This window comes from Pipra filicauda, unplaced genomic scaffold (genome assembly GCF_003945595.2).
Source record: "Pipra filicauda isolate LSUMZ 115617 unplaced genomic scaffold, ASM394559v2 scaffold326_size819446_pilon, whole genome shotgun sequence".
Lineage (NCBI taxonomy): Eukaryota > Metazoa > Chordata > Aves > Passeriformes > Pipridae > Pipra > Pipra filicauda.
In genome coordinates, this window is record NW_024104450.1 from 291,006 (window position 1) to 363,094 (window position 72,089).

A 72,089-nucleotide genomic window follows, 5' to 3' on the forward strand; every position below is an offset into this window, starting at 1 on the left:
AGGAAGTCTTGAACGCACAGGAGCAGGCTGTCCCAGTGTGCTGAAATGTGAGCCAGTGGGGAAGATGACCGGTCTGCCTGAACAGGGAGATTTTGAAGGAAATTAGGGTAAAAAAGAGCCTACCGATTATGGAAAAAAGGTCTGGCTACTCAGGAAGAGTTTAGGAATATAGTTAGGTCATGTAGAAAGAAAATTAGAGAGACGAAGGCACAATTTGAACTCAATCTTACCACTTCTGTTAAGGATAATGAAAAGTCTTTCTACAGATACATCAATAGCAAAAGGAGGTCCTCCATTCTTTATTGGACATGGGTGGGAATATAGTTATCAAAGATGAGGAAAAGACTGAGGTATTTAACACCTTCTTTACCTCAGTTTTCAACAGCAAGACAGGTTGTCCTGAGGACAGCTGGCTTCTGGAGCTTGTAGAAAGAGATAAGAAGCTGAATAGACCCCCTGTAATCCAGGAGGAAACCTGCTGAACCACTTGGATCCTCACAAGTCTATGGGATCAGATGGGATCCATCCTAGGGCGATGAGGGAGCTGGAGGAAGAACTCACCAAGCTGCTCTCCATCATTTACCAACAGTCCTGGTTCACTGGGGAGGTCCCAGAGGATTGGAAGTTGACGAATGTCACACCCATCCACAAAAAGGGCTGCAAGGAGGACCTGGGCAACTACAGGCCCGTCAGCCTGACCTCAGTGCCTGGCGAGGTTATGGAGCAGACCATCCTAAGTGCAATCACACAGCACCTACAGGATGGACAAGGGATCAGATCCAGCCAGCACGGCTTTAGGAAGGGCAGGTCCTCTCTGACCAACCCGACCTCCTTCTATGATCAGGTGACCTGCCTGCTGGATGAGGGGAAGGCTGTGGATGTGTCTACCTGGACTTCAGCAAAGCCTTTGACACCATGTCCCACAGCATCCTCCTGGAAAAGCTGCAGCCCATGGCTTGGACAGGGGCACTCTCTGCTGGGTTAAGAACTGGCTGGAGGGCTGAGCCCAGAGAGTGCTGGTGAACGGTGCTGCATCCACTTGGCGGCCGGTCACTAATGGTGTCCCCCAGGGATCAGTGTTGGCCCCAGTTCTGTTCAATATCTTTATCGATGATCTGGATGAGGGGATTGAGCGTACCATTAGTAAATTTGCAGATGACACCAAGTTGGGGGGGAGTGTTGATCAGCTGGAAGGCAGGAGGGCTCTGCGGAGGGACCTAGACAAGCTGGAGAGTTGGGCTGATTCCAGTGGGATGAGGTTCAACAAGGCCAAGTGCTGGGTCCTGCACTTTGGCCACAACAACCCCATGCAGCGCTACAGGCTGGGCACAGAGTAGCTGGAGAGCAGTCAGGCAGAAATGGAGTTGGGAGTTTGGATTGACAGGAAGCTGAACATGAGCCAGCAGTGTGCCCAGGTGGCCAAGAAGGCCAAGGGCATCCTGGCCTACATCAGGAACAGTGTGGCCAGCAGGACCAGGGAAGTGATTCTTCTCCTGTACTCAGTGCTGGTGAGGCCACACCTGGAGTGCTGTGTCCAGCTCTGGGCCCCTCAGTTCAGGAAGGATGTTGAGGTGCTGGAGCAGGTGCAGAGAAGAGGAAAGACTGGTGCAGGGACTGGAGCACAAGTCCTGTGAGGGAGCTGGGGTTGTTTAACCTTGAGAAGAGGAGGTTCAGGGGAGACCTCATCAATCTCTACAACTCCCTGAAAGGAGGTTGTAGCCCGGTGGGGGTTGGTCTCTTCTCCCAGGCAGCTATCAGGGAGACAAGAGGGCATGGTCTTAAGCTGTGCCAGGGGAGGTTTAGGTTAGATATTAGAAAGAAATTCTTTACAGAGAGGGTAATCAGACATTGGAATGGACTGCCCAAGGAAGTAGTGGATTCTCCGTCCCTGGAGATTTTTAAGATGAGACTGAATGTGGCACTTAGTGCCATGGTCTAGTAACCGCAGAGGTAGTGGATCAAGGGTTGGACTTCGTGATCTCAGAGGTCCTTTCCAACCCATCTGATTCTGTGATTCTATGATTCTATTATGCCCATCTCTGTCTTCCCTGCCTGTCCTAAAGAGCCTGTGTCCTTCCTTGCTGCATTAAATTGTCTTCTTTTGATTATTTTTTTCTCTTTGTTCACTCTGCTATGAAGGCATTCTTGGGTTGTGCAGATAATTATTTTTCAGCAGAAGAAAGAATTATTTGAGGACAAAACTGGAATAATTTATACTGTAGTCTCTTCCTTTTTGAGTTCTGAAGAAAATGAGAGGAAATTTGAAAGGAGTCAGATAACAATCCTGAAGAAATGAGTCAGAAAGAAAAAAGAGGGAAATGCTACTTCAGAGTGTGGGTGATGTGCAATCATCCCAACATGTTTCTTTCAACATGGAATGGCTCAGAGTTGCCCGATTTTGCCCTTTACAGCAAAATAGTCACACTGATAATGTAATATTCCTCATTGTGTTCATCCTATAGCTATATTCAAACACAATCAGCTATTCAAAGATATAATTGTGCAATTTTGTTGTGAATGGTGTATGATTTCAGAACCTTTGTGGTGCTCACTGGATGTACTCTATCCACAATTTGGTAAATGAAGTTGTACCCTAGCAACTGCTAACAATACAAAGATGTGCGAAGACCTGAGCAAATAAGTACCTCTGTAAATCAATGTTTTTGAGGTCCCTGATAGTACTGTGATTTTAAACTGTATTTCTAGTGGTGGCAAGATATGGTGAAGTAATTGTGAAGGTCTGTGTCACAAAGAAGATGCTTCTATTTTCTCTCATTTTACTTCATATATATCCCCTTCAATATCCTTCGATTATGGGATGACTGTTTCGGAAGATCAGCCTTGCAAAAAGGTACCCTTCAGTCACATCAATAGAGGCACAGCTGGCTGAATAGTTTTCAAATTACTTTTTCAGAGGAAAATACTTGAGTCATTAAAACACAAACTGGTTGAGCATAAAGGTCCCTTTCAATGAGATTACTATTACCAGAAAAAAAAGTGTAAAAGCAATTATGTCAGTTGAAAGAACAGATTTGAGAATTCGCTTATTCGGACATTAAACATATCTATAGCAAATAATATAGATTAAATATAACAAGCCTTCAGAATTATTGAAACAAAGTATTTGATTTACTCCCTTTTATTTGATTTGAATGAGATGTTTGTTTTTCAAGCTTTTTTTGAGGTTTGAAATTTAGACTTGATCCAAGCCAGTGAAAATGTCAAGAATTCTTGCAGAATGGTGAAAGTGTTTTCATTCCCTTTTTTTAACAGTCTGCTCTGAATACAAAGGAGAAACACCTCTCTATTCTTACTTTGAAATCTTCTGCTTTTTTGTACAACAGACACTATGCTCATCCTCTAACCTTGATGCACAGGGTGCTAAGGGAACTTATTGCAAGTTTTGCTTCTGATAAAACAGTGCTTGACTGCCTGAGCTGATGAAGAGCCCCTATGAGCTATTACTAATGATACAGCCAATTTAATCAGATAGATACAAATAATGAAGTTGGTCTAATTGCCTCTGGCAAGATGCAGTGGTGCATATACTCACTATCCTATTTACCGTGAGTTATGTCAACATATCACAAGTTGGAACCTTTGAGAATAACCTTCTTATAGAATAACAATGAGGCTTATACTTCATTCTCTTCTGTTCCCTGTTATACCTGATGGTTTTTTATCACATGGGGTCTTGATATCTGTAGGAACAAGGTACTCCTTCTAGTGATGCTGATGGGGTTTTTTGGCAGATCTTGAATCATAAAATCATAGGACGGTTTGCGTTGGAAGGGATCTTAAAGACCACCTAGTTACAAACCTCTGCCAAGGGCAGGAACACCTTTGACTAGACCAGGTTTCTCCAAGTCCTGTCCAACCTGTCGTTGAAGACTTCCAGGGATGGGGCAGCCACATCTTCTCTGGGCAACGTCTGCCAGTGCCTCACCGTGCTCACTGTGGAGAATTTCTTCCCCAGGGTTTTCTCTTCTCCAGGCTGAAAAGCCCCAACTTTATAATTTGTCTTCATAGGAGAGGTGTTCCAGCCCTCTAACCTTCTTTGTGGCAGTTCCTTGAAAGAGGATTCTCTTTCTCTCCCTGAAATAGTTAGAACTAAGCCCAAGAGTCTAGATTTTCCCTTAGCACTGAAATAATCTTAATATCAATAAAATATCCTTTTACAAGTGAAGATATGAGATGCTTACATGCTTGTTTCCAGTGGTGTTTTTAGCAAATTGTGTTTTCCTAGTCTAGCTTCTCGCTGTGGATACTTTAAATGTTTGCAGCGAAGCAACTGGATAATCAGGCTAAGTCTCCAATGATGGAATAAAGCCAATGGAATAAAGATGGTCCTCAATGAATGCTCAGGATGTTCAAAGTATATGCCTGCTGCATACTGTTACTGATTGCAAGGGTGACAGGAATGAGAAAATTTCCAGCTGATATGTTAATAAACACAATCACATGTTATTGGATCAAAAAAATTCTAGGCCACATCTAGCAATAATATATCTGAAGCAACCTCATTTCCATCACCAAAGGGAAAGAATGACCAATGTTTTGTACCTTGGTAGTTAGAAGGGGAAGCTGGCTGCCTTATTGGATGACCATATTTTACAGCTTCAGATTCCCTTTTAACTGAAAAAAAGACATAAATAGTGTATGAAGATACAGGGAGAGATTCAAGACAAAATGTCCTTGTGTAATTCTCTTCACCTTCCTTGGTCATGACGTAATTGGTTGCAAGGACAGTTTTGAACTGCCACTTAGGGGAAATCCAAAGAATTAAAAAAGAAAAAATGGCTTCTAACCCACTAAATCTATAAGCTGTGCTCCTTAGGATATATGACATGTACTGTTGCTGGTTTGGGCATAAAAAATGCAATGCTCTCACACTAATGAATGCCTAAGTACCTTTATTTTTGCATGTACTGTGTAATGCATTCTGTGAAAAACAATCTTTTGGAAATCGAAGGGACCACCCTGTGAGAACAGATGCAGTTTTCAGTCCCATTTACGATTCTCTTGCATTGAATTCCACAGTGACATTGCCAGACAAGAAATCTTGTCCCGGAATTGGATTCTCATTATGTTTTAATTCATAGAGCATGTTATATCATACATGTTTCATGTATGATATATAGCAAAAACTCTACAAAGGTAACTTATAAAATGTAGGCATTGTTGAAGAAGCAGGATGTGAAGTTGCTTTGCCTCGAAGCCACTATGTTCTGTTTTCTTTCCTGCCTTTGGTTTCTCAGCTGCATCATGATAATGCAAAGAGGAAGAATATTCAACAGAGGTATTGGTTTGGAAAGTTGAGGGGAAGAAGAAAGTAGACCAGCAAAGAGGAGTACCCTCTTCTGTACTCAGGACAGGTTAAAAAACTTCAATACATTTCTCAAACTAATAGCACATCTCTTTTGAAATGTTCCCACCAGAGGCAGAAACAAAACTCCTATCACCTTTAAGGGTCAGTTTTGGCTTCACAGAGAAAGTCAGCATCTGATGATGCCTAACAGTTCAGCTGGTATGTGCAGAGAGGGAAGATTAAAGGAAAGGGGATTGAGGGGAAGGGCAAGAAGTAAATGAAAGAGAGAAAGTATGTTAATGAATTGTTATTTTGAGCAGCATGATTTTGTGAGTCCAACACACAGGTGTCTGCCTTTATGGATACTTAGGAAAACATTTTAAAAGTCTTGTCCATGCTATTTACAATGACTGTGGAAAACATATACCTAAATAAAACAGGTTTGAGATTATGACCTGAGACGTTATGAACAGGAGGAGAAGTTTCTTTCAGAATACCTCTGAGAACATTTCACAAAGTATTTTGAGTGTGGTCGCAAATACAAACTTTCCTGCACTTCTGATGCAAAACACTAATATAATTGACTTTGTATTTAAATCACTATTGTTAATCAGGAGTGTTTGAGAACATGTGAAGAAGAATTCATGAGAGATTGGAAGTCTAAACTTAACAACCCCTCCTTATTTCTTTGATTCCTCTTCTGCCTATTTGCACTTCAAAATATTATTGTGTTCCCATCACAGCCATCATGGTCCCACATAGGGTTTATTAAAACTGCTGTGTACGTGTGATTCCTATAGATATATGAAAATTGCTATATAAACCAGCCAAAGCTTTGAAAGTATTTTGAAAATTTGAAGTCTTGCAAACATCAAGGTATTCAACTATGAAATATGATGCATCTTTTAACACTTCTCAGTTATTAGATGAATTTGCAAAATTCAAGTAATACTTATTCAAAACAAGTCTCTTCAAATTAATTTTCATTTATGAATTGCAAGGTCCTACAAAGTTGAAATACTTTTGAGGAACTGTAAAAAAAGCTTTGACTTTGAACTTAAACCTAATTTGTATGCAACACTCTAAAAGTCAGATCCGTGTGTTTAGGCTAACTAAAGGCACCAAATCCAATTAAAATATTTTGTGTGACAGGAGCAGGCATAGTAATTTTTGAAACGAGATTGTGGGGATTTTGTTGTAAAGTTCCACTGGAGCTATAGTGTATTTTATGGAATAAAATGAAAAAAGCACCAATATCACAGAAGATGTGTTTTTAAATGAATGTAACAGGTTCCGAGGTGGTGCATTATGACCAGGACAATTCAGAGAATGCCTGATCCTGACTATGGTCTTCCAGCTTGCTCTGTTGGCAGCATTGTATTGTTCAAGCTGATACATGTTTTCATCAGTACCAGATATCTTCATGCCATTCCAATAGAGTAATTAGCAGAAAGAAATCCTGAGTAATTCTGAAGTTACGTACTACCGCTATTATTACTGTATATATTACTAAATGATACTACTGTTCAGGTCTGCTTTTTCCCTTGTACAGTTCAAATCACTTACAAAATAAGCCCTGACCCCTTAGGAAAGCATAAAATGTTTCAGGATGGGCTTCACACTAGACTACAATTTCCAGTTTCTCCAGGTCTTGCCTGCACTGAAAGAACTAGCAGGAAAAAATAAATTCACTTTTCAATTACCTGTCATGGTTTCAGCAAAATAGTCTATTCAATTTCATAAGAATTGTAAAATTTTCAATTCATTGTAGAGTTATTTTAATGAAAAAAATGTAAAAAATTACAGACTGGCATATGAAAATTTAAAATATTTTTCTTAAAATAGAAATTTACTGAGATTTCATTTGAAAAAGAATGTCATTTGTAATTCAGTGTCATCTATATTGCCTCAATGACTGTTTTGGTGTACATGCATTCCATCAATGAAGTGGAATTTTCCTCCAAAATGTTCCAACTTATCCCAGAACCCAAACTTTTCTTTATTTGTGATGCATTTTGCATTTACTTGAAGTTATTCTTATTAATTTTGCAAATAATTGCATGGCCATTTTTCAGAGATTCATTCCTTTTTCAATGGACTTCAGCTGTGTGTTTGCTTGATCAGCTCATCAGAATTGACCCTCTCTTCTAGGAGATAGGAAATAGGTGTAAATATTTGCAGTTACCCTTATTCTTAACAGATATATCCAGAACAAATAAAATATGAGAAAAATGAACATTCATATGCTTAGGTTTGTTTTGGCACTGCCAGTTATGTTTGTTCTCACGTATCCTTTGCAGTTCCCTCGTATATATGGGAAAGAGTATTTCGTCTTAGTATCACAGGCATAATTAAGGCTGGAAGGGATCTCAGGTGGTCTCAAGTACAAGGCCTGACACATGATAAGTAGATGACTCTTCTCCAGTCCCCAGCAGGATTGTTGTCAACAGTCTCCATCCCCAGATCAAGGCTGCCCATTGCTCGTCCCTGAATTTTATGGAGACCCTTGTCATGGGGTATCTATCGTATTGGTTAGGTTTGGTCGATAGAAAAAGCACACACACACACAGAGTTGAGACAAGAGTTGTCTGTCGCGTTAGCGCAGCAGCCTCCTTTATTGAGGCAGCTAACCCACATTTTCCCACACACTTTCTGTAAACATAATTTTTACAAAACACCAGAATACTAACACATGCAATTGTGAACACAGCCAACATCCCTGTCCTTGCACATTCCATCCTGCTTGTCATCTTTCCAGTCAACTCCCAGCTTCTCAAGGCTGCTCTGTTTATGGGGACAGTTAATTAGCTTCTGCTCTCATGGGAACAGCCTTATATCATCCAATATATTATGTTCATCAAGCTCTAGGGGCTCAGCGGGCCCACTGCCTCTCCCCACAGACCCTGTTGGCCTTTTTTCCCCTGCCGTGTCCTGCCCATCTGGATGACAGTCATGTCCTCATGTGTGTTGACTAGTCCTTGAAACTTGCTGTCAGCTTCGAAGTTGATGAATGTGCCCTCTGGCATGTCCTGCAGGTCACTGAGGGATGTTAAATGACATGTCCAACAACACATCCAACAGTCCACTTCTTACCAGGCTGTACTGTTCAAACGTGGATACAGGCAGGCTGTGGCAGAAAATGTTGACCAGCCTTGACCAAATCCAGTCAAGTTTACACTGCTCCCCTGCCATCCACAAGTTCAGTTGTTTCATCACAGAAGGTAATCAGCTGGGTCAGGCGTGATCTACCTTTGATGAAGCCATGATGACTGCATCCATTCCCCTTCTACTCTTTCATATGCCCAGAAATGTGTTCCAAGAGGACTCTGATTTTACCAAGAGTCAGCGTAATGCTGACTGATCTATAGATCATCCCTTTGTCCTTTTTTGAAGGTGTATGTGATTAACTGCCCTTCTCCTGTCTGTGAGCTGAGCTCTGGCTTGAATGACACCATCCCTACATGCCCAGGCAACTTTAATAAATTCCGCCTTTGCACCCTGTTCTTGATCCCACTCTTGTACGCTGCATTTTTGTACGCTGCACTCTTGTACGCTGCTGGAGCTCTATCACGATGTTCTTTTTAGCCAAGTCCTGACAAACTGATGGTTCCTATGCCTGCAGAATGCTCTTAAAGGTCTGCCAGCTTTCCTTACCTTCTTTGCTTTTCAGAGTGGCCTGCCATGGATCCCACCTACCTGGTTACCATTCCCTAGGCCCAACCTGGCTATTTAAGTGTGCTTGCTTTGGCTGGGGTAGAGTTAACTTTTTTCACAATGGTTGGTATGGGGCTGTGTTTTGGATTTGTGCTGATGCTGAACATAGGGTTGATAATATAGAGATGTTTTTGTTATTGCTGAGCAGGGCTTGTGCAGACACAAGACCTTTTTTTGTTTTCCACAATAGGGAGGAGGCTGAGGGTTCATGGGAAGCTAGGAGGTGACACAGACAGGACGAGTGACCCAAATGGCCAAAGGGATATTCCAGACCATATGACATCATGCTCAGTGTATAAAGTGGGGGGAAAGAAGGAGGAAGGGGGGCACATTTGGAGTGATGGTGTTTGTTTTCCCAAGGAACCACTACATATGATGGGGCCCTGCTCTCCTGGAGATGGCTGAGCACCTGCCTGCCCCATGGAAAGCAGTTAATTAACTTCTTGTTCTGCTTTGCCTCTGTGTGTGGCTTTTTTTTTTCCCATTAAAGTGTCCTTATCTCAACCCATGAGTTTTCCAGCTTTTACTCTTCCAGTTGTCTCCTTGATCCTGCTGATGGGATAGTGAGTGAGGGTCTGTGTGGTGTTGGGCTGGCTGGGGTTAAACGCCAAGAATGTGTATGATATCTGGTAAATGTTTGAAATCAATTAATACATACTGTAAAACAGTATGTCTAAACATCACGACAAAACGTACTTATTTCCAGCTTTGGAGAATCACATATTTGAAAAAAAACCAAACACCTGAATTTTGAAGATGTACTATATGAAATAACAGACTTTATTACACGCGTAATGCAACAACCATCACGTGAATTCCTAAAATCCTTCCTGATTCCTTTAGAAAGCACAAGATGGGTGTTTCCCCAGCATTCTAAATAATGCTTTTATTTTCCCTGTTTTACAGGATGGAGAAATGATGCTGCTGCAATCCAAGCACCCAGCAAGGAGAAACTTGAAAAATGACCTGACTATACATATGTTCCTTGCGTGGTTGTAGATGAGGACATATTGCTGTGGTCTCTGCAGACGAAAGCTTAAAGGATCTTTGTGATTCCATTTGATAGTTCAGAGGGAAAGAATACTTTCCTTTTTCTTTTTTTCTTCATCTGGAACTATCAAGAACATTCAAACAGAATTTGGGAGATCTTCATGACTGGTTGAAGCTGAAACTTTTCTCTGAATTTGCTGACTCCTCATTTCATTCAAAATCTGTCATTTTACCCACATGGACTTGTGTGTTCTTCAGCAGGAATTCCTTTTTAATTCATTACTGCGATCAGAACAATGATGGGGAGAAGGTAAGCAAGCTGGAGCATTTATTTGCTGTTTCCAAAGCTCCAGTCAGAGCCTGCCACAAAAGGCTGTTTAACAAGACATATATATAGATGAGATGTAAAGTGCTTTTATAGATTCAAAACTAAGATACACAAAAGAAAACAAGAAGATGGTTGTTTTTAGCTTGACTAAAGCTGAGCAGCAGCTACTGCTGAAGCCTGTGTTGGAACTGGCTTTTCATCCTAAATTCATTAACACTTCTCCCACCCTAAAAACCCCAGCAATCAATAAGATAGGAACTTCTCTACATTCTTTATTTTGTCCAAGATGAGACAAAGCCAAGACAGAGTTCATAGTATGGTCACAGGAAAATTTCATTGCCAGAGTAATCCAGCACTGGTAATCCAGTGCAACACAATATGAACTGAAATGAGACATTCAGCGATGAATAGTAGAATGAAATATAAGAAATCTGTGTGTAGCACTTAAGGCCAGGTGGTCTCTGCTGAGAATAAATACTAAGACTTCTGTCAGTGCTAATGACAAGCTTCCCTGTTCCCCATCTGTGTTTCTCCTCCGTAGAAGTGCTTTCCCTGTGTGGTGTCTTTGCTGGGTTAATGTGTAGTTCACAGTACTTGAGTTCTGCATGCGCAGTTCCTAGAGAAAACAAGCTGGTAATTGCATTCTGGCAAAAGGAGAGAATCAAATGTTCCCTTCACATCATCTCCTACCCAGCTTTACCAGGCTCAGCAGTTTTTTCTACTTGAGAAGCCACTCAAGGATACAGCAGTTAGATTTCAAATGGCTTGGAACTGACTGCATATCATAAAAACAAACCCTTTAAATGTTTCACCAATGGCATTTTTTTTATCTGTTTTTATAGAGGTCTATTTCAATCTCTATGGATTGAATACTCTGCTCCATTTGGATGCAACACAGTGGATGTACATCTGTCTAGGAGAACCACTCTCACACTCAGTATCAAACTGGGAACATAAACTGGACACCAAAGTTGTACAAAACTTTGTACGAAGTTGTACTGAAGTACATCAGAAGTTACTCAAGAAATTTTGTTATTGTTACTTATTAAATGTTTTCTTTGGTTATTATGTGCAGACATGTGCTCTACAGATAGATATATTTGTAAGTAAAAATAATAAATAATCATGTATAGATGTCCAAACTGTCTAAGTGTATAAAAATCTAGATATAATAATATATAATATAGATATTTTATCTATTATATATAATAGATAATATATATGGTATGTATTATATAATATATAGATAATATGAATGTGCATTTTTGTGTCTAAATGTGTCTAAATGCAGAAATGTATGTGCGTGACTACATATGGTTACATGCATATATAAATATATGTATTTATATCATCATGGCTGGGCTTCGTGAACGAAGATTTGGGAAGGTTCTATCCACATTTGCTAGAGGCACACTGGTGGCTTATGAGGCCAATACGAGATAGACATATCCGATTGCAAAAGGCACAGCAGAAAGACTCCTTAGATGGTGTATTCTGTTATACACGGTTCTTTCTGCGTTGCCTTTTCTCCTCAAGAGTGATCCTGCGTGTGTTCTCAAAGGAGACAGCTGCGTTATAGATGGTGTGTCTCCAGGCCTCCCAATTGGAGGCCAGAGTAGACCAGTTATGGTGATCAATATGGCCAAGGCTGAGATGTTGTTTCAGGGAGTCCTTGTATCTCCTCTTCGGGGCTCCTCTCATGTGGCAGCCAGTGGCAAGTTCACCATAGAACAAGATCTTAGGGAGGTGGTGGTCCTTCATCCTTGAGACGTGCCCTGCCCAACGCAGCTGTGTTCTCAGTAACATGGCCTCAGTACTTGTGACAGCTGCTTGCTCTAGAACAGATGTGTTGATCACATAATCTGACCAGTGGATGTTTAGGATTGTACGGAGGCAGCGTTGATGGAAGTGTTCTAGGAGCCGCAGGTGGTGGCGGTAGATGACCCATGATTCGGAACCGTATAAGAGAGTCGACAACACTATGGCTTTGTAAACACTGATCTTTGTACTTTTCTTCAAGTGTTTATTATGCCATACTCTTTTGTGGAGTTTTGCAAAAGCACTATATGCCTTTGCTAACATGTTGTCTATCTCTCTGTTGATCTTACCATCTGAGGAGATGAGACTACCTAGGTAATTAAACTGTTGGACTGATTTGAGCTCTGATTGGCCAATGGTGATGTGGGGATGATGGGGGACTTCCTGAGGTGCAGGTTGATGGACGACCTCTGTCTTCTTTAAGCTGACTTCCAGCCCAAAGAGCTCAGCAGCATCTGCAAAGCAGGATGTTAAACGCTGCAGAGCTGCTTCTGTGTGAGCAACAAGGGCGGCGTCATCAGCATAAAGCAGCTCCTGGACAAGGTGGTTTAAGGTCTTGGTGTGGGCCTTCAGACGCCTTAAATTGAATAGACTTCCATCAGTACAGTATCGAATGTAAATACCGTCCTGATCATCGAGGTCTGCTGTGGCCCTTTGGAGCATCATGCTGAAAAAGACTGTGAATAGGGTTGGTGAGAGAACGCAGCCTTGTTTCACACCATTCTTAATTAAAAAGGGCTCAGAAAGTGTGTTGCTATATCTGACTTGGCCGTGTTGATCCTCATGAAGTGAGATGATCATTTTAAGGAACTTGGGGGGGCAACCTAAACGTTCCAAAATCTGCCACAGACCTTTTCTGCTCACAGTGTCAAAAGCCTTGGTGAGGTCGACGAAGGTGACATAGAGACCTTTGTTCTGTTCCCTACACTTCTCTTGCAGTTGTCTGAGGACAAATATCATGTCTGTGGTGCTCCTGTTGGCCCTGAAACCACACTGACTTTCAGGTAGGATTCCTTCTGCAATGGAGGGTATTAGTCTGTTCAAGAGTATTCTTGCCAGGATTTTGCCAGCAATGGAGAGCAGAGTAAGACCACGATAGGTTGAGCAATCTGATTTAGTACCTTTCTTCTTATACAAAGTGATGATGACTGCATCTTGAAGGTCTGATGGTAGTTCACCGAGCTCCCAACAGCGCACCACGAACTCGTGAAATTTGGTGTGGAGTGCAAGGCCCCCATGTTTCCAGACTTCAGGTGGAATTCCATCAACTCCAGCTGCCTTGCTGATTTTCACCTGCTGTATGGCCTTGAGGGTTTCTCCTAAAGTTTGCCGGTCCAGATTTGGTGGGGGAGGGCTTGGTTGGGTGGAGGGGGTGGGTGGGGGGGAGGATTAGTGTAATGTGTCAAGCGGGCCGTGGGGGTCCACCAACCAGCAGGAGGGAGAGCGACACAATCCCGTTTGAAATGTCGCATGAATTTATATACACATGCAAATCAAATACCTAGATATCCATCTGTTTGATGTATATGTCATTATATAGCATGTATACAAGTAATTTCTGTTAGGGATATATTATATTATTCAGTAATATCTCTACTCAGTCAGGTTGATAATCTACTTGAAACTGTGCATTAGTTCAGAAATGTTACTTTCTTGAGCAGGACTACAACAGCAAAAACATCTACAGCTGCGCAGACACTGTGCCACACCTTTACCTGTGCCACCAGAACCTGAACAACTGTTACAGGACTTCTTTTTCAGCATAGGTTTAAATTCTTGTGGAAAATGTGTAGCAAAGGTTGACTTGAAATTCAGATCCCACTAGGATTTTATTCTGGCTCATTCAATAGACAGAAACTCACATCCTACTCCAAAAGTCCACTGGACACTGGAAAATAGATATATAAATGCTTTTTCAAAGTGTTTTTAAAATGTTTCATTAAATAAATTATATTTAACAGTAATAAAGGATGGGAATAATTTTTAAATGCCTGGAATTTGTGGCAAAAACTCTGTTTTTAGGTTTTGTTAGAGTGCAAAAGGTTTCTGACAGACTGATGTTTCTGTAATTGTCAATTTTAAATTTTTCATTAATTTTACTATATTCTTTCTATGCAACACCTGAGTTTGTCTTTGTTTTAACTTTTGTTTTAAGTAAGTGATATCATGAAGTATCATATATAATGGGGAAGTTAAACTACTTTAATTATTTTCGTTCTCAACCCTCTGCTCCACCAACAAAAGGCCCTGGTAATTGTTCCTTCAAGCTGCTCTGTTACTTCTTATGGAAATGCACATTCACAGTCACAGCTTTTATCAAAGTCACACAGGTAACACAGGCACTTTTGGTGTGGATTGAAAATCTAACTTCACCAAACCTCTTTCATTAGCTATTTTGATATCTTTCAATAAAGTATAGCATCACTTTTCCTTACAGTTTTGTAATCCAAGTTAAAGTTGCTCAGGTTTCTTTTTACATTTGTGGGTTCCTTTTTTTTTTTTTTTTTTCAATTTGTAGGATGGAAATACCATCAAAAAATCTTCAAAAACCACATATTTACTATGTGTTTAGGGAAAAACATCCTTTCCCACCAAGCTGGTAGTACACAGGACTTATAAAAAATGAGATATATATTCCGCAAAGAATTTTTTTTCACTTTCATATCTTAAAAAAAATTGAATTTAAAATATACTGCAATTCTGTATGTATTCTACCTGCATTAATTATAACCTTTTTGGCTGCCAAAAGAAAAGATAGTTTTGCATCAGCAGAACTAAAAAATTAGTTTCGTTTAACTTACAGACCTTTAATGCTATTAAAAGTGCACCGTGGAGTGCATTACTTTAAATAGATTAATTTCCTGTAATTTTTTTCCACTGATTTTGTAATAAAGTGATATTATTTGAACATAATATCTTTAAAGACCTTAGGAACATCATAAAAAGGCTTTTCACTGGCTTCTTAAAGAATTTTCGCTCTTTAAATGTATGAGATTTTCATGTTCCTTTAATTCTAAATTTCTTTGAATCAGTTGCCCTGTCTTTTAGAGCCAGGAACAAGACTGCTTTTGAGATACTGATAATAGGTCCAGTGTATCCTGTGTTTTGGATATGGCAACATGCAAGAGAAATGGTATAGAACAAAGTTTAATAGGGGTCCCACTTTCTGAAATGCTTATAAAAAGAATATACAAGTCAGTTTCCAGAAGAAGAGGAGCATATTTAGTCAGTTTCTGAATATCCACTGATGCCAGCGTTGCTTTCTCATTAATGGAGGTAGTGGTGAAGCCTCAGTTTGGTGATGGCCTAATTCAGCTTTGGGAGCCTTTGCAGCACTGGTAGTTCCAATCCAATGGATAACCATTGCTGCCTTTAGCCTTTCCCTCCTGTTCTTCTTTTTACAATTGTTCCTTCTTTTTATAATTCTCTCCCCTGGATCCTTTCAGTTCTTTAAGCTGGATTTAAGGACATTGGCAGCCACAAAACATGAAGTAAGACAAAATTAGTTTGGAGCATTGTACATCGTCTTATGTTCCCTGGCTATGATGAAATCGATAGCCTGAGTAAAAGATATATCAAGGCAAATCCTATCTGCTGTGCTTATAAAAGAGTTTGCCCTGTAACTTTGCCTTGCAGCAGTAAATTGTGCCCTACTCTGCAGGCCATGGACAGCGTGGGGCACTGCCAGGACCATCCCTAAGGCATGGAGGGCGGTGGGAGATTATGTCACCATGTCCTTAATATGCCTTTTCACATTCAACTGACTCTATTGATCTGTGCAGAAAAGATAGGGTCCTCAGGAAATGAGATGGTTCTGTGGTATCTCTCGTCCTCATTTACACCATTACTGGCTTTAGCAGTTTGTGGAGGAACATCAGAGTGATTGGGAAAGATTCAAAGCCTGGAGAGACTTATACGGAGCCTAGAGAAGCCAGCTATCCATGGACTTTCATGTTATTCTCCAGTTTCCACCATGTTTAATGTACCCTCACACATGTTTCTGTATTAATTCCCTTGGTTTATATTGTTCAGGGCTTGTCTGAACTTGCCCTCACGTTTTCCTGCCAAAAGTTGTTTACCATCTTGTCCTCCCCTGTTTTCCCACTCATCCCACTGTGATTGGCTGAAGGATGCCGCAGTGCAGAGTGAGCTCGCGTTGGTTCCCTTTAGCCTGATACTCCCAAGTTCCTCCCACCTTTCCCTATCTCCCAATCCTGTGTTTCCCTGAGATGTCAATCCCATGCTCTGCCCTAGTTATTGAACCTCCCCTTACCCGAACTCTATATAAGTCCTTGTTCTCCCTCAATATAGTGGCCATTGCACCCTGACCTTCTGCTGTGTCAGAACCCTCTGTGCAGTGTCGCGTCCCTATTCTTCTCCCCCTGGGCCGTGGCAACAGTTCATTGTATAGTTTCTTTTCTTGTAGGTGCATCAAGTTTCTGAGCTGTGGGAAGGAAGAATTGTGTCATCTCTCACAATCTTGTTTTCTTCTCTTCAGTTTAATCTTGCTAGAAATGCCTTATGTCTTCCCAGCTCAGGTGAGACTTGCAGAGCTGGACATTGCCGACACCACGTGAGTGATGTGGTTGACACACCGAGGGCTGGGATGCCATCCAGAGGGACCTGGATGAGCTCAAGAAGCGGGCCCTGAAGATTATTAGAGAAATGGTACAACTCTCCTATGAGGAAAGGTTGAGAGAGCTGGGGTTGTTCTGCCTGGAGAAGTCTTCAGGATGACTTTACTGGGGCTTTTCAGTACCTGAAGGTGGGGTACATGAGAGCTGGAAAGAGATTTTTGACAAGGGCATGGAGAACAGGACAAGAGGAAATGCCTATAGTTTGAAAGGGAGTAGGTTTATATTATGTATTAGGGAGAAATTCTTTACTATGAGAGTGGTAAGGAACTGGCACAGGTGTCCCACAGAAACTGGATGTCCCATCCCTGGAAGTGTTCAAGAACAAGTTAGATAGGCTTTGAGCAATCTGGTCTAGTGGAGGGTAGAAGAGGTCAGAATTAGATGATCTTTGGGATTCCTTCCAGTCCAAACCATTATTTAATTCTATGGTTTAAAGCCATCCAGTATAAATGTGAGAGCATGGAGACTAGGAAGGAAAATATCTTCCAGAGTAAAGCGGATTGTGCCCTAAGAAATAGCCGGTCTGTTTTAGACCACAAAACTGGACTCAGTGTGCTGAGAGAAGGGTTTGCTTTTGTCTGACAGATGAACAGAGATCTCAAAAGGCATTTGTTGAGTGTAGGTTAAATTGATGGGAAACCACAGAAGAAGGATACCACACATATTACTCCTTCCTTGAGCTCTTTTCCCTGAGGATGACAGGGGTAGGAAGACTAATCCAAACAAAGGCTGGAACTGCTTCGAGCCATTTGCTCTGTACAACAGAAGAGCCAGTCTCTGAAATCGCTAGAGTGAACAAATATTTTCCTTCTGCATTGGCTTGAAGAGACACCGCAGGAAATGCTGCTGCTGAGCTTTGTGTTGCCTTTAGGTGTGTCACTACCTGGGTTCAGTGAATCGTTTTGTGGAGGAGAGAACATTTACTGGTGCTGGTGGTGTGGTGCCCACAAGAAACTGCAAGCAACAAAAGCTTCCACTTTGTGTGCAAGGCTAAGAATTATAGCGGGAAACTCAAAGGATATGAAGGTGGAAGGAAGGCTTCTTCAATACCATCAGTCTTCACATTAGGGTGATATAATTGATTCTTCCTTAGTAAGAAGTCTTTTATGATCAGAAATACATCCCTTTGATATGAAAGGTATTTTTGAGCAGGAATTCCAGCATAGTAAAATCTTAAGATTTGTTTTACATGCAAGTTTAATCTCTTCTTTAATACAGAGGAAATACGTGTCTGGATGCTTGTTTCCTGTGCCCTTTGCAGGACTGTGTTGTGCTTGAGTGTCTTGTTCACCATTATTTCTCTGCACTAATTCAGCTTGTAATTTTAAACCCTTTTGCATTTCATATAAGTGTATTAGGGGAAAAAAATGCTATTGTTTTTCCTGGATTTTCTCTACAGTTAATGGAGAAAAATAAGTATCTCCAAGCAGTCATTCTGTCATGGGCAATGGACAATGTATTATGTACAGAGAGGAACTCTAGATTCCAAACAAAACTATCACTTCTTTTTTTGGGATTAGTTGATTCACACTAGTTGATCTGTTGAAAATCACTATCTCATAACACAGAACCAATTTAGTTTATTGAGACTTGTTATGATTCGCTAGGCTCCCTGGACATTTATACCTAGCGATAGAGATGGCTCAGTTTCTCTCCCTGCCTAGTATATTCCTTTAAAAATAATCTGCTAGAGACAGCAGGCCATTTATGCATTCAGATTCAAATATATATTTTCAGAAGCAGGCAGAAGGATTTGTGAGAATGTATACAGAAAGAACATGTTGGATATAGCCAGCACCTATAGACAGCACTGATGTTATCTACATTAAAAACAAAACAAAACAAAACAAAAAAACACCTACTGAATGCCATATGCTCAGACAACAGGTTAAAGAAGCTGCAGAAAAGCAGAGTGTAAGTGCAGTGAAGTGCCTTGGAAAGTGTGTGTTTGGCAATAAATGAAATAAAGTCCTTTGAGACCAAATAGCATTAATTGCAAGAATTTATGAATAATTAATTATTCAAGATTATGTTGTAATTATTAGCTTTAACCCTGTTTCACACTAGAGAAGTGAGCTTTTAAAGGCTACCAGTTTGGAATATTTAGAAAAGGATTATGAGAGTCTGATGGAAAGCTTAGGCTGGAGGGGAGGGATAGAGGACAACATAATTTCATGGTTTCTCATACCCATCCCTATCATCTCTACTTTGAAGAAGAAACTGCAACGAGACAAGAGGAAGGGTCTGAAGGATGCCTTCAACAGTACTGAGTGTCGCCAGGTTCTTCCAGCAGCACCCAGTTGTCACCACTGTATTAAGGAACCGGTTTGCTCTGAACAGGTAAGCCAACAACTGGAATTCAGGAGACCATTCCAAACTTCCTTATGTGTTCATTTCCCAAAGTCATGCAGTAATATGATCTGTTGCAGTCACTTTAAAACAGGTGTGTGTGTGTGTGTGGTGCTTGGTTAATATTTACCAATAGTATTTTAATGATGAGGTGTGTTTGACAACAGAAAATAAAAATGTTGCTGACACCAAGACATGGTCATTCATGATTCCTTTTAGTTAAGACGCAAACTAAGTCAAGGAACTGCAGTGCCCATGTTCTCCCTATTTGTTGAATGCATTTATTTCTAATAAAAGCAGCAGAATCTATTCAGAAATATGCCAGTATATAATAAGAAAATGGAATTAATGAAATAAATTACTTGTGCATAAAGTGGACATTATCCTCCTGCAACTTGCCTAGTATAAAAAAGCAGTATAAGGAACACAATGCAAATTATTTGTTGAATGTGTTTTCTGTTTCTGATTGTTTCCAGGCTCTGGCAATAAATGTCAGGGTCTGGACTTGATACTGAACAATTGTGCTTGCTATGTTTCTCTGTTATCTCCCTGAAGGTATTTTCCTTCACTGCTTCAGTGGAGGTGATAGGGAAGTGAGGGAGGTGAATCAGTAGTTGTAACTGCCATTAGCTGACATGGAGGAGAGGGGAAGAGCCACAAGTGAAGCTGTGCAGATGCTCCGAAGAATGAAGCAGAGCTCCTGCAGCAAAAAATCGAATTCTCATGATGCGTGACTGGCCAGGATTTCTTTTTCCCTGATCCATCCTGTGTTTATTGTTGGTTACCACCAGCAGAAATACTCTATCCCATCCAGCCTTGGGCATTCCATGGCATGGAGAGATGTATTACAGAGCAAGCAGAGATGACCTGATTAGTTTCATACTTCACTCACCTGCAGCTCCTAAGTCCAGCTTATTCATGGGGAGCACAAAGCTAATACTCCTGTCCAGACTGTAAACTTGGAGGGGCTGGTAAGAGCTAGGGAAACAGAAACATGTCCCGTACAAATCCCAGAAATTTTGATAGTTTTTATTTCCACTTCCCTGAAGGCAAAATTTCAGTGATCTCTAGTAAAATGAAAAACAGTTTTGCTGTACCATTTTGTTATTTTTTGGACATGTCATCTGTTACGACCAAATTTGATCTATTTATTCAAATAAAACCCCCACAAATAGCTCATGTTTTAGAGAGAGTAATTTTGAACTATGAAGGCTAAGATTACCACTTAGTAAATATTAGTATAGATTGTTAAACTTTGTTGAAATGGGAAATACACTCATTTAGATCCTTTCCTGCAAAAAATGTTTAAGTTCAATGATTTCATGTTTTTTACTGGAAAAAATGTTTAGGAGATGAATTCACAAGATCAGCTCTCTGAATAATAGTAATTCACAGACAGAGGCAAAAAAGGCAGGGCCCCCCTATGCTCCCATTTCAGAGCGAGAGTAGAAAAACTGGGCAATGGTTTGCAACTACACTTTTTATTTAAATTTTTTAAGATGTCAGTTTAGTCTCTGCCTTTTGTGACAGTATTGGTGAAGTCAGATTTCAAGATTGTGAAAGATGTGAATTGTAATAATCTGTCTTTTTTTTAGTGAAAAAAAATTCAGCTTAGGTATTTTCTGTATTCTTACTGCGTGCTAAAGACATAGGAGGACTTTTTGGTTGCCAGGCTCTCATCTATATGATTTTCATACTTCAAGAGTAGAATTTGCTTATTATTGCCATACAATGGTTCTTGCATTTTACTTCAGTGAAAACTCTATTTTATTTTGGTGAAATATGGATCATAAAATAAGGATAATGAATCATCATCATGGCTAGGCTTCGTGAACGAAGATTTAGGAAGGACTCTACCCACACTTGCTACAAAGGTGCTGGTGGCTAAACAGGCGAGATAGACAAGTCCGGTTGCAAAAGGCACAGCCGAAAGACTCCTTAGGTGGTATCAACAACACACGGTTCTTTCTACGTTGTCTTGTCTCCTCGAGAGTGATCCCGCGTGCGTTCTCAAAAGAAGCAGCAGCATTTTAGGTAGTGGATAATCAATATTCAGTGCTTAAATGCAGCTAATTTAAGGTTGCCATAAGGAATTTTAACAAATTCCCTCTGTAGTTTGTGCACAATCTGGTGGGTAATGCAAAAATGAAAGTGGATAGAGAACAAATGTATCCTTGTAAAAAACTCTGGGTTTGCATCCATTTCTTGCTCTTAATACAGAAACTTCAGCATAGACTATTGGGAGCCATTTTGATGCAGATTTCTGGACAGGTGTTCTACCTATAAGTACAAAAAAAGTCCAAAGACATGAAGGTTGAATGGAAATCCAATATTCACCTCATTTCCTCTAGATAACAAGATGAGTTTGGAGCCAGGGCTGAAACTTTCATTACAAAAAAACACCCAGAAACCTTCTTGGGTCATAGTGTCTTCTAAGACTACATCTGCACTAGCAGTTTTTTGTGTATTAACTGTGGCAAAATATTATTTAGGAGTTAAAACATTTCAAATTATTAATGGTTTCATGGATTTTGACTATAATAATATTGATATACCACATAATTTCTGCCTTTGCAGAAGGAATAATATGTAAGTGTGAAAAACTACTAGATCATCCAGAAGAGCTCAATATTCTGGACTGTGTCATTCCCTGCCACAGCTTGGCTCTTGATAATGGCTGTGTTACAGCAATTTAGAAATGATCCATATTACACAAGCACAAGCTCTCTTTATTTAGTATTGTATGTATATTGTAGCAGACATGGATTGCCAGAACCATATCTGTGGCACAAGAAACAATGGAGACCTACAAAATAACATGGAATTTCCATTTCAAAGAGCTTTCCATTTCAAAGGTCAGTAGGTTAAGAGACAACTTGCTAGAGAGGGAGTATGCGTATGAGGTGGCAGGTTTGTAAAGAAATACGATGTTTCATCACAACCTGTCAGTAAAATATTATTAATTATAGTGAGTAGTACTTCATTTGCATTTTCTAAGGTCATATACCTTGCATATTAAAATGAGTAAAATAATCCGAACCTGCTGCATTGATAATTTTTGAAAAAGTTGTGTGAACGCAGTAAAAGTTAGTGCAATCCAGGGCATTGATTACTCCCTGGCTGTATTTGATCCTGGATAGGTCAGCAATAGCACATTCAGGATAAATGTCAAGGTATTTTCCTCTCCCTTCTGCACTCTGGCAGTATAAAAATTGCCTCACTGAAAGGAAACATTTTAAATGATGGCACTGAACTGTCTGAAAGAGACTGAAGAGGAACTTAGCAGGATTCACACATAAAAGAGTGGGGGGACTGTCAGAGCTCTCAGCACTGGCACAAGTCTTTAGACATTTAAACAGATAATAAAAGTAGATCTGCAGGCTGAGGCACTGGCATGTATTTATGTAGTGCTTTCTTTGCAGCCATGGCAGAGAGCTGAAAGTGTCAGGAAGGGGAACCATCCACCAGCGGACTTCTCCCAGAGTCACTGTGGTGACCCATCTCTCTTTCCTCTGTCCTCATGCTGCCTATGGAGGTGGCTGTCCAGACGACCATCCTGACTCTGTGAGCAGGAAAAGGGAGCTCCAGACCCAGTTTACTTGCAGAAATCGAATCTGGGTAACTTTGGGGCAGAGAAGAGGGCAATGCAGCTGAAAGAGGCAATGCAGAGACAAGGGCATTAAGAGGGAGGGAGGGGCTGAGCACCCTTCCAGTCAGTTTTCATTGCTGTTTCAATTTTGCCATTTCTCTTAATGCTGTTTTGCCTTCTTATAGCAGTACCTTAACTTTATTTCCCTCACACTACTGTGGGAATAAAAACAGCTAAATATAAATTACAATGGTTTTTATTTTCTAGCAGTTGAAGCAGGGGAGCAACATATAGGAATCAACCAGATTGTAAAGCAACACAGCATGAGTACAGTCTCTGCTCATGACAATTTACAGCACAGATAGGCGGAACTGGTGGCTCATGATGGGGCTCACAGAACCACATAGACCTGAACTATCCTTCCCCAAATTAAAAAAACTCCCACATTGCAAAACTAAAATCATTAACAGTACCTAGTACAATCGGTTGGATAAGGAGCAGTACACAGTGCAGCACCTCCAAGTGAAGAAGAAAAAAACACATTTCTGTCGTTAATATGTCCAAATGCTTAATACCTTTCTTGAATAGAGGCAGAGCTTTCTTTCAAGTATAAATATTTCCCATTTCGGTTTTCAGCTCATGAGTGCTGACATGTATTTTTCTGCTTGCATAAGGAGTCAGTAACTGTAGAAGGGACTTTGCCATGGAAGACAGTGATCTATTTATCATTCAGCTTTCCTGGAGATGAATGGAGTTTATATCTACAATGCAATCTAGAGAACAATGCTAAGTTATTTAAAATTTAAAGTCTTGCCTTGTGTCAGGTCTGTCCCGCTGAGCCAGACCAGTGACCAAGCCAGCTGATGTATGCCAAGCTCAACTCTGTGGAGTAGAAAGTGTTCGGACTTCAGGAAGATTCAGCAGCCTCTGAAAGTGGCACAGTGGGCACATAAATGGTTCTGACAAGTACCACTTCAGAAAGAGCTCCGGTCCCTCATGTATAAGGCTTACAGGAAAAATCATGCTCTCCTGTCACATAAAATTATGAAATATTCATGACCCCAATAAATGTTTCTTGTCTCTCTCTTAAGCCTCAGCTGTTTTTGCCGATGTCTTGTCCCATGTTCCTCCATGTGAATGCTAGCCCTAAGTTCAGACAGACTGGACAGAAGAGTCTGTTGCTGCACCTAGGGCCCTGACACTCATGAACACCAAACACCAACTGAAAGGCTCATAGATTGTACCATTCCGCACCCCATTCTTGTAAAACAAATTTGCCTATGATGATATCAATGTAGGGTTACATAAAATTGGAGATTAGAGGCACTTCTCTTGCCCCATAGAAAACCAGTGAGAATTTTGTGCTTTTAATTGGGAAAGTGGCCTCACTACACATGAATTCAAAAGGCTTTAAGCATCAGGAAGCCTTGTGATCATCAAATTGTTTTGTTTTGTTGTTCCTTTTAATTCATAGTAGGTCTTTAAGAACCAGTGTACTTAAAATGTTAGTTTCATGAATAAATCTTGTCTTTACTGAATAAAGAAGCATAAGGCAGGTTACTATCTTGTTGGAATAAACTGGTCAGCTAGAAAAGGGCTTGTAGCTACAGCTTGCCGCTCATATTTCTTCCTTAAACTCTGTGAAGTCCAAATCATACTGTAACTGAGCTACACAGTAACTACCAGTCACATCAAAGGACGCTCTCTAAGGGCTGGACCCCCATTTCGGTAAAACCAAAAAACCCTGCATTATGTGTTAGTTACAATCTTTACTTAGTTCATAGATAGACAGAAGTTAGATATTCCTCTTAAGATAGAAATTTAAAATGCCTTTTTTTGTAATCAGAGAGAATTATGCATCTCCCAAAGCAATCTTGTACTAGCAGAGACAAGACATGGGGTAATGGTTATAAGCTGCGCCAAGAGAGGCTCAGACTTAACATGGGGAAGCATTTCTTCAGGGAGAGGTAGTCAAACACTGGAATAGGATTCCTTGAGTGGTGTTTGATGCCCCAAGCCTATAATGCTCCAGAGGCATTTGGACAATGCCCTTAATAATCTTTAAATTTTGTTCAGCCCTGAAGAGGGTAGACAACTGCGTCAACTGGTCTTTGTAGGTCCCTTCCAAATGCAATAGTCTAATTTATTCTATTCTACAAAATTAAGTGCCTTCAGTGTTAGACAACTCATCTTAGAGACGCCTAATGCCACTGAGGGTTTTGTCTCTCCAATGCAAACTCAGTTTAGGGGGTGACAGCACTGCTCTGGATTTTTGACTGGTGAAGATTTCGTGGATTTAGACATTAGAATTATTGGTATTATGAAAGAGTGTAGAGAAGGAATCAGAAAAGTGATCTAGGAGTTGTAGGTTAACAGTAAACATTAAACTATCATCATGTCACTTTGGATAAATCACACCTGGGACCAATAGACACTCCAGAAAGTCCCTCCAAGCAAATGCTTCTTCGTGGTGAAACTAAAATTCACCTTGTGAAGTTTATGTCATGCCCTTTCCATCACAGAAGTGGCAAAGAGATTCATTGCTTCCTTTTAGCTACCCTTTACATCTTTCCAAGTCATTTTGTTGACTATATTCCTGCTTCTAGGATCCTTAAGCTGTTTGATTAAACCCAGATCTTTCAATGTAAAGGGTCTGAGGAGAAAAAGACAGAAAAGTCTTCTCTGCTTGAGTAAAACTGATCCCAAAATGTGCCCAAGGAATCCCTTACATCACAGTATCCTGTTGTCTGCTAGTACCAGACAGGGTCCAAAAAACATTTGCAAAAATGGTGCGTGGAGCCTGTCATTGTGTCAAGTGGATCTGCTTCCTGTATCTTTTTGCCTCTGTGAAGGATGCTCTCCTTCGTGTAAGGGATAAGGTAGGTAAAGAAGAACTTTCTGAGATCCTGCTGATTGAAGGCATAGTTCCTACAGGCAGTCACTTAAATCAGCAAGGAAATATCTACAATTAGTTGTATACGGCAGTGAGAAACACGAGCTAACCTTTTAGATTTTTGTTTTAGATAGCTTCCAAAGACCTTGCTGAGAATTAAAATCTTCCTGCTCACTTTGCATCTCTCCTGTATCTTCTCATTAGAGACAAAATTTAGGGCTAAACCTTCCTTGACTTGATACCTGTGCCAGTTAAGTATTCAACATTTAATTCTTTGTCAGTGTACCCTTCTTTCTTTTTTACATTTTAAGATACTTCCTTCCCCCAGTCGTAGCTTCAGGCCACTGCATAGAAACACACATCCTCCCTTTTTCTGGACAGTCTGATATATAGAGTATTTAATCCAATTTATTATTCTTTCTCTTGTCTCTGATGGACTGAAAAGGGTAAATGTTCTGATATTAATTATGTTCTTTAATATTTCATATTCTGTGCTCAGAGAAATCTACTCTTACACGTGATTTTTCAGCTTTTCTAGCTCATCTTAAGTGCACAGGTCACTTAATCCTAGGGGCAGCACACCTCTCCATCACTTTTTAAAGGTTAAATGATTACTCATACACGTAATCAAAGGAAATGTTTTATTAACCATTTTTATAAATGCAAACATCTAGTACCATTTTACAGAACTCTTGCCTTAAACATGAGAAATTAAGTGAAGCAAATGCCTTTAGTCTGGATTTGCATTTGTATAGCAGAGAAGAATTTACCTCTGGATCAAAAGGAGCATGAGAGAACACTTTTTATGTGGAATTCAATTGAGGTGTGAAGAGTGAAGATCAGAGAATGTACCAGGAAACCAGCAGCTGATGTGGCAGCATTTTTATAAATAGTTGGAGTCTGCTGAATCTTAGGAACATGGGATCTTGTTCTACCAGCAGTAAACATCCCAAAATCACAGACTACAGAATTTCATCCCAGTGTGAGACATTGCTTTTAGCAGTGCTTGTGTAGGAAGCCATATCAGTAACAAAATCTTTCCAATAAAATTGTAAACCCCTAGCCAGCACAGACAGAGAACATTCCGCTTTAATGCAATGCTGTTTTAAATGGCTGTAGGAATGAGAAAAGCATTTGGCTTTTCTAAGAAACATAGCATACATATTCTTGATAGAATATCCAACTGGATGAAGTGGGATTTTGTCCTATTTTCAAAATTATGTACCCCATTTCCAATATGGAATTCTGGGCAGATAAAGGCTTTTCTATGTAAATCTCTCTATTTCTCACAGTGAGCTCCAAATACCTGTAATGAATACACATCTTGAGATGACCTGGACAACCTAAGCTTTCTACACAGTCAGGGAAGACAATCTACTGGAAGAAATTAATCTGGTCTATTCTCACTGTCAGCTGTGACTTCACAGGTTCTATTGAAAAACCTTCTACTAGTTGGACACAGGGCTGTCTGCAACGTTACTAGGCTGCTAAATTTGATGGTTTTGTAGTTATTTCAGCCTTTTGAGGACCATCATCTGACCAGGAACTGACTATAATTCACACCTCTATCCCTGAAATGCCTCAACATCCTCTCTAGGATGGTAAAGTTCGCAGAAGATGCATTTGTTTACGAGATAGTAATGTATGGGCAGCAGAGGCTTCATCCATCACCACGTCCAGAATCATTCCATTCCTACTCTTTAGTACACTTTACATGTGTCTCTGGAAGAACCAGTTATCTGAAGGAATGTCAGAGTGGGTGGGAGGAATACTAAAAAAACTGTCAAGCTGTCCTTCACTAAATTGAAGTTTGGCTTGAGCAAGGTTGGTGTTTCCAGCTCCGGCAAGAGTTACAGGAGGATCTTCACACAAACTGCGACTGAATGCCTTGTTCTTATCAGCAACTTCTGCACTTATAAAGCTCAGAGACAGTTTCTCGAGCACTGTGTAAATAAAAGTAAGAAAGACTGCCAGTTGCTACTAGACCAAAAGAAATAAAGTGTCCTTCAGTTTTGTAAATTATTGTTTATTAGCTCTAAAGGTTACACACCATTCCCCAGTTCATGTCTGACATATCATTCATCAGGTTCTACCTGTCACAATCATTTTTACATAATGGCTCAAGAGTTTTTAGAGGTTTGTGGTTTTGTTGGGTTTTTTTTAACCTTCTTAATTTACAGAAATAAATATTTCTTTGCTTTATTTCTAATGCAAATTCTGGCATACAGGGTACAAAGCAATCAGACTGCCTTGCACAACACAGGAAGCAAAACTTTAGCAAATGAGCTAGACAAAAATTACCATCCTTGCTTCATAAGCACCCAAGGAGTTGCTAGACAGAGAAGGATCTTCAATGATTAAAAAGCTGCATATGTCTTTCACAGGAATTAGTCTAAAAGTCATATTTTACTTTGTCTTTACTCTTTCATCATCATCATCATGGCTAGGCTTCGCGAACGAAGATTTGGGAAAGGCTCTATTCACATTTGTTACAAGCACGCTACTGCCTAATAAGGCCAATATGAGGCAGACATGTCTGATTGCAAAAGGCACAGCAGAAAGACTCCTTAGGTGGTATATTCTGCAAGGCACGATTCTTTCTGCATTGTCTTTTCTCCTCAAGAGTAATCCTGTGTGCGTTCTCAAAGGAAGCAGCAGCATTATAGATGGTGTGTCTCCAGGCCTCCTGATTTGAGGCCAGAGCAGACCAGTTATGTTGAGCAATATGGCCGAAATGTTGCTTCAGGGAGTCCTTGAATCTTCTCTTTGGGGCTCCTCTCTTATGGCAGTCAGTGGCAAGTTCACCATAAAGCAAGATCTTAGGGAGGTGGTGGTCCTTCATCCTTGAGACGTGCCCTGCCCAGCACAGTTGTGTTCTCAGTAACATGGCCTCAATACTTGTGACTGCTGCTTGTTCTAGAACAGTTGTACTGGTCACATAATCTGACCAGTGGATGTTTAGGATTGTATGGAGACAGAGTTGATGGAAGCGTTCTAGGAGACACAGGTGGTGGCGGTAGATGACCCATGATTCGGAACCGTATAAGAGAGTAGACAGCACTATGGCTCTGTAAACACTGATCTTTGTACTTTTCTTCAAGTGTTTATTATGCCATACCCTTTTATGGAGTTTTGCAAAAGCACTATATGCCTTTGCTAACATGTTGTCGATCTCTCTGTCAATCTTACCGTCTGAGATGAGGCTACCTAGGTAATAAAACTGCTGGACTGATTTGAGCTCTATTTGGCCAATGGTGATGTGGGGATGATGGAAGACTTCCTGAGGTGCCGGTTGATAGAGAACTTCTGTCTTCTTCAAACTGACTTCCAGCCCAAAGAGCTCAGCAGCGTCTGCAAAGCAGGATGTTAAACGCTGCAGAGCTGCTTCTGTGTGAGCAACAAGGGCGATGTCATCAGTGTAAAGAAGCTCCTGGACAAGATGGTTTAAGGTCTTAGTGTGGGCCTTCAGTTGCCTTAGGTTGAAGAGGCTTCCATCAGTACAGTATCGAATATAGATACCGTCCTGATCATCAAGGTCTGCTGTGGCCCTTTGGAGCATCATGCTGAAAAAGATTGTGAATAGGGTTGTTGCAAGAATGCAACCTTGTTTCACACCATTAGTTATTAGAAAGGGCTCAGAAAGTGTGTTGCCATATCTGACTTGGCCACGCTGATCCTCATGAAGTGAGATGATCATTTTAAGGAATTTGGGGGGACAACCTAAATGTTCAAAATCTGCCATAGACCTTTTCTGCTCACAGTATCAAAAGCCTTGGTGAGATCAACAAAGGTTCCATAGAGACCTTTGTTCTGTTCCCTACACTTCTCTTGCAGTTGTCTGAGAACAAATACCATGTCTGTGGTGCTCCTGTTGGCCCTGAAACCACACTGACTTTCAGGTAGGATTCCTTCTGCAATGGAGGGTATTAGTCTGTTCAAGAGTATACTTGCCAGGATTTTGCCAGCAATGGAGAGCAGAGTAATACCACGGTAATTTGAACAGTCTGATTTAACTCCTTTCTTCTTATACAAAGTGATGATGACTGCATCTTGAAGGTCTGATGGTAGTTCGCCTAGTTCCCAACAGCGCACCACAAACTCGTGAAATTTGGTGTGGAGTGCAAGGCCCTCATGTTTCCAGACTTCAGGTGGAATTCCATCAACCCCAACTGCCTTGCCAATTTTCACCTGCTGTATGGCCTTGAGGGTTTCTCCCAAAGTGGGGGCAATATCCTATTTATTCTTTACCAGTTGTTGTGTGATGGACTGAATTGCTGAGTCTTGAACTACACGGCTAGTACTGAAGAGAGCTGAAAGGGTTCAGACCATCGATTCAGAATGGAGGTTTTATCTGTCACAAGCGTTTGACCATCAGTGCTGAGTAGAGGGCTTTGGACCTGGTATCTGCACATAATTGAGTTTTTCAGCTAGATCGATCCACCACTTGTTCTGGATGTCATGTAGTTTCTGGTGGAACTTGCTGCAAGCAAGACGAAAGGTTGCTTTTGTTCTGTGACTGGAAGGCAGTGCAAAGTGTGCTTGATGAGCAGTTCTCTTCTTCCTCAACAATTCCTGGATCTCTTGATTGTTTTCATCAAACCAGTCCTTGTTCTTCTTGAAGGAGAACCCAAGGATTCTTCAGAGGACTGCTGGATGCTGTTTTTAATATGGTGCCAAAGTGCTTCAGGAGAGAGATCTACAGAATCTATAGAATGATTTTCCAGCCTAGTTTGAAGTTTTACCTGGAATCTGTCTCTCACTGTGGCTGATCGGAGATTGTTAACTTGGAGTCTCCTCCTTGGGATACTGCCCCTTTTAGGTTTGAACTTAAGATTGAAGTTGAGTTTACAGCGCACAAGCCGATGGTCTGTTTGGCATTCTGCACTGGGCATCACGCGGGTATGGTGGACATCACGGACATCTCTCCATCACACTAAGACATAATCAATGAGATCTAGGACGCATCCAGGTAGTCTTCAGACTATCTTTCTGTTGAAAGATAGTATTAGTGATGGTGAGCTGTTGCTTTGCACAGAATTCTAGGAGAAGGCGACCATTATCGTTGCAGTTTCCAACACCATGCTTGCCTAATACTCCTTTCCAGGCTTCAAAGTTCTTTCCTACCAAGGATAATGATCTTATCATCTGCAGGATCCTTTTGGGTAAGGTGGCACAGGTCGGTGTAAAATTTACCTTTTCCAGCAGGATCAGCTTGGAGAGTTGGGGCATATATACTAAAGAGGACAACATGTCGCTTGTTGTGTAGTGGAAGGAGTAGGGAGATAATGCGGTCAGAGTGACCTGTCGGCAGATTTTCAAGTTTAGAGACAATAGAGTTTTTGCTCATGAAGCCAACTCCTGAGATATGCTTTTCGTTTCTGGGCTTACCTGACCAAAAGAGTGTGTAACCGGCACCATGTTCTCTGAGGCTGCCTTCCTTGTGGAGACGAACTTCACTGAGAGCAGCAATGTCAATGTTGAGACATGACAGTTCATGGGCAATGAGGGCAGAACAATGCTCAGACCATCCGCTATTTGCAGAATCGAGCATGGTTCTGATGTTCCAGCGTGTGCTAGTCAGTTTAGTTACACCTTTGGAGGCAGGTGTATATGCCTTTGTCTTTTGATCTTTGTGTGACTGCATTAGTAGAAAATGCCCGTTGGCCTGCGGTTAACCAACTGGGTGAAATGTGGAGATGAGCTTTGTTTAGGCCACCTTTTCTAGGCCCCTCTCCAAGTGGAGCAAGCAGTGCTGTCCTTGGAAAGGCTGCTTGGTTGTTCAGGGTGCTGCCACAAGAGACTGTCATCTCCGGTCAGTCTCAAATGACCAATATCCTGAACCGCCTGCATGCAGGGTTGGGTCTGCGGCTTCCAGTGCACCTTTCACCTGCCATTTCAACCCTTGCCCGTTGCTACAGGGCTTTGTGAATGTGGGTAAAGCCTTTGAGCCTGTGCAGTGGATTTTTTTAGGTGAGCCGCAGTATGCATGGAACTGGGCCCACCCCACTGGGCAGCGAGGTCCTCAGGACGTAGGTTTGATTAGAGTGTCCTTCTCTTAGATGGATGGCCTTACAGGGCTAAGCGAGCTCCATCTGCCCTGGTTTGGGATTAGAGTTGTCCTTCTCCTAGGATGTAGCAGAAAGGGAAAGGCAAACCCAGATGTGTTAAGTGATTTCAGGGGCCCAGTTCAGCCTAGTACTGCAGGTTTGTAAATTCAAATGTGTGGACACTTCTATTGGTTAGTGGATTTATTCACATGCTCTGCATTGTGCATGTACTGAAATGCCCTGAGGAGATGGAACTATGATGGGCAGGTTATCAGGCTGAGATTTCATGGCTAGGCTTCGCGAACGAAGATTTGGGAAGGCTCTATCCACATTTGCTGCAGGCACGCTGGTGGCTTATGAGGCCAATACGTGACAGACAAATCCGATTGCAAAAGGCACAGCAGAAAGACTCCTTAGATGGTGTATTCTGCAATACACGGTTCTTTCTGCGTTGCCTTTTATCCTCGAGGGTGATCCTGCGTGTGTTCTCAAAGGAGACAGCTGCGTTATAGATGGTGTGTCTCCAGGCCTCCCGATTTGAGGCCAGAGTAGACCAGTTATGGTGATCAATATGGCCAAGGTTGAGATGTTGTTTCAGGGAGTCCTTGTATCTTTTCTTCGGGGCTCCTCTCATGCGGCAGCCAGTGGCAAGTTCACCGTAAAGCAAGATCTTAGGGAGGCGGTGGTCCTTCATCCTGGAGACATGACCTGCCCAACGCAGCTGTGTTCTCATCAGCATGGCCTCGATACTTGTGATAGCGTCTCTTAGAACGCTTCCATCAACGCTGCCTCCGTACAATTCTAAACATCCACTGGTCAGACTATGTGACCAATACATCTGTTCTAGAGCAAGCAGGCTGAGATTTACAAAGCTGCTAAACAACACACAAATCTGAAACATGAGTCTGAATTGCAAGATTGCTAAATGAATACGCCTTAGAAACCTGAGTTTAAGTACAGAATACAGAGCAGTATGCACATAAATACCCAGGTCTTGTGGTAATGGCTACGTATTTTAAACCTTCTCTGATCTCTTGATTCTGATACAATTTAGTAATAAAATAACAGAATTTGAATCTGGTCTTTGCGTTTGATATTTTTATCAGAGTAAGAAACTTATAGTTGTTTACTATCTATTCTTACCCTGTGATTGTGATGAAAGGGAAGAATATTCATATTATTTGCATTTGAAAAGATGCAAGAAGTCTGTAAAGAATTGTAGTTGTTCTGTATCACAAAAGATATGATAAGGATCATCATCAAGCCCAAACAGAGCATATGTACATTCATTAACAGATTTTTCAAAAGAGTTAAGAGTACTTGTTCAGTCTTCTTGGGTTCTTTCTTTAAAGAAAGCAGGTTGTTGAAAGATCTGGGGTGAATATTTAATTATCTGGGGTGAATGATTTGAACTACACAAGATTCCAAGAAATCCACTGGTGAAAGTGATAACTTTGCATTAATGCTGATTAGCAGCTGAATTTTGCAGAAAGGCATATCAAGGAAACTCTTTAAGATGGAATTAATTAAAATGGAAATTGCAGACATAACTAGATTACAAAAGACAATGAGCTAGAAACTCAGCTGGTACAAATCACTACAGCATCATTGAAATCCAAACCTAGCTCAGTGGTTGCTGGAGGACATCCAGATCCTGATTCCAAAGTGCCTTATAGAATTTGTGCTGTGCCTTTTTAATGGTGCCAGTGAAAATTATAGTGTTCCTCTAATCAAGTTATTAATGATTATACAACATAATTAACAGATTGTGTGCAAACTGCAGAGCTTTATTTGTTTTTCAATTTTCATCATAGTATTTCTGTTTAGCTCAGATAACAGTACAAAGTTTAAAAAGAGCATATTGTTTTGTAAAAATACATTTTAATTGCTGGGTTTATAATTACTTTTGAATAGCATGAGCCTTGTATCCCTGCTCAGAACAAGACTATCCATTTGAAAACAGTGACATGGGCTCTTGTGACCAACATGATGAAGGTAGAAATGACACTTTCAAGCAGTGAGCCTAAGCTGACGATATGTAAATATGTGAAATGTTTAGGTCCTTCTCTTTTCTGTCAAGCAAACATGGTTAGTTCCTCAAGTTACAACATACCAGAATTTTAATTTCATTCTCAAAAATCTATGAAGACAAATGTAAATATTCTTTACTTCTCAAATAGGTGAGATGTTTACACTGCCTACAGAAAATTCTTTTTTGTGTGTTTCTTTTTATTTTAAAGGGCAAAATCCCCGACATTTTGGTAAGAAATTAAGTTGAGAGTACCGAAGACATAGTTTAAACTGCTTTTCTCTTTAATTTTTTTCTGTAAGACTAACATAAATTACATTCAGATTTAAGCATTGATAAAAAAGGGTGACTGGTTTGTAAGCAGTTGTCTGCAGAATTTCATTCTTATACTGTGATACAACTAAAGAGAGTGATGGAGGTCCTCTAGACTTATGCAATTTTTAGAGCAGGCCCCTTCCCCACTCAGTTCAGTAAGGAAGAGGCTTATTATGTTTTGTCCAAGGGAAACTGATAATCACATGTGATGTAATCTGTTCCTTTTGGAAATGAGGAAAACTGGATGACTTACAAACAAGTCACTGAGTCTGAATGGAGCCTGAACAGTGAAGAACAAGTTACCACAATAGATAAAGTTCTCATTACAGAAATAATTGCTCCTATTTCTGTGCTGCCAGCTGTACCAGTGCCTCACTGTCAGAAATTTTTGGTAGACTTCTAGAAAGTATCATTATGGCATTATGGAAAATTTTCTTCCTCTCCTTTTTTTTTTTTTTAAATTTCTTCCCATTTCAGTTTCCTTTTCCTTTTTTTTTTTTTTTTGATTTCTTTTACCTTTCCACTTCCATCTTAGCTTCCTTCAAATATCTCCTAAACTGTATGTTCCAGTAACAGCTAAGGTCACACTAATTGAGCATACCTTTGTGCATCCACTGAAACTGGATGGATGGTTCTCCCTGTTCTCCCTGCAGTGTTTTGTTCTCACCTACTGCTTTCACAGACTGGAGAGGGTCTAAAGGACCTCCACAAAGATAATCAAAGGATGTGAGAACCTGTGCTGTGATTAAGACTGCAGCAGTCAGGTCTTTTCTCCCTGGACAACAGAAGGATCGAGAGGGGCCTCATTATACTATTTGAGTACCTATAGGGGAGCTATGAAGAGGGTGGAGGATCTCTCCTCACAAAAAGTCACATGGAGAAAACAAGGAGAAACACAAACAAGTAACACTGGAGGGCTTTCATGGCTGTCTTAGTTTAACAAGATTACAACTTAGAAATTAAGAAACTTCAGGTGGGATTGTGGAAAAGAAAAAGAACAGCTTTTTATTAACAAATCAAAATAAGCAACAAATGGTGCAATCAAAAACTTTCAGAAGAAACAAAACAAAATCCCAATTCCCCAGGTAGGGTGGGTGTCAGAGACTGAAATGGTTAATGATTTATGCATTCTAGGAGACTTTTGCAGGCTTTTGACTCTGATGAGCAGTCGGGCCCCTCCCTCCCTCCAGTGCTGAAGGTGTGAAGTCCTGAAAAGGCAAGAGCTGAGCTTGCAGGCTTTTGACTATTGATACATCTGATGAGCAATCAGGCCCCTCCCTCCAGTGCTGAAGGTGTGAAGTCCTGAAAAGATAAGAGCTGAGCTTGCAGGCTTTTGACTATTGATACATCTGACGAGCAATCAGGTCCCTCCCTCTGCTAATCTTGAAAGGCGGGAACCAGGCGAGACACAAAAGCTCAGCACACAGACCTAGGAGATGTTGGAGGCTCGAGGCATGGCCCGTGACACTAACCATGGATATAACCCATAACTTCTTGGAGTATGGGGGCTTCCCTCCTTCACCCCCAGCAGATCAAGGCCACCACTTCAACTGACAGACATGGAAGCATCGCTGGACCCCGTGGGCGGTGACTATATACATCTGTCCACTCTCAGCTTTTCTTTCTCTTACTCTCCCTTGCTCTTATCCTGCCTTTCTCTCCCCTATGCATTTTTCTCCTCCCCAGAAAGGTTATGACAGCACCCAAAAATGTTAACTTACCTATTGATTCAAAATTGTTAAAATAAACCTTGCTAGTATGTTTTTAGACACCGATTATTTCACTTTAATCCACCCCAAGGGAATTATTGATAAAAACCTGAGTTACCCCCTCTCCCCTTTTCCTGGGGCAGGTCGTAACAGTGGGGAGATACCCACGGCGACCTGAGGTGGGGGAAAAAGTGGAGGAAACTGAAGGCAAAATGTCCCGGGAACACAACAGCTGCTCGCAGCCACGTATGCTTGAAGCCATCGATGGCTTTGCAGCCAGCAATGAAAGAGTGCTTTTTCTCACAGGCAGTCCCGAAGGCAGAATACCTTGCTCTGAGATGGGTCGGTCTCTCTCAGTCATTCTCCATGAGGTGTTCCATGAGGAAAAAAATTTTGTCTCAGGAAAAGAAAAGGAGGCAGCCGAAATCAGGCCCCCCCCATTAGGTCAGCAGACAAAACCAAAAACCTTCCAGCAAAAGACTCCCCAGCCACGCCCCCAGGCAACCACGCTTCTAGAGGACCTCCCCCTTACCCTGGTCCTGCGCTGGCCAGCACATATGGCTTCACTCCATTCCCCCTTCCACCCCCCCGACTACCCCCATCCCAGAAGAAACAGATGGGGGTGGGGAGCATTGAGAAAAAGTTCCAACATCTCTTTTCAAACCTATGACAATGTCAACATAAGAAAGAATTTTTTATAGTAAGAATGTGTACGGACATGTCCATGAGTCATTGGCTTGTGGCTGGCCCTTGGCAGCCGAGGCGCAGGAACAGGCTGTGGGAACAGGAACTTTCCAAGATAGAGAGGAACAAGACTAGTTACAGTAGAGATAGAGGGCCAGGTGTGCCACCAATTGCCCAGTCAAGGAGAGATAGAGGTTATGAAGACTATGATAGGAGGAAGTAACGACCCTCGAAGAGGTTAAAGACCCCCAAGACCCCCAAAGTGCTCCTGGCGCAGACACACTGCAGCCTGTCAGCAGACGTGACAATTCAGAAACTCCTCCTTCTGTTGTGTGATGGCCACACACATCAGAATGAGACTGCAAATTGCCCAGATAAAATGCCCGAGCCTGTGCACCTGGGCAAGGCACTCAGAACACCAAGAACTATGTTGCCTCCGCGGGGACTCCCGCCAAGTGTTTTGCCTGCTGAACCCCTCAGCATGATGGAACTCGGAGCTGGACTCCTTGACTTCCAAACAGTTCTTCTGGTGTCAGTAAAACCTTTGAGGCTTTGCATTGCTTTATCTGGACATATCTGTTACTAATATTTTATCTGGGCATATTTGTAACTAATAGTAGCAGTTGCTTAACAAAATAATATTTTTATTTGAACCTACCTGTGGGTGTACTGCTTTTCTTTACCGTGAATCTCCAAACCCTAGAACAATCTTTTACTGAAACAAATTCCCCAGAGATGTGACAGTCCCCATTGCTGAAGGTTTTCATGATGCAGTTGGACAGGGTTCTAGGTAGTCCCAATGAGGCTCCCTCCCTTTCCCACAAAAAGTTGGACCAGATGATCTTTTGAGATCCCTTCCACCCTGGGCTGTTCTAAGGCTGTATCCTTAAAGCAGGCAAATCACATTCACTATTCTATTTTTAATGGCTGTTTTTCAGTTCCATCAGTCCCTTGCCCTGCTCAGCACACAGCTCTGTTAACACTTGTGTAGATGCAATGCAGAGAAGAGATGAGAACAAGTAACTGAATGTAGAGAAAGCCTGTAGAACCTCTTATTTTATTAAACCTGTGGATGCAACCACCTTCTGAGCAGTGCTCATCTTTCAGCATTGACTTGTCCTTCAATCGTTGTTTTGAGATTTCAGGCAAATTTCCCCCAGACTCCATGTGCTGCTTTATGACCTAAAAGCTCTTCCACAGGTTTTTAACGTCTATTGGTCAGGCTGCACTGGATTCAGTGTGAATTGACACAGCTATGGTCAGATTTAGTGTCAATTCCCCAGATATGAGCATTGGGGAATTCCCAGTATTTAATAGTTGAGAAGAAGTTTTGCTCATAGTTGTTGTTGGACGTTGGCATATTTAGTTGATGAGTAAGGAAACTTCTTTTGGACAGTCAGACTTCCAGCAGATAAGTTGTGAGGATATGTAAAACAGACTATCGGTCATCAGTGCCATCTTTTTAATGAGGAATGGAAGTCTTAATATTTGCCAGCAATCAATATGCTGTTCTTTGACATCAGTTTTTATTCATAACAGAGCATTTTTCTTCAGCTGCTAGGTAGAACTCAGAGTGCTGTGACAGCAGGAGAGATCTCAAAATTAGCTGTATTCTTGTGTAGATGGTATGATTACGAAAGCTTCTGGTGCTTAAACTGACATTCTGTTTGTTGTGGAAGAAAATTACAGAAATATAACTCAGTCTCTGTGATTATTTCCTGTTACAGCATAATCTAGGCTTGCTTATGGAAGGCATTTACCATAACTACTGGTATCCTTGACAACACCAGAATACAATAAAGTGCTTTGTAATGAGCTACTTCTAAAAAATATATTTTTTAACTTGTATGCTTCCATGATAATAAAATTGTACTGGAGCCATTTTTTGAAAATATTTTAGGTGCTGTCACCTTAAAATATAATATTGCAAGGCATATTAAAACGCCTCAACTTGCTACCAGGCATACATGGTGAACTAGTGTGAAACCATCTTTGGTTTTTGCTGTATTTTGTTATATTTTCTGTAATTTAGCCAAAAAAGTGCCTTATCAGTCATAGAAACATAGAATCACTAAGGCTGGAAAAGACCTCCAAGATCAAACTTTCAGTCCTAACATTAATTAGAGCAATTGACATTATCACAACATGTATCCATACTATGCCCACCTTTTCCAAGTGTATTTCTTGCATAGAGACACATTTCCATTTAGATGATGTGAGAGCAGATCTGCTCAGTCAGTGACAACATATGAAGTGTATGTAAATACAACCCTTGAGACATCATGAAATTAGTACATCTCTTTTTAATATGCTTTGGGGTCAGCTCTTCCAGGTCAACAAGTACCTAACACCGACTGAGAGAAGCTGACCTTGATTTTTCCACTGGAATGCCTGTGGAAGGAGAGCTGATGGAAGTGCTTCAGGTTCAGGACATGGATGACAGATGCAGTTTGAGCTGCAGCCACCAGATCCTGTGCTTGTATTTACCTGAAGGGTGGAACAAAGGGTTAGCCCTCATAATTTTTCAGTTTCAGAACACTATCTGGGTTCCTTCCAAGCATTTTGAACTTCTGTCTAGTGAAAACCTGGCTGTCATGTGACAACCTTGAATTTGCTCCGTGAAAGCAACATATCACATAATGCTGAGGTACCTTCAAAGAACATATCCAGTGCTACATTCAGTTTTCCACAGTAAATGCCAGGAAAAACAAGTGCAGAGCACAAATCAAAAAATAGCCAACTTGTTCCCTCTTAAACCAACTAATGTCAGGTTCCTGAAGGTACAGTAAAGAGCTACAAGTAAATGGATATGTGCCAGCACACAGACGATAAAGAAAGAAATATAGTCATTGATGAGGAAGGGAAAATGCCTGGCTTCTTACAGAAGGGCAATAACATTAAAATGAAAGAAATAAAGGAAAATTTGGCCAATTTGTTATTCAGATCTGTGAACCATTTAGATATTCCCTCAAAAGATTTATGTTGTTTCATATTTAGTATGAAAGGGCTGCACACTCAGCTGTGCTGCAAATAGGAGCAAAGTGCTTCTTGTCCATAGATTTGAGGGAATATAGAGATACATAAGACTGGAAGCAGCACTTTTTGGGTATTTGGAGTGCCTCTTTTGTCTGAACATCCACTGTGCTCCACTGCACAGCCTACACCATTCCCAGTTCCTGTTCATAATCACCAGAACAATGATGAGGGTGCCTATTTTTTAATTATACATTTTATGTTGGTTTTAACAGTTTCTGGATCAGTCAGAATTGAATTAATGTTGTTGCTCAGCTGATGGGACAAGAAAATGTTATGCTTGAGTTCCAGGTCACGAGCAGTGATGGGTACGTTTGTTACACTCCCCCTACCAGTCCACAAGTCCATGAACAATCCATAATAGTGCACTAAATAACATTCACATGACATCTTTGAGAAGGTCACAGTGCAATCAGAAAAGGATACATGAATATGAGATGTCTATTACTTAGAATTTAGATCTTATTTGATCTGAAATACAAAAATTATTTGAGGCTTTTTTGTTGTTCGGAATGATTTTGTACTTTAGTCTCAAAGAACAGACTAGCTTAAAATGAAAATATTGCTAAACAGTGCTGATAAATGTTAAGAAGATTTGGAAAATCTCTCTTTTTTTTATAAATGGAGGGCAAGTCGAATTTCAGTGCAAAATACAGGAGTAGAAAATAATAGATATTAATTGACTTAATTTGGGAACATATTATGTAATGGTGGTATTGACTCAAAGTTTAGTGTACCTCTTACTTCAGTATGCTTATTAGAAAATGACTAAATCAAATGAATCGTCATTAAATCCCTCAAATTAATTAATATCCAAAAGAAAAAGGAAGTGCCTGCGACAATGTCACGCATTTGGGATATGAGTATGTGCAGAATCTGTAATGACATACAACAATGGTGTTACATCTAGAGCACACTTGTGCCAGTCGAAACACCCATGGGATTAATTAGTACTGAAAATCATCAATAATGCAGTTAGAACTGAATACAGAAACACTTCCTAGTACCTACCACATCTGTGCGGTTGTGCTAGCCCTTAAAACACTTTCCCAAGTCCCACAGCTCACAGCTCAGTCTGGGAAAGTTGTACAGAGAGTCATCAGTGTCCTGGATTTCTTGCTGGGAGGGCTGTGATGGTAATGACAGGGTTTTCCTCCTCTTCACTGTGAGGAGGAAGACACTGACGTTGGTAACATCTTTCTTCTTGTCCTTGGGTTCACCTGAGTTTATTTTTATAGGTTTCCTAATAAAGTCTGCCTACATGCCCCCTTTTATCCCTTGGTTCTCAGCTATGCAGTTTTTCTGGGGTTTTTGTTGTCTCCCAAACTGTCTTTACCTGATGAACCTGAGGTCTTATGGTTCCTGATCGACAGCTATGACCTATCTCCAAAGGTTGGGACCACTGGCCTGTGCCATCCCTGCCCTCTGTCACACTGTCACACCCTGACCCTGTGTGGTCATAGGCGTTCACTCTACACAAAATAACCACCTGCTGTCACCATAAGTAGGAGAGAAGCCGCATCAAACTCTGGCCCTGCTCTCCAGCTGGTGAAATGTTGCAGTCAGGGTCAGGCATGCTGGAATGGTCTAGACTGGACACAGCACAGGGAAGTCTGGAGACCCTGCAGTGTTGGGCCAAAGCAAAACCAATGTTACTGGTAATGCCAAAACATTGTATTTACCAGGCTCCAGACACAGGGCACAGAAGGTGCAGGGTGGTAATAGCAATGAGATTGAGGGGATGTGGATTCATTAATCTGCTGCTGTTGGAGAACACACTTCTGTGCACTTAGAAAAGCTATAAAGGATCTTCCAAACCATCCTTAAAATAGGCTTTGCTGTTACTTTTGCTAGTTGCAGCTTGTGCTGCTGCAGTGTTTGGAGACAACTGGGCATAAAAATGTGTGATGGAACCAGATTTGGGTTTGACACGTTCTGCATTTGCAAGATGGCTCATTGACAGGGGAAGGTGACATCACTTGGACTCTGGATCAAGCTGTGATTCTATAAAAAATTCAAAAAGTAAGTCATTTCTTTCAGGGTGACCAAATCTCCATCCTTACTATGTTTTCTGTGACATTTACATCTCTATTTTGTAAAACTGCAGAAATTTTAATATGCTTTGGCCCTGTGAAATGTTTCTAACATCAACAAAAGTCATCAGATTTTACACACAAAAATACATAATTGTTTTTCATTTGGGAACCAAAAGAAACTTGTTTCTATTGCTGATGACACAAAAAGAGGGCAGGATGGTGCCTTTGTGTCGATGCCTGTTACTGTTGGCTGAAGAACAGTCTTGAAAGCAGCACCCTATGGCCCTGGATGTCCAGAATGGAGGACCAGGAAGGCAGACAAGTTTTTACTACTGAATCTTTGACCTTTTTTTCCAAACAGATTTATACATTCTTAGAACTCTATATTTAAAAAGAAAGAAATTTAAAGGGGAGATGTCATACTGTGTGTGTGTGTGTATGTGCGTCAGACCTCGAACATAACTACATCATAATAACACACTCTCCAAACATCCATTCTGTTTTATGACAGTTATCCATAAGGAAATTTCATGTAAAATTTAATTCTTTGATCATAACTACCTCACCTCTGAAAACGAGTAGAATTGCTTAGAGGGCCTCAGCTGCAAATGTAAAACATTCAAAAGCCAAATTACTCGGTTATATTAGAAAATACACTTTGCTTTTCTTGAGAGGTTGACTGTGCTTTTTATGAGATATTCATGAAAATATCCTGGGGCTGTGTACATCAAGCACTGGGATTTTGGTAGCGGTAAAAGAGGGAGACTGCAGTATGTGTGGGAAAATAATTGTCTTACAACGTACATGTTGGAAGCCATATTGGTCAAAAGAATTTTTTTTCCTATCATTTGCTTTATCAGGAAAAGAGGGCCTAGTTTTTGGCCTCCACAAATGTCTAAGATTTGAACAGATGTTCCCCAAAAAGCACTGCATCTTTTGAGGAGTGTGCCATACCTGTGTGCAGAACTGACCATTGGTCGGGGGAGGGTCCTGCTGTCCCGAGCCCCCGCCCAAGCTGTCCTTGAAGCTTCACCACATCCTCTACTTTCCCTGGTAGTGCTGCCCAGTGACCCCGAGCACAGCAGAAAGGATTCCAGGGATTTGTGAGCACAGGGAGGCAGAGCATGACCTCCTACCGATATTTCCACTCCAAGGGTAGCACCTCAGGCCAGCACTGATCCCACAGCTCTGGCTTCACAGGTGCTGTTGGCAGTGCTCTTACAGCCTCTGTCACCAAGCAAGAGTGCCCTGCAAGAGCAGGATGGTGTGGAGATGTCTCTCAGAGAACTGAAAGAACTGAACTGAAAGAATGAGGGTGCTGTAAATTACTTTTGAAGGGAACAAATGATAAAACCCTCTGTATGTGAAAATAAGAGACAACAGGAATGAAAAGGAGAAGGAGAGAGGGAAGGGAAAAGGAAAGGGAAAGGGAAAGAGAAAGGGAAAGGGAAAGGGAAAGGGAAAGGGAAAGGGAAAGGGAAAGGGAAAGGGAAAGGGAAAGGGAAAGTGCAGGATGGAGTCTTTTGAACTTCTGATTTTATCTAAGGGACATTTTCTGACAACACACTAGTTTGCTATCATACATAGCCTTTCCCCCCATGCTTTAGCTTTCTAGCTCTTGATATCAACCAAAACCAAGGAGTTTTAAAAGTGACAGGAAAAAAAATAGTAAGAAGTTTTTCTTCAAGACCAAATATCTGCCAAACACTGAATGCTGTGGTTAATGGCTTCTGAATGTTGTATGTGCATGGGACTGATCAAAGCATTAAGGTAATTAAGCAAAGTTCTTAGAACCCAGTATAATTTGCACTGTTAAGGAGGTCAAATAACAATATTTAGTCAGAGATTCACAATGTAGTGTGGGTTTTCATAGGCTGGAAAACACAGGCTTAATAACATGCACACTTAACAGCACAGAAAATGACATGCCTTTTTATCTTGATAAGTATTTGCTACAGCAGCTAGTTTTTTTGTAAGTAAAGTTTTGTTCAAAGGCCTTTTCCCCTCTTTCCTGTTAAAAACTGTTTCTTATCAAATCCCATATCTAGCCTTTTTTTTCTTGTCAAAGAACAAGTTAGAGTCCAAGCAAATACAAAAGAATACAAGATTTTAGAAGTCTGGAAATTACAGTGTTTATATACCTGACTTGAATTCAGTTTTGATTTCTGAAGAGTTTAAAATCTTTCTGGTAATAAAACAGCCTAACCTTTCCTTAGCAGTATTTGAAAAGCCAGAGCAAGGAAAGAGGGTCTGACTTAATCTGCTAGTGCTTGCTTATATCAACATATACTGTGAAATTATTGTTATTAGGAGAATAACAGCTGAAATTATGTGAAGGTCTTTTGTCTTGGTGAACTGTTAGCTTTCTCTGATGTACTTTAAGTCAATGTAGACATCGGGTGGTTTGTTGTTTTCTTTTTCTTCCTCCAAAACACCCATATATCAAAATTCTTTTTAGAAAAACAGGACTTCTACTTTGAATTGAAAGGAAAGCTCTACAGGGCTGCTTCCTATAAACAAATAAAACAGTCTGGTGCTCTTATCACATCCTATTCTCAAACTCTTGGCATCAGATTCCACTCTGGGACACCAGATCTTTTTTGTAGCCTGAAAGAGAGAACAAATTAAAACTTAAAAATAGATCCGAATTTTAAAGCTCGTGTTCCTTCCCCAGAAAGCTTTTTTTCCTGTGATCTGCAACCTTTGCTGTTTATTACAATAAATTATTACTTTCTGACTGGCTTTACATCAGTTTTATATGCTTTATGAGCTTTTATGTTATCTTATCAATATATGTTCAATAACATTATATGTTCATTACAATTTTGCAAAAACCGCATTCTGCTTTTGTCTCCATATTCCTGCAGAAGGTCACGTCACTGCCTAAAGCCTCTGGATTTCAGAGCAGTAAAAGTTTGGGTTGCTCAGATCCTGCTTGTGATGACCAAACACAACTTCTCAGCGTTTCTGCAGCTGCTGACACAGAGATTCAAGACAAAACCCTCTGTTGTCATTGGAATACAAAAGAAGAAGCTTCTCCCTATTGGAAAGTCTCCTCTATTTACCCTGAAGGGCTCTTCCTCTTCCTTTCTCAGCAGCAACAGCAAGAGGCACAGAAGGATAAAGGGATTTGGTTGGCTGCTTTGTCCGGCATTTTAATAACAGTTGTAAACAAGAGCTCTGCATGTTAATAATGTCTTTGCAATGGCAAGTCCTTGCTGAGGATGAAGAGCTATGTCACTTGTGTTTACATCAAATTAATGGTATGGTGGGTTTTCATCTGCAGATGTGACCTCTGTGATTGTTCACCTCTCAGGGAGGTTTGTACTCACAAGGACAGTATCATTCTTGTCAGCAGACCACAGTTTGTTCACACGTGAAAAAAATCCAAGCAAAATTGCTTCTTAAATTAACATTTTCCTTTTGGTCTCAGACCAAAGATTTAACTGTAATGGCCAGTAAGAACAAATTTGCTGCCCCTTTACCTGGCAAGACAGGTGTAAAACACTACCGCCTATGTTGGTGTTAGAAAAGTACGTAAGGTTCAGTGTAGAACTGTTTGCACAGCAGACCTGAGGCTGACAGTTAAGGGAGCATAAATGAAACAGCCCTTCCAATCCAAAAGGCTGATGAGAAATGTTGGTATTTCTGCTCTTCTCCATTGTTCACAGCATATTTTATGTGATTTCAGAATTGCAGCTCAAAATTATGGCCAAATTAAGCCATGCAAAGGGTGATTGTACATATGTAATAGTGGAGGTCAATGTCAGTGTAGCTGTTTCTGATAATACAAAGAACTCTTTTATGGTACTTTTTAAGAGAACTGTTTTTTTCCTTTTCATTCTTAACTGCAAAGCCTCCTCCAGAATATACAGCAAACAGGTCATTTACACATTTACATTGTCTTTTCACAATAACAGAAAACTCCCCTTTTAATCAGCCTGAATTGCAAAATTCTCATCTGTATTCAGGAATTTCATTTAGTCTCTCCTGTAAACAAGGGATTTCTATGGAACAGGGTTGATAAAGGACAAACTGCAACTGGAAAGAGTGGAATTTATTAAGCATTACCATTATTCATCTCCCACTTTCAGCAACCCACACTATCAAGCCTGAAGCTAATATGGTTCCTTGTTAAATATTTCTGATGATTAGATATCCTTGTGCAAAGAGGGAATTGGGACTTAATGTTAGTATTTATGCATATAGCATTGTGTATGAACATTGCATATTCAAAAGGTAAAACAAATATAACCCACTACCTGTACAGTGTATGGAAGACGCTGCAATAACACAAATAGACTTCTCTCATCAGGCTCACAGGCAGGTTAAACAATACTGTGCTCGCAAATAGTCTGTTCTGACGTCTCTTGTGTTACTGAACCAGGAAAAGTTACCTATAGACACAGTAGGACCCTGAAAGTCTTTCCAAATACAAAACTGTCTCCAGGTGACACAAGTGACTACAGCAACCTCCAATAATGTAGTGGGGCATCCATGGCTGTTGTGTTTGATTTGTCATCAGGTGTATGGTTTTGTAATTAACAGAATCACAGAATGGTTTGGGTTGAAAGGGACCTTAAAGATCATCCTGTTCCAAGACCTCTGCCATGGGGACATCTTCTGCTAGACTAGGTGGATCAGAGCCCCATCCAGCCTTTGGCAGATACTAAAGGACAATTTTTTCCCTGTTTTTTATGAGTCAGATTTCCACACTCATATTCATGGGTGGGTCCAGTCTCACACAGAAGATTGCTGGGTTTATCACTCTTATCCTCACAACACAGCAGAGGTCCTATTTTGGATTGCTCTCATTGCTCTCAAGACCCCAGTGACTGTCTACTGCCTTTCCTCCCTCAGCCTGCTCTTCTCTGGAGGCTGCAGAACCGGTCTGTGCATGACCCTGACATGGGCAGGAGCCTGGATGGCAGGAAATGTGTTCAGTTGCTGAGTGGAAAAGAGTGCAGAACCTGACCAGCCCTGAGGGGTTAGACTGGAAAAAGGGATCAGTGACAACAACAAGCCCTAAATCTCAAAAGTTTCTTGACAAAAATGACAAGAGGCATGTCTTTGCCAAAGAGTTGGTTTACATACAAATCATGGGTAGTTCTATTGTTTTTGCTGACACACCAGCTTAACACAAGCCGGCATCAAGCCTGTACAAACTTAATCACTTGCAGTACATATGTACTTGCCTGTAAATGCAGCTGTAGCACATATATTCAGATGGGAGCACATGTTCTTCTGAACTTCTTTCCAGAGGTGACTTTTTTCTGCTCCTAGTATGGACAAAGCATGTACTTTCTTGAGACCTTAAAAAAAAGGGCAGCATTGTCAGCAAATAAGTCCTGGTATCCCTGAAGGTAAAAGTATTCCACATCGTGGATAAAGACATTAGTGCCCTCTCTATTTATTGTTGAAATTGTTAGTGTGTTAAGGATTTTCTTTGTCTTTTATAGGACTTCTTTTTCTTATTGCCAGAAATATTCTGATCTGCATATGAAATATTCAGTCCCTTAAATTCTTTCAACAGGTCACAGTTTCACACTGATCTGTGGCATAGATTAATAAATTATAGCTTTAAAAGCTTTTCTGTACTAGAAATTCTAATCATAATTCTAATATTTTAAGGGGATAAAGGTCTTCCTTTTTTGAAAAAAAAATGACAAAACCTATGGCGGGAAGAGATCCCAAGAAGTCACCTTCACTTTAAAAGAAATTCCACTGTAAATAAAGTATTCCTGATATTTATCTCACTGATAGCTATCAGAACAACATATGTGACCAGTCCTTGTGCCCGCATAAGGACACATGATCTCCTGTGATGCTCATCATGTCTGGATGGCTGCTTTTTTTGAGTCACAGGATAGTGTTTCCAAGGAAGTCCATAACAAGCTATTGGAAACAGTCTAGCCAGAAGCTTAGGGCGCATCTGAGCTAATTTTTTTAAAAAACTTTCAATAACATCTATTTCACAGCCTCCTTGGCAGCCTATTAATGTTGTCCCAAACCCAGGCTCTTTCAGCTGCTGTGCAAGCAGTGGATCCACACACAGAGTTATCTGGTTTTATTTCAACCTGTGCAGAGATGGTGCAAGGAGGTGAATCCGCAGAGCCAGCACACCTCCAGTATGCCAGGGGCTCATTTGTACATCCTTCCAACTATAGAAAAACAGCATTTCCTGTTCCATAAGCTAAGTCCTCAGTCATCGGCTTTGCCTTCTCTTGTCTCCATTTGAAGATACCATGCACACTTGTTTTATTGTGCAGTGTGTGAGGAAGGGGTTTATGTGAGTAGGGGGTGATCATAGCCTGTGTCCTGAAAATATATCCACTAAACAAGAAGATACTGATGTCTTCTGATACTACTTATCGTAGCATCACCATCCATGCGAGTTCCTTTGTGGAACTTCTCAAAAAAGGGCTTCTATCATTTTAGTGGTTACAAGAACTTGTTAATTCTCAGTTATCCACCATCCTTCTGGATTTTGGAACGTTTCAACATTTCTATCAATTGATCTTCATTCATCCACACGTTGCAGCAGTTACACTGGTATTGTTATCCACCACTGTTCCAGTTGGTTTGCCAACACACCGCCAAACAGAGCAGAGCTAACTCAGAGTCCCTGTTTGCTTCTGTCAGGGATTAAGTTCAGTTGGAACTCCCTGAGCCGTCTGTGAGGGACTTCCAGTCTGACAGGGTATGGATTTAACCTTGCTGGGTTTGCTCCTGGTTTGTTCTACATTGAGTGGAGTCAATTCTCTTAGTGGGCCCTTGCAGTGGGTTATCACTGAACATGTGACTCCACTGTCTATCGAAAATCTATGGTTTCATTTCCCAGCTTTACTGGAACAGGGGGATCTGCTGTGCATGTCTTGATATTTTCCCCCAGTCCGCTGCCAAAATCTTCAAAATTCTGCTAATTGCTTCAAAAAACACAAATCAACATTTATTTCAGTTTAAAAATTAAATTTATTGCACATTTCTACACCCACATTACCGATACATAAACATACAAAAGTAAATTTAAGTTTAAAAAATAAAATTTATTACAAATTGCTACACCTGTGCTGATTTATAAATACACAAATACCGATTTAAGTTTAAAAAAATTTATTAGATTTCTACAACTATGCTATGTAAAAATATACAAATATTAACTGCAGTTAAAAATGTTAATTTATTGCAGAGTACTACAACTGTACAGCCTATAAACTAATACAAAAATATCAATATACCTATCCAAATAACACCATACCTATAAGTAAATAAATATAATTATAAAACTATACAACTCTGCAGCTACAGAAACATAACTTCATACACATAACCATAACAATATAGATATAAATATAATTACATATTAAATATACTATATAAATACATATATAAATATACACATAGTGAACCTATATATAAATATACAAATATCAATATATCCATAGGCCTATAACTACATCAATATAATTAGACAGCTATACAACTCTATACATATTTAAATATAATGAAAATATAACAATATACCTACATATAGCAATATACCTACATATTACTAGATACATATATTAATATATGCATCTAAAAATCCATATACCTATAACTAGAATAATATAACTACATAGCTATACAACTGCACACATATGTAATTATAACTAAAATACAGATAGAAATATAACATACATATATAAATACAACTAGATACATACATAAATACAACTAGGTACATATATAACTAGATAAATATATAAATATACCTATACAAATATTCAATCTACATATGTAAATATCTATATACCTATAACTACCTAGGTATAACTATAACTATACACATCTCTAAATATAAGTATATACAGAGAGATCCCAGCCGCCCCATCTTCACAGGCTCTTCCTCGGTCTCTCCCTCCCATGCAGAGCAGCCCTCCTGGAGAGGTACAGATGGACATCTGGGAAACAAAGGGGATATGGAGTCAACATTGGTCCTCCTGTACATTTCCCTTGGCAGCAATTGCACTTCTATCAGGGATTACAAAATCTTAGATCCTACCGGGGAGGGTTAGAAAGAAAAAATCCCATGTTCTGAGGATTTTCAACAACAAATAACTTGTCTATTTAGCTCTCACCTACTCATTCAATCCTCGTGCAATACCATCTAGCTTTGGCAGGAGACTTCCTGCCAGGTCTTCCTCCCCTCTGCACAAAACTCACAGGATACTCCCGCCAGCTGTCCCTGCACAGGACCGACCCATCGTGTCCCACGGACTCCCAGAGAGCTCCTTAAGCCTCCCCAGAGCTGGGCAGGGAGCAGGGACATCCCTGGGCAGGGCTGGGACAGCTTGCCAGCAAGGAGCGAGGGTGTTCCCAGCGCAGCCCAGCCGAGACTGTCCTGCTGCAGCCCACAGGCAGAGTGGGACACACGGGAACAGCTCCCGGGCTGTGCCAGCAGATCTGCCTTCCCCAAGGACAACCCTGTCCAGCTCTGGGTGAGCTGAGCTGAGCTGAACCACCCCCAGCAAGGGCAGGGAGCCCTCCTGACTCGGGGTAGTGCCCATTTCCAACTCCAAACTACCCTCACATCCATTCCGTCTCACCAGCCCCAGTGGCCTCACCAAGGGTCTCAGGCAGCAGCAGCAGCAGGTCCCTGTTCAAGATGTGGTTGGTGGTCGTCAGCTTCTCTCTCTTGGCCCTCATCAGTCTCTTGCTGCTCACGAGGAATTCAGGGCAGTCCTGGCAAAAGTGGAGAGTCTGGAACATGTGCTGTGGCCCAGCAGGCTTGGACAGGCTTGGACCCCCCTGTGCTCCCCGTTGGTCCCCCACTATCCCCTCGGCCCCACCATGCCCTTGGCAAACCCAGAGCCCCCAAGTCCCCTCAGCTCCCCCAGTCCCTTCAGACCCCTCCACTTGCCTCAGACCCCATCATCATCTCAATGTCACAGGCCCCTTAGCCCCATCAACTGCCTCAGCCTTTGCCACTCCCTTATCCCCTCAGCTCTCACCATCCCCCCCAGCTCCCCCAGCCCCACTGTCCCCTCAGTGCCACCATCACCTCAGCATCACCGTCCCTTCAGCATCGCCGTCCCCTCAGCCCCCCCAGCCCCCTCAGCCTCACCATCCTCCAGCAGCTCCTTGGGGAGTGGTGCCTGGTGCCACCAGAAGGTCCCCCAGTCCCATGGGGGTGCGGGGGGCCGGGACCTGGGGCTGGAGCTGCTGCTCCCCCGGCCCGGCCACCAGCCCAGAGGCGGCACAGGGAGCGGGGACAGAGGCAGCATGGCGGGAAGAGTGAGGGATGGAAAAGGTAGCAGAGGTGAGAAAGCAGCCTATACCTATACAAATATCAATATACGTACCTAAACATCCATATACATCTAACTATGTAACTATATACATCTATAAATATAACTAGATGTAAAATTATATGTAGTGTGTATATATATAAATAAATATAATATATAAAAATAACTATATAAAGATGTAACGATACATATATAAATATAAATATGTACATCTATAAATAAAATAAATATAAATAAATAATATATATAATATTTTTAAAGAAATTAAAAATATTAAATTGTAAACAATATTAAATCATTCTAATAATATAAGATATTGTAATAATATAGTACTAACTATAAAACATATTAATAACAATGATATAGAATTAAATTATTATATGATAATATAATAAAATTACATAATTATATAATTATTAGTACAATATTAAATAATTCTAATAATATAAGATATTGTAATAATATAGTACTAACTATAGAACATATTAATAACAACGATATAGAATTATATTATTATATGATAATATAATAAAATTACATAATTATATAATTATTAATATATTGATACTAGTAATAATTACAATACTAATAATATTAAATGTCATATTAAAATAATAATAGATATTAATATATTATTTCATCTCTATACATCCATAAATATAAATATGCAACTATATATATAAATGTAACTCTACCCATCTTTAAACATAACTATAAACAGAGGGATTCCAGCTGCCCTGTTTCACAGGCTTTCCCTCAGTCGCTTCCTCCCACGCAGAGCAGCTCTCCTGGCGAGGTACAGCTCATGGACCTCTGGGAAACAAAGGGAACAGAGTCACTGTGGGTCCTTGTGTACATTCTCCTCAGCAGCACATCGAGCAGTTGTACTCCTGTCAGGGACTGCAAAAGATGGCCTCAAAGGCAGGCTCTCACTTGGGAATTTGAGGCCTGCTGTTTAAAGAATAGGAATTCTTCCAAGTTTTCAATACTTTAAAGTTTTGAAGTACCCAGTAAAGTCCCAGCACTCACCCTGCAAATGGCACAAGAGCTGTAAACAGAGACAGTCACATCTCACAAAGACAGCTCCAGCCTTGTTCTTTCTCTGTGCCGCCAAAGGCCTCAGTCCTTACTTAAATGGCTGAAACTCATGGGCAATGGGAGCTGAGTTATTAACCAGCATCGTTATCTGGGATCTAGAAACTGCCCTCTGAAGTGAGCAACAGTTCCTCCAACTCTACCATCAGCTCTTGGAGGAACAGCTGGGAGGGAAAAGGCCTCCCTACAAGGCCAGCAGCCTGCACCACCTTTGCTCTAGAATAGATATAAAGTGCTCTCTCTCTCCTTTTGGGTCTTGCTGATTTGGGGACATTCAGGTTTTTCCTTTAGTTACTGGATTTGTGAATTGCTTGGCCTCGGATGTTCTGCCTCTTGTTTTTCTCACGTGTCTCAGCATAGGTATCAGCAGATCGGTATTAAATGTAGGTAGTGATTTGAGACAAAAAGCCTGGACTTCTACACTGACATCACCAGTTTGCTGGGTTTTCTCCCTGTTGCTTTAATAGTCACCTCATTACTCAGCACTGCCTCTGTAGCACATCTGGGTTGGTGGTGCAACTCCCAGAACGTCAGGTTTTGTTCACTGATCTAATTCACACCCTTTTGCACAGAAGAACACCTGGTCTGAGCACATCTAGAGAAGTGTGTTGGTGAGTACTCTGTGAGGTTGTACAAGCACAACTATTTTCACTGAAGGCACAAGGAAGCACTAACACTGCAGACAATAACTCAGCTGCTCTGATCTCCCCTTCCTGTAATACTCAGCCTTAGAGCAGCTGTCTCGGTCATCTCTAAAAGAACGTAGACTCTCGTCTTACCAGGCTCATTTGGCTCCAGGGAACTGTTCCCGCTGCTCGCACTGCCAGGCAAAGCTTTCTCTGCTGCAGCCTTGTTCCCAGGCTCCCCTCCTGAAGACTCAGAGGGAACACTAATATTCCCCTTAAAAGAAAAACAAATAGAAATAAACCCAAGGATCACTCGATATTTTCTTGGAATCACTTTAGGGACACAGTAAAAACTGTTCTATGCTCCAGAAGGATGTGTAACACAAAGTGAACACTGCTCAGATGGTTTACAGGACAAGTGCTTTAAACTCAGAATTAAGGTTGCCAAAGTGAAAGCTCTTGTCCTATTAAGCAAAACATGAAATCAGAAAACCAGAATACGCTAAGTGAGGCTGTGTGTCCTCACAGTCAGAACTTTGCCCTCACTTATCACAGGAGCTGCAAGAAACCAGTCAACAGAAATCCAGGTGCCCTCCTTGCTACCCACATGTGTGTCAGGTTGCTCACTGCACAGGGCTGTGTGGTGCAAAACTACACATGAGCCACACATTTCTGGCTGGGAATCCCCCCCCGCCCATCCTCCTTCTAAGACAATAAATTACAAGGTGTTGCTTGCTTTTTGGAGCCTTCTGCTGCTGCCCAACATGTACTTTGCAGCCAGCCATTTACTGAACTGGTGTATTTCCATGATCATGTGACAAAAATCTGTAGGCTAAAAAGTCCCCCAAAACCAGACAACCAAGTCATGTTTCTGCTCCGCTGAGGAAGTAAAGACCCAAGATTAAGCACCTGGAAATTACCTTTAGGCACAAAGATATTCTCACTATGACCAGTTCTAGGATATTCGTCTCTTCTGCCATAGCCTATCCATCAGAATCCCAGAGATGAATGACTGCTCAGAGCCTGCAACATTTCCTTCTATTAAGCAATCAAACGCTTTTGAAAACTGGTATGTGTGATGTTATAGTAGACAAAAGGGTATCACACTTGGGAAGAAGATACTGGTAATGCCAAAAAAATCACACTCCCCACCTTGACTCTGCCCTTACTCAGTGTTAAATATACAAAAGGCAACAGGTCCGTACATCAATAGAAATAGAGACATTCTTTGGCAAAGTTGTGTAACAATAAGCAAAAAGGCCTGTGCCAATTCAGGAACGGAACATTCCAGAGAAGTCTGGGAAGAGCAAGAGTTAGAGAAAGGGGATTCCTAATCAAAAGAGGCAACTTGTCCAACAAAAAATCTAACAGTCCATGAATCGCTCTTCAACACAGAATAAGCCTTTGACCACTTCAATAAGTCCTTGACCATTTCACATCCAGGACCAACACTGTCCTTCACACCAATTACACAAGTCATGGGGCCTCAAAACCCAAATGCCTGCCCCCCAACAACTCCATGGCTTACACACTTAATCCCTCCTTGCTAACAAGGAAGTCTGGGCCCCAAGGGCCTTAAAAATGGAGATTTACTTCTCAAACACAGTTCAAAAGCTGTCAAAGCTGACAATGTTTAACGTGCAGGTGACACCCAATACACTGAGAGGGCTCTAAGGAAAGAGTCCTGCCAACTCCGTGTGTGCTGGTGTAAGGACGTGCTCTTCCCTGCACTGCACTGAGCAGAACAGTTCCATCGAGGCTGGAGCTTTGCAGGGACTTTAGATTAGAATACATATCCCTTTCTAGAAAGAGGGATACCCAAGAGGAAGATGACTAAGCTATGGGACATGGAGAGCAGTAGGGGTAAGTTTGCTCCGGCTGAGGATTTCCAAGCCAGAAACTTTACTGGAGACCTCAAAACACAAAGAGGACAATAAACTGCTGCAACTCCAGCACATGCACACCACAGCACTTTGAGCCACGGGCAGCAGCACCAGGTGCAGTGCAGCTCTTGGCTTTCTTTGGGGTTCAAAAGAGAAAGAGCTAGAGCCCACATCTGGTGCTGCAACAGAGGGACCTCTCACACGCCCCTCACTGCGTGTGAGACTTTGCCTTCAGTGGTAATGCTCAAAATACTCTTCTCTTATTTAGGATCCAAGACATCATGTTATAACCTACAAAGCTTCCACTTCATCACTGTGAATGCAACTGCAGGAGGTATTATTCCCAAGAAAATGAGTCCCCTAATTTGGCCAACACAAGCTAACCCACCTCACACTCATGAATGTGGGATACTTTTTCAGTCCCTCTTCTTCTTTAAACCTTAACTTTACCAACCAAACTCTTTGCTGTCCATTAGAAGCTGAATTAAAGAAGCCTTTACTTCCCAGGCGGGCAACTACATTAAAAACAGGTCAGTCCAGCCCCCAGCATTGCTATTGAATGGAGTTACCTCAAGAAAGGGAAACATTTCAGGCAGGTTTGATGCAAGCACCTCCTCGAGCATCTGAAACACAACTTCCGGATCTACTCCTGCCCACTCGTCTGCAGCAGAGGGATTACAGGCCCAGCTGGAGATCGTTGATGCTGCAGAACCAGCACTGCCAGTCAGAGAATCGGGGGCTGAACTCCCCAGTGTGGCTGCAAGAATCCAAACACGGTCATCAGGCTTCCAGAATTTGGGTTTGGTTTGCAGAGCTCTGTTGCTTCCTTTGATTAAACATTTCAGGAATCACACAGTAAACTCAATTCCAGAAATGTATTTGTGCTCTCCGGGTCATCTGAAGACCAATTACCGATTTATTAATCTTAAAGAAAAGTATTCTAGTTGATGTGTACATTGAAATTATACATAAATTATATATATTATATAAAGTATTAAAATATGGATTGTAAAGTCTGTACACACACATAAAAGCTTCATAATTGCAGACTTCTGTATCTTCCCATCAGCTTTTTGATTTGGCTGTTTTGGTTTCTCATCACAACATACCACTGAAAGCGGATTCACCTAAGACGAGATTACATCTTCAGACGCACACACCAAAACTGAACTGCGATTTTATTCTAAAAAGCAGCGTTGTGGAACAGTGTTCTCCAGGTAGGACTGTTTGGGTAACACACAGAGGTCATCTAAAAGTAATGTCATTCTTTGCAGGACAGATAATCTTAAAAATCTGCACTATCCTATCATTGTCCTAGTTTTGCTTAATTAAAAGAAAGATGAAAGTCAACCTAACACCGACTAGTTGTGGGCAAATGCTTTTCTCCTTGCCCTTTCACCTCAACAGAGAGGCTGTGTGCAAAACCCCCAGGGGATGCTCTAAATCTGGAGGAAGGATAGGAAAACCAGAGTGTGAATCTTTTTGCTTTCAAGATCTCTCTTCCTTTTAGACCTTGCGCTTTCTATCTGATTCTCGCTTGAGATAAACAGGTGACAGAGCATTGTAGAAAGATACTTAAACCTATCACTTTTTAGTATGTTTTGAAAAGCAAGTGCAGAAGCTGTTTCCATACCTGCAGGATTGTAGGTTGGTGAGTTCCGCTCTGAAGCTGTGCAGCTGTTGTGCTCTGGAAGGGCCATGGCAGCGGTTTGAGGCCCTTGGTGAAGCAGTGGAAGGAAGAACACAGGCTGCACTGTGGATGTGGACGTGACCGGGACCTCCCTTGAAAACCTGAGAAGTCCTGGAGTGACAACCACTTTACTGCGAGGTGCTGGAGAAGCCTTACAGCTTTGAACACCTTGACTTGTCCTGGAAGGGACTGGAGGCACATCTAAACCTCTGGCTGGTAAAGTAAAGAGGTTCTGGCCCAAGCTCACTGTGTAGGAGTAGTGGAAGAAGAAAGGAAGAAAGGAGATAGAGAGTCAGTATTGGTCCTCCTGTACACCTCCCTTGGCAGCAATTGTACTTCTATCAGGGAATATAAAATCTCAGATACTCCCAAGCAGGGTTAGAAAGAAAAAATCCCATGTTCTGGGGATTGTCAACAACAAATAACTTGTCTATTTAGCTCTCACCTACTCATTCAATCCTCGTGCAATACCATCTAGCTTTGGCAGGAGACTTCCTGCCAGGTCTTCCTCCCCTCTGCACAAAACTCACAGGATACTCCCGCCAGCTGTCCCTGCACAGGACCGACCCATCGTGTCCCACGGACTCCCAGAGAGCTCCTTAAGCCTCCGCAGAGCTGGGCAGGGAGCAGGGACATCCCTGGGCAGGGCTGGGCCAGCTCGCCAGCGAGAAGCGAAGGCGTTCCCAGCGCAGCCCAGCCGAGACTGTCCTGCTGCAGCCCACGGGCAGAGCGGGACACACGGGAACAGCTCCCGGGCTGTGCCAGCAGATCTGCCTTCCCCAAGGACAACCCTGTCTGGCCCCAGGTGAGCTGAGCTGAGCTGAGCTGAGCTGAGCTGAGCTGAGCCGCCCCAGCAAGGGCAGGGAGCCCTCCTGTCTCGGGGCAGTGCCCATTCCCATTTCCAACCCCTCGCCCCCCGCGTGTCCCACCCGTCTCACCGGCCCGGGGCGGCAGCAGCCGGTCCCTGTGGAGCTGCTGGAAGCGGCTGGGCTGCCGGCTGCGCACCTCCAGCCCGGCCGCCAGCCGCTCCCTGTTGGCCCTGGTCAGGCGCTTGATGTGCACCAGGAGCTCGGGGCGGTCGCGCCGAAAGTAGGGGCTGCAGAAGCGGAGCAGGGACCCGGCAGAGGCCGGCAGGGCCGCGGCACCGCCCCCCGCCAGCACCGACGTCTTGTGGAAGCCGTACAGGTTGAGCTGGCGCACGAAGCTGCCGAAGTTGGTGGCTTTGAAGGCGCCCGGGGCCGCCGCCGCCGCCGCATCGCCGCCCGCGCCGCCCGCGCTCAGCAGCTCCCGCTCGAAGAGCGCCCGGTCGACGAGCAGCCCCTGGGCGCGGGGGTCCCAGCGCACGGAGCGGACGCGTGGGCTGTTCACCAGCTGCCACAGCTTGGCGGGGAAGGTGCTGGGGCTGACGCCGGCGGGCAGCGGCAGCTCCTCCATGGCGCCGGTCGCCGACGGACGGACTGTCGCGACCCGCGGCGCCGCGAGGACACAACGCCCGGAGCGCAACGGCCGCGGCTGCGGCGGCGCCGCGCGGCCCGAGGGGGGCGCTGGAGAGCCCGCGGGGCAGAGCCCGGAGCGCGCCCGGAGGGGCCGTGAGGGGAGCGGGGACGCGAATGGGGGGGAGCGGGATCCGGAGTGACGGGCAGAGCTCGGCGGCAGCTCATGAAACTGGAATCACGGCGAGTTTAGGAGTGAATCATAGAATCATAGAATCATAGAATCATAGAATCGATTGGGTTGGAAAAGACCTCCGAGATCATCGAGTCCAACCCTTGGTCCAAATCCAGTCCATTTACTAGATCATGGCACTCAGTGCCACGTCCAATCTGCATTTAAAAATCTCCAGGGACGGTGAATCCACCACCTCTCTGGGCAGCCCATTCCAATGCCTGATTACTCTCTCTGTAAAGAATTTTCTCCTCATATCCAACTTAAATTTCCCCTGGCGGAGCTTAAGCCCGTGCCCCCTTGTCCTATTGCTGAGTGCCCGAGAGAAGAGACCAACCCCCACCTGGCTAGAACTTCCTTCAGGTAGTTATAGACGGTGATGAGGTCACCTCTGAGCCTCCTCTTCTCCAGGCTAAACAACCCCAGCTCCCTCAGCCTCTCCCCATAGGACTTATGCTCCAGTCCCTTCACCAGCCTTGTTGCTCTTCGCTGGACCCGCTCCAGCACCTCAATATCCTTCTGAACTGAGGGGCCCAGAACTGAACACAATACTCAAGGTGTGGCCTCACCAACGCAGAGTACAGGGGAAGGATCACTTCCCTGCTCCTGCTGTCCACGCTATTTTTGATACAGGACAAGATCCCATTGGCCTTCTTGGCCACCTGGGCACACTGTTGGCTCATGTTGAGCTTCCTGTCAATTAGTACCCCCAGGTCCCTTTCTGCCTGGCTGCTTTCCAGCCACTCTGTGCCCAGCCTGTAGCGCTGCAGGGGGTTGTTGTGGCCAAAGTGCAGGACCCGGCACTTGGCTTTATTGAACTTCATCCCATTGAATCAGCCCATCTCTCAAGTCTATCCAGATCCAGTGAAGGGGAGTGTCATGATCTCTCCTTGTGCTGCATCCTGTCCCCGGCACCATCGGTGACATAAAGGACGTTGCTCTGTCTTGGGTGCCATCAGAGCAGGAAAGCACTGAGATTTCATGGCCTTAACTGCATCATCTTCTTGTCATTAGATGTACTAGCGAGGTGGCACAAAATCAAACCCTTTATTTGACTGAAACCATCCTTTTTGCTTTGGTTTATGCACATCACCAAAGCATCAAAGCAAGTGCAGTGAGTTTCACAGGGGTCAAAATTGAATAAAATGATGGGACACTGTTCCTATTTGTAAACTGAAAGCAAAATCACTCTATCTTCTGCATAGCTGAAGGGAGGAACAGGGCACTAGACTGAGTAGCTTCAGTATTTTTCCTGGGGTTGCTAACAGAGTTACCCACTTAAAAAACAGACAGGTAACACAGGACAAGGAAAAAGAGATTAGAAGACATTATTTTAGCCTCTTTTGCTTTAGACTGGCCCAGTTATTTCTTGCAGTCTCTGCCCATCTTTGGCAGATTTTGCACTTTTATCGTTTTTCAGAGTCAGCAGCAACTCAAGAAGGAGCAGAAATTTTGTCAGCATTGTCGTCAAAGCTGCACCGTAGAAGGATGTTGCTTTACCCAAGGACTTAATGGCCTACAATTCTAGTGAACTCATGCTGCTGTCTTCCCAAGAGGCTTTGCATTTTTATTTCCTTAGTAATAATTTATTTTCTTCTTTTTTTTCCCCCAGTCTTGAGGGATTTACAATGCAAAATCCCTTTTGCAACCAACTCCTTTCAATGTAGACTAGCAAAGCAGATCTTGCAGTGTGTAGATCTGTGCTTAGTGTCACTTGTTATTTTAATTTTAAATTGTCTCTTGAACTGGGAACACTTTTCCATTAATGGTAGGAAAAAATAGGCCTATTTTCCCCCCTCTCTTCTAATTTATGCCTTTTTTTAATTTATTTCCATCATTTAACCTTAATGCCCCATGTGACATGTTTGGTTTTATGGTGTGAGCTCATCTGCACACACTGAGAGGAGCTGAGAGGAGCTCATCTGCACGCACAGAGACAATGTGGAGAGACAGGGGACCCCAAATAACACCCAGTCCCGCCTACAGGGACTGAAAGTTGTTGTAACCTTATGTGACATGTCTGATTTCTGCAGTGGGTGTGAGCTTAAAAAAAGAGTCAATGCATGCAGAACAGGTAATTGAAATATAACTGTAAGAACAGGAGTGGTCACATTCACAGCTCAGGAATAGCTTTGTTGTCCATCAGGAACGTACCTGCTCCACATCTATATTGCAAGTCTTTACCTTCCAGTGACAACAGGAGCCTCCTGTCTGCCACTGACTGGTTCTTTTCTCTGAAGTCTCCTCTTCCTCTCCCTTCCCCCTCCCTCTCCCCTCCTCTTCCCTTCCCTTCCATCCCTTAAGGAAATTGTAAGGTTTAAATAATTAGATTTACATGTAAAACAGGAGTTATGATTTATGATTGGACTTGACCTTAAGAGCCTTTTCCAGCCTAAATGGTTCTATTACTCTATATTGCAATACCCTGGGGCAAGGAACATCAAGTTTTTCATTCAGTGGTATTAGTAGTTCTTGCCTTTGTACTGTGTTCCAAAGGCTGCACTCACAAGTCCAACCTGACTAGTGAATACATCACAGTTCTGCACATTGTTTTAGCATGTGTTTAACAGCAAACATTTCTGTTGACAGTAAACATTCCGCGATTGTATGATTTGAACACACGTTCCATTGATTTTTCCCCTGTAGGTTGCAGCTTCTTTAACTCTCTTCATAATTAAATGTGTTGGGAGATGGGCATTTGATTTCACTGGCTTTCTTGAGTTTGTACCATGAAGAACATCCACAGCTGGAAGCACTGGGCCAGTATCTGCTGTTTGGACATTCATATATAAGAAAAATGGGCACACCAGGAGAGCTTGTGTTGCATGTGAAATTGCACATGATTCAGAAATTAGGAGTCATTTACTAATTAGCAAAGAGCAAAGTAATACTTCACTAAGCACAGCTATAACAGCCTCAGAGAAGACAACCAAGGCCCATTTATTTATCTGTTTTTTTAATTCTGTAATACTCTGTATAACTTATTATACCAGAGAGAGGGATGGTACCAGCAAGTAAGACTAGTAATACAGAAAAACATGCCTTTTAACTTTTTATTTCAGATGAACTAGTTGTCAGCCGTTTTTCCAGGGAACATCCTACAGACATTCTGCAGTGCATGATGTTGGATTATAGCTTGCTTCTAGGGAATAAAGAAATCTGTTCTGGCAATCCTAGATAGAGCTGAGTCAGATCTGTTTGCTTGGTAGGGCTTACAGATATTCCCCCCCTCCAATATTGTTGATATGCTTTCTCTTCCTTACATTGCTAAACAAATAACAAGACGTCGTTTAAATTAGGTCTTTTAGCAATTTCTGACAAAATATATATATACTGAGGATTTGAAAGCCCAGGGGACAGATTACATGTATTCTGCTAGTTTGGTGGGGCGAGAGCCTTCTGGTATCTTAGTCTGTTTGTGTTAACCACTTCCAACATGTTGATTGCCAACAGCAGCAAGTCCATTTGTGTTAAGGAACAGATACTAAAAGGCTCAAAGGGGAACTGCCAATATTTTGTTACCATGACCAGAGATTCTGCCATCCTTTACGGTCACTGAAGGCTGGCCTCTTCTCCCAGGGAGTTAGTGACAGGAGAAGAGGAAATGGTCTTAAGCTGCACCAGGGGATGTTCAGGTTGGACATCAGGAAGAATTTCTTCACTGAAAGCATGGTCAGGCATTGGAAGGGGCTGTCCAGGGAGGTGGGGGAGTCACCATCTCTGGAAGTGTTCAAGAAACAACTGGATGTGGCACTTTGTACTACTATGGTTTAGTTGACAAGATGGTGTTTGGTGAAAGGTTGAGCTCAGTGATCTTGAAGGTCTTTTCCACCCTTAATAATTCTCTGATTCTATTACACGATCACTAAAAAAGGTCTGCCTGTGTTTGTACAAGAAGCATCTCATTCACAGAATCACTTGCAGTTACAGCATTATCACTTGCTTGGACAAGTTCCCTGTGCTTGTGGGGGTATGTGCACAAAAACTCCAAGAAAACATTCGCCTCTCACTTGCTTTAAGCAAGGTATTTGTTTCCATTCTTTATATGTTCCCACAAAGCCATGAAATTCAAACCATGTTTGAGCCCTTTTTGATCCCAACAATCCATTTTATACTCTGAACTTGCTAAATCATTGCTTCAGTACCCCTTCTCTGTCACATGCTATTGGCTTTACTGCTCCCAGTGCTGCTCTCTCAAGTGACAAATCTTTTTTCACAGACCAGGAAGTCAAAAATCAATTCCAGAGCCCCAAATAAGGAAAAAATTTGTCATGACTTCAGTAAGCACTCTTAGTTGTATGTGGCATTAGTTCTCTTCACCAGATCAAAGCAGTGAGCAGTGGTGCCTTAGGATGCTCTTATGAAGTACAAAGGAGAAGTCACAAGGAATATTTCCTTTGTAATACACTACAGCTGTATCTTTACATATTTATGTTTGCTTGTATTCATGGGCAATGCTGGCAAAACCAATCTTTGGGAATTTGTTCATGTGTGTGGACATGCTGGTTCTGCTTTCAACTATCTGCTCATCTTGGCCTGTCAGATTTGAAACTTGCAGACATAATGTCATGTCTTAATTTAAATGCTAAGTTGAAGTATTTTACTTTTTCTTTTTATTTTAGTTTACCTTTTCAGTAGAATTAAAATATTACTGACTAACCAATATGGTTTGAGGAGCACAAAAAAGATTTGCAAAAGGAATCTGAGATCAGTTAAAGAAAACATGTTAGAAAACTAGCTGACTCAATAAAAAAATTAAATCAGAAACAATTTTGAGTTTTGTCTTGAGTGGCAGGTTCAGAGAGCAGTTGAACTTCCTGCAGAGTTCAGTTGAACTCCATTGCTTCAGTGATTTCAGGATGATGAATTTTGGAGAGGGTATGGACAAGAACATATGAGCTGGGAAAACAAAGTAGATAAAATATTTAAATACTGTGGACCTCTACCATCTGTAAATTTTTCCTGCAGTGCATCTACATATGAACACAAATGCTTATTTGCCCAAGTCTAATGCCTACTTTACTACTTTCCTGTAATAATTCTTACTTCCTGAAATACTTTTGTTTCCTGTTAGTGTGCAACTGAGATGTTACTGTACAACTTTTATGTCTTAATCCCTTTAGATCTAGGCATTGGATCTCTGTCTTGATTATATATAGAACTACCATATGTATTTCTTTTATTTCATTTTCTATTGGACAAGAGCTAGTATAAAAATGTATTAAATTTGTGTGTAACATTTTTTTAAAGATAAGGAACAGCAGCTTTTATGTTTGCATGTCTATCCATTTATTGACACAACTATCCATGTTTTTGAGAACAGATTTTGCAGTAAATTTTTCCTTTTGTGCTGCTTCAGATATGAAACCAAGCAAGCATTTACTGAAAAACCCCTGTGTGGCACTAATTTTTACTGCCCACCTCGCCCAGTTGAATTGATAGCTGAAGCAACTCCTGCAGGCTAAAAAGGGAGAAGATTGAAACAGAGCAGGATACTTGTTTTCTTGTGCTGTTTGGTTTATCAAAAAAGGTAAGTTTTATATTTGATTTATTTTTTAAATCTTTATTTTGAAAGAAAGTGGGAGAAAAGGAAGTGGAAGAACAAAATCCACAGTCTCATCCTTCTAATGTGAAAATGACTGTAGAAGGGTTTGGCAAAGGCCTCTGTGGATGGAACCAGGCTGTGGATCTGACTCTCTTAAACTCCAGCTGAACATCATTCCTCCAGGTTGTTATTTTCTTGGTGTTTGCCCTGGTCTCCCCTCTCCAAAGAATTCCATTGCTCCCAGATTGTACATTGTTTCACAACTTTTCCTAGGAATCCTAAATTTGGTCAGGAGTCTTTCAAATTCTTTCCACAGTGGATCCTAATGAACTCAGTGAAAGCTCAGCCCTTTGGCAGCTGCTTTAGGAGCCAAAGGCATTTTCTTCCGAAATCCAGGTGACTTGTCATTTCGTTTTATTCTGGCTTATGACTCTTCAGCCTGAGCCCTCAAGACCTGCTAAGCTTTTGATTGATCAAACTGCTGTAATCACTTTGTTGAGGATTTTATTTTAAGAGACTCAGGAAGTAAAGAAGGAACACTGTGGAGCTGAAAAAGGGCAGCTGGGCTAGAGACAAATAACATGGATGTGCTTCAGCAGATGACCTGTAGTGATTCCTGAGCATTTTATCGTAGAAAGGTAAAAGAGAAAAGTACTAATGCCCTGAACAGGCTAAAAAGCATCAGGGAGAGCAGTGTGTCTGGGCTGAAACTCCACAGAAGCAGAGAGGTCATTGGAAGAAATTTCAAATACCATTTCCATCTGTGTCTTTCCAGATCACCATAGAAAGTCAGTTGAAGCAATTGCTGTATTTATTAGCTACAGGCTAAAACAGAGAGAGGAGCCCAGCTTCAAAGCTGTACTATCAAAATATGCTGACTGTTCTCTAAAATCAAAGTGTGGAGTGTGTGATGGAGAGGCTACAAAAATAAGGGTGAAAATACAGAGTGGTTTGTAATTGATTTCTTCTTGAAGAGCTGATTTTACAATTTTGCAAAGATGATAAGAGACCATCTGTCATTTGAACCTGAGGCAGTAAAGGTGAAGTGAAAGGGGAAGAACTGATCTTTGACAAGACATCTGAAATTTGGTAAAAAGGAATCAGTTATCAGGAGCATTGTATTGTGACAGTGTAGTTCTGACTGAGAAATCTGAAAATTAAAAGTAGAAAAAAATGAATAGGCAGAAGTCAGAATCAACTCAATCAAGCATAATATAAAGAAACACATTCATAACAACAAAAAACTGATATTAAGCACAAGGCCCTGCATTCAGGATGAGATTGTGTAGTATTTATGAGGACTGGGAATTAATGGAGGAAAGGGATTTAATCAGAAAGAGCTGACAGGGTCTTTAACAGAAATCATTCTTTCAGAAAGCTGATCTTTATGACAAACTTGTCCACACTTTATCTTTGATTTCTGCAGTTAATTATTCATTGTAGCACGTTGAGATGTGGTGGACACTGGCTGGGTAGAAGGCATTGAGAAAAAATTCAAAATGCATTAGCATGTGAAAGACTTTTTTAGAAGAAGGCTTTTTTTTTTTTTTTCCTAATGAAGTTACAGCAGCTTTTTAGCATTTTACAGTAATGGAGTTATGTTCTGGTCCATCAACATTTAGCTCACATTTACTCACTTCATTGAATCTTGGGGGTTATAGTTACCAGCTGGTCATAGATACTGCACTGAGAATTAGATTTGGGTTCTTTCTCTCAATTTCTGAATACCTGTAATAACAATAAGAATATTCTCCAGCTGCTGTGAGTTTGGTTTTTTTCTTTTTCCATGCAGCCTTTCTATCACTGAATTCAACATAAAACATAAACAATTCAACAGGAAGCAGGAAGGCCTTCATTGTAGTGAATGTGGATACAGATTTCAAATACTTGATCACTTTATGAAGTGAATGTAACATTGATTGATTTGGGTTAGGGGAGTAGATAAATACAACAGGGAGGACAGTTTTTAGAAACCAAAATACAATGCATGAAAAATTATGAAAGAGGTCACTATTGATGAAGTTCATGGACTAAAAAAAATATGACCCAGTGCTATTGACCCCTCTGACATGATGAGTGTAAAACTACAATGAGATTCCAGTAGAAAGACTGCATGAAATCTCATCTGGAATGTCCTTCAAGCAAAGGCAAAGAAAACAAGAGAGAAAAAGAGAAAAAGCCGCAAAAGAATAAGGTTAGTAATCCTTTTACTAGGGCCTGTAATGACACTACATTTAGAATCAAAAGTTCTAAACCAAAAGTGGGTAGATTTAGATGGGATGCAGGGAAGAAAATTTTTACGATGAGGCTGGTGAGGCCCTGGAACAGGCTGCCTGGAGAAACTGTGGCTGCTCCATCCCTGGGAGTGTCCAAGGCCAGGTTGGACAAGGCTTGGAGCAGCCTGGGATAGTGGAAGATGTCCCTGCCCGTGACAGGGGGTTAGAACTGATCTTTGAGGTCCCTTCCAACTCAAACCATTCTGTGATTCTGTGTTTCTAAACAGACAGTGTGATCTGGAGAGTCGTATCCTGAAAAAGAAAGTCAATAAAATTGCCAGAGAAGGATAAAAGTGTTTGCTCTGGCTCTTCTTTGTTTGGAAGGCAACACACTGTCCAAAATTCAGTGGTTTGTATTTGCTACTCTGAATTTCTTCTCTAGATGGACCAAATGTCATCACACTCAATCTGTTGCTCTCAGGACAAGTTATTTGGAATTGGTATTCTCATACTCATATTTCTCTTATATTCAAAATAGCTTACATTTTAAATTGAGTTGTTTACAAATGAGCGCTGGGATGCACTTAAAAAAAATTACTTTGTGCTCAAAATCCAATATTACATGCTAATTGTGCCAATGTGCTGCTAATTAACCTTTGTTCTGCTACTCTCTAAGAGATGATGGGTCTATCCATGGATTGATGGAATGACTGAAACTTGCAGCAGTCCTGCAGAGAGTTTTTAAATGATTGTCATGGTTTGAGAAGCCCAAAAAATCCAATTCCCTAGTCCAAGCCCCCTCCCACATCTCAGCCCAGTGTGAGATGGTTTTTCCAGACACTACACGAGACTCAAAATGGGGGAAAGGGAATATATTACAATGACTGTACAAATAAATACTACAATACATTATATACAATCTTAGCTATCTCTACCGTGACATAAAAGTATTTACAATGGATCAAATCTCTTCTCCCCTCCAAATAAAAGTCCAGGAGGGAAGAAGGAAAGATCCTTTCCACTTTCAGAGCAGCAGTCTCTTCAGAGTAGCAGTCTATCTCTCTCTCTTCCATGCAGCAGCTGTAGCTGGATCTCTGCCAGTACACACGAGGGGGTATCCAAGCCCTCTCAGCCACTTGTCTTCAAGCGAGGGTCTTATCTTCCATGGGCTGCGTTCACCCAGACACGGTCGCCTCACCACGGTCGTATCAATGAAGCTCAGGGGTCTTCGTGACGGTCTGTATCTTCATGGGAATCAAATTCCCTTTGCTCTGTCTCAAGCAGCGGGGGGGCCAAGGTCACCCCCTCCCATTCCTTCTTGGAGCTTTTCAGCTCCTTTCTGCAGTGCTGTAGCACTCCAAGACTCTTTTAAGTAAGAGTTCATCATCCTCCTCCTTTCTAGGAGGTGTCTCCAAGGAGTTTGGGGGATTTTGGTTTCAGTCCTTACCCCAGCTTTCTCTCTCTCTCTGTGTAGAGCCTAGTTCTCTCTCTGCTGCTGGCTCTCTCTCGGCTCTCTCAGGCAACTCTGTGTCTTCCTGCTCGGCTGCATGCTTGTTGCTGCTTCTCTTCAGCTCTTATCTCTTGGCTCTCTGCCACTTTCTCCGGCCGGTGTTGTTATTACCGCCGCTTCTGCTGCTCACGGTGGAGGAAAAAACTTCCAGCTTCTCAGTCACAGACCTCAGTCCAGTTCAACACTGTTCCAAGTCCCTGCAGCCCCCAGCCGGGGCTGGGGGGGCCCAGCCCCCAGTGGGGCTGCTGCTGCTTCTCCTCATGGCTCTACAACATGGCTACTTCTCTAACAACAACTACAACTACTTCTCTTCTCTTCTGTTCTGCTTGTGATATGTTTATATTTTGCAGAAGCGCTCATTGGGTAAGACCTCAAGGGTCACCACCCCCTGGGGTTTTACCATTTTATAACTTCGGGGGAAAACTGTTTCCCCCCACCAGTGATGCACATTGCATCCTTTTTCTTCTTTTTCCTGAGAAATGACAAAGGCTGGTGTATCGGGACGAAGTTGGGATGTTATTTTTTGGTCTGTGTTTGGCCCTAGCCACCTGCAGGTAGTTTATGTTTTCTCCTGCCAAGTCTTCTGATAAAGCAGTGAACTTGGCCTTGGAGGGAGAGCTTCTGTGTAAACTGTTTTAATTGGTCTGTTGTGATTGGTCAATTGCTCGTCAGGGGCAGTTGGAGGACAAAGTGATGAGGAGGGTGATGAAGTAAACCCACAGCCTCAGTTGGAAAGACCCCCCCCCAAATCACTGCGCCTGCGTGGGGGACTTTCCAAAGTGCTCACGCAGGCGCAGGAGGGGTGCACTTACATAACCAAGGGGGTGGGATTCAGAGCCCTGATGGGGCGGTGCTGGCCACACCTCTCCGGGGCAGGTGCTCTCAAAAAACTTTATAAAAAACAGAGACGCTTCTTGGGGGTTGCCGGCTCTTCACGATGGACCAAGTTGCTTTCAGCGGGAACGCCTGCTTGAAGTGGGAGCCTGCCACCCCCCATGAACCCGCAGCTGCTGCAGAGAGACCTCATTATTGGTTAGGATGGGTAAGACTTGTTTATAGGTGACACCTGGGTGAGTATGGGGGGGGAGCCTTCTTCCTAGGGTCTTTTATGCACTTTTTCCTCCGCCCCAATCCTTTTCCCCTCAGGTGCCTGTGTTTTTTCCTTTTTCCCTTGTTTGCCACCTTTTTCCTAATAGATAGCTATTTTTGCCAACTAGCAACGGTGTTTGGTTTATTCACGTTCCAGAATCTCTCGAACCTGTGTTTTTCCCTTGGCTTAGTCCCTACCCTGTTACAGCTGGTAACAGGAAGAGGGACAGCGACTAGAAAATGGAAGTGAACGAGATACTCCTATGAGTTTAGAAAAACCAACTTTCAGAAGAAATAATTCATTATTGGTTTCTTAATGACTGCACTGCAGAGTCTGAAGTCTAATAGACAAGTCTCTAAAGCTGCAAGTGTCTTAAACATCCAGTGGGGTGGTAGAAGTCCAGAAAAAACATTTCATCTTGGATGTTTCCTTTTCTTTCATTTTCTACAAATACAGCAAATAAGAAAATTATGAAAATAAGGCATCTGAACTCATACTGTAACCAAATTATAGTTTTATTCTGAGCTTACTTTGAAAATCTTTTTATTAACATCATGAATTTAGTTTACATGGCAGAGTTTTTGGGGTGGGAGGGTATGGGTTTCCCTTTCCCCATCCACGACGTAGGGGAGCCCAGCTCTAGTTCCTTCTCCGTCTGAAGAACCATTTCCGACGTCTTGTGGGACGGGGAAGGGGAACTCCATACACAGGGTTTTTCAGGCCCCGAGTCTGGAGAGGGGAGAGGTGCCCTCCCCTCCCCCCCCCACCCACGTGGCTCCATGGCAGGCACAGAGACAGCACACCGGGCGTGGAGAGGAGGCAAGAGAGAGTTTATTGTTGGGAAGGGGTTTATAAGGCTTTTAGGAGGGTCAAAGGGGAACCAATCACGAGTTTAGGGTCACACAAAAGAAACCATCAGGTAAAGGGTCAACAGCCAATAGGAAGGGGTTTAACAAAGGACCAATGGGACACCTCAGGACACCTTTCCCAGGACACTCCTGCATGGGAGATAACAGTTGCTGTGGGGGGTGTTGGGAAGAAGAAACACGTGTTTGCAAAGGGACCACAAAGAGCCATTTTAAAACATGTTTAAACAAGTTTCTCATCAGGTATAGTGCTACATCCCAACCTTATTTATTCCCTAAAGATGAATATGTCTTTTATTGATATATGGATTTTAAATTTACCTCATTCTCTTAGTGTCTGAGGGTGTCCCTATAAGACAGAATTTAAAAATGGTTTTATTGATGAAACAAGTTTTTCACTGGCACAAACTTTCAATTTACTGCAGAACCAAACAAACTACTTATTGCTGTTAATTTTAGTTTCATTAGAGTCCAAATGGTTGTTTTCTTCTGTTTCTCGGAGGCAGTCTCGGCGTCCGGAGGGGCTGCGGCGGTGGCTGCTGCGGCCGCATGGCGGGACGGGGGGTTGCTGTGTGCAGGAGCAGGGTGCAGGCGGGATCGGCGGGGCCGGGGCTGCCAGCAGCGCCGGGGTCTCGGCGGGGCAGCGGCACCGCGGGTGTCCGGACCGGTCTGTTGCGGGGCAGGGTCCGCCCCGGGCGGCTCGGCGGGAGCTGCAGCAGCGAGGCAGGAGCGGGGCTGGCTGATGTCGGGGCTTCCCCGGAGCCGCGGCGCGGCGGGCCGGCCCGGGGCCGGGCGGCGCGAGCGGCACGGCGGGCGGCGCGGGGCCGCGCAGGGGGATTGCTGCGGAGCTGTTTCGAGCAGCTTTAACCCTTTTTTCGCCATGCTGGCGTGGTAACTATCTTTCAGGTTAGCAAGCAGTCTTATTAGATGACTTGCAGATGGAATTACATATGTTCTTTAAGCTTGCTTTTTCTCTCTTAAAGAGGCATGCACGCTTCTTGTAGTTACAGGTTTACAGGGGGAGAGGTTTAGGGAGTATGCCGAAGTTTCCTTAAAAGGGGATATGCCGGGTCTGCTCCTACCTGAATGTCCTCAGGAAGGTTGAAATACTCAAAACAGGATGCTCTCTTGTGGTGATGCAGCCTGCTAGTACTTTTGCCGCTTAGACCCGGTTCGCCGTTGACACAGACGTCGCCCCAGCCTGTGCTTAGGATTGCTTTTATCTTCACAGAAGAGTTCAAACAATCGTGGCCTCACCACGTGGCCCAATTACGGCGAATTGAGGGGGATGGGGGAGACTTCGGGGCGCCGGGGAACACAGATGTCGCATCTGTGCTTTAGGAATCCACCTATCTTCATAGAAGAGTTCAGCAAGATTCGTTTCCTCACACGGGGCACCAGATATGGGTTTCTCTTTCCCCATCCACGACGTAGGGGATCCCAGCTCTAGTTCCTTCTCCGTCTGAAGAACCATTTCCGACGTCTTGTGGGACGGGGAAGGGGAACTCCATACACAGGGTTTTTCAGGCCCCGAGCCTGGAGAGGGGAGAGGTGCCCTCCCCTCCCCCCAGCACCCACGTGGCTCCATGGCAGGCACAGAGACAGCACACCGGGCGTGGAGAGGAGGCAAGAGGAAGTTTATTGTTGGGAAGGGGTTTATAAGGCTTTTAGGAGGGTCAAAGGGGACCAATCACGAGTTCAGGGTCACACAAAAGAAACCATCAGGTAAGGGGTCAACAGCCAATAGGAAGGGGTTTAACAAAGGACCAATGGGACACCTCAGGACACCTTTCCCAGGACATTGCTGCATGGGAGATAACAGTTGCTGTGGGGGGTGTTGGGAAGAAGAAACACGTGTTTGCAAAGGGACCACAAAGAGCCATTTTAAGACATGTTTAAACAAGTTTCTCATCAGGTATAGTGCTACAGGAGGGGCTGCAGGGGTGGCTTCTACGAGAAGTCATCAGGAGTTTCCCCTGTATTGGGCAGAGCCAAAGCCACCAGCTCCAGGACAGATCTGTCACTGGCCAAGGCTCAGCCCAGCAGTGATGGTAGTAATGCCTCTGGGATAATGGATTTAAGGAAGGAAGAAAATCACTGTGCAGCAGCTGGGAGAGAGGAGTGAGAATATGTGAGAGGAACAAGCACCACGGTCAAAGAAGAGCAAAGTCTCTGCTCCAGGTGCTGGAGCAGATCCCCCTGCAGCCTGTGATGAGGACCACAGCTGTCCTCTGCAGCCTGTGGAGGTCTGTGATAGAACGGGGGGGGGGGGGAAATGCCCTTAGGGAATCTGCAGCCCTTGGACAGCCTGTGCTTTAGCGGGATCCTGGCAGGAGATGAGGTCCATGGAAAGGAGCCCATGTGGGAGCAGATTTTCTGGCAGGACCTGTGACCCCATGGAAAGGACCAACGCTGGAGCAGCTGGTGGAGAATGGCAGCCTGTGGGAAGGACTCACATTGGAGAGTTCATGAAGGACTGTATTCTATGTTTGGGACCCCACAATGGAGGAGGGAAGAGTGTGAGGAAGAAGGACCTCACACTCACACGCAGAGACAGACATATGGTCAGTGATGAACTGACCACAGCTCCCATTCACCATCCCCCTGTGGTACTTGCAGAGAGGAGGAGGGAAAGCTGGGAGCAAAGTTGAGCCTGTGAAGAAAGAAGGGAAGAGATGGTTAACTCAAAAGCAGCTCCCTCATCCCCAGAGAAAGCACTATGTTAGTCTAATGCAAGAAATTGTAATGTGTTTTCTATGTTGTCTATAGCAATGTGTTCTTCTGATCATAGTTTCTGCTCATTCTGAAAATTGTTTCTGGAGCATAGAGGTGACAGACAGTCATGTGCCCATGACTTCATGAAGTGACATAGTAAAGAGTGGCAAAAGGATATGAAGTACTGTCTCTTGAATAAGTGAGTATTTGGTCTTATGAGAAAAAATTATCTGCGTTAAAATTAAAATAAGGTAAATAAAACCACCATGAAGTACTGTGGGATAAAAAGCACAACATCCCTGAGCTGCAGGAGAGATATGCAGAGACACCTTAGAGCCACCAAAGGTTGATATTAAAGGCCTTTTAAGTTAGGATTCTTTATGGGCACAGGGATCTGCTGACTATTTTCCCAGTTGTTC

General features: G+C 42.2%; 1 protein-coding gene and 1 long non-coding RNA gene across 2 annotated transcripts; both read right to left on the minus strand.

Annotated features, from left to right (window-relative positions):
- Positions 1 to 48,882: 48,882 nt before the first annotated feature.
- Positions 48,883 to 50,879, minus strand: LOC113984448. The gene is made up of 3 exons (XR_005564477.1): positions 50,586 to 50,879; positions 50,086 to 50,203; positions 48,883 to 49,422 (listed from the first exon to the last, which is right to left on the minus strand). It is a non-coding gene; the product is annotated as an uncharacterized LOC113984448 (long non-coding RNA).
- Positions 50,880 to 51,410: 531 nt separating this feature from the next.
- On the minus strand, positions 51,411 to 57,497 carry LOC113984452 (heat shock factor protein 5-like). Its single transcript, XM_027714483.2, has 5 exons — positions 57,002 to 57,497; positions 56,007 to 56,309; positions 54,943 to 55,130; positions 52,644 to 52,764; positions 51,411 to 51,582 (listed from the first exon to the last, which is right to left on the minus strand). The coding sequence occupies exons 1-5, from the start codon at positions 57,495 to 57,497 to the stop codon at positions 51,512 to 51,514; spliced, it is 1,179 nt and encodes a 392-aa protein (XP_027570284.2). The 3' UTR covers positions 51,411 to 51,511.
- Positions 57,498 to 72,089: the final 14,592 nt, after the last annotated feature.

What these genes read in the sequence shown, in the direction of transcription:
- LOC113984452 (XM_027714483.2), bottom strand. Translation starts at nt 57,497, where the DNA reads ATGGAGGAGCTGCCGCTGCCCGCCGGCGTCAGCCCCAGCACCTTCCCC. An exon ending in GCTGCTGCCGCCCCGGGCCG is followed by an intron (nt 56,310 to 57,001) that starts GTGAGACGGGTG and finishes ACTCCTACACAG; the next exon opens with TGAGCTTGGGCCAGAACCTC. An exon ending in ACCAACCTACAATCCTGCAG is followed by an intron (nt 55,131 to 56,006) that starts GTATGGAAACAG and finishes GGATTCTTGCAG; the next exon opens with CCACACTGGGGAGTTCAGCC.